The sequence below is a fragment of the Lethenteron reissneri genome, unplaced genomic scaffold (genome assembly GCF_015708825.2).
Source record: "Lethenteron reissneri isolate LAM-NWPU_2019-01 unplaced genomic scaffold, ASM1570882v1 scaffold_1251, whole genome shotgun sequence".
NCBI classification, from domain to species: domain Eukaryota; kingdom Metazoa; phylum Chordata; class Hyperoartia; order Petromyzontiformes; family Petromyzontidae; genus Lethenteron; species Lethenteron reissneri.
In genome coordinates, this window is record NW_026890950.1 from 26950 (window position 1) to 89179 (window position 62230).

Here is a 62230-nt window from a genome sequence, read left to right on the forward strand (position 1 = left end):
GTTGCAGGCGCGGGTGGGTTGATTCTAGGAACTTGAATTGTGAGAAGAGACAAGACGTTGGCAAATGAGTGACACACGGTGACTCACCAGTGACTCACGGCTTACCCGTACCCGGCCGGGTACGGGTAGCCGGGTATTGGGTAGGGTACGGGTATCGGGTACGGGTAACCGGGTATCGGGTAGGGTACGGGTAGCCGGGTATCGGGTAGGGTACGGGTATCGGGTAGGGTACGGGTAGCCGGGTATCGGGTAGGGTACGGGTATCGGGTAGGGTACGGGTATCGGGTAGGGTACGGGTAGCCGGGTATCGGGTAGGGTACGGGTATCGGGTAGGGTACGGGTACCGGGTACCCGGTTGCGACCTCTGCCGCTCGCTCTCCACTCAGCCGTCCGCCCCTTTCCTGTTTCCCTCGTTGGGGGGGGACCAGCCCTGACTTCACGTTGTGCCTCATTTGACTCGTCACCCCGTGGCCCCGCACACGTCCTCGTCACACCAGGTGTCACCCTGTCATTACACTCTAATGACGACCGACAACTGAATCCGTAAAGACAAAATGATTTCAGGTGTTTTACGCGTCAACGCCATTTTGTTTTGAAAATGTCGGGGAGAAAAAAGTATTTTGTTCACGTCGCATTCTGATGTCAAAACATTTGATTCTTTATCAAATTGAAAAACTCTTCAGCGTAGCGACTTTGCTACACACGGAGAGGTCCGTGCACCGCCTCGTTTGCACAGCCTCTATCCCTGTGCCACGTGTAGTTCGTGCACACACAGCTGTTAAGAGTTTGATGTTTTGTTGATTCACAATGTACGTGTGTTTTCCTGTAATGGTTTTTTGTTAATGTTTTAGTGGAAATAAAGTCGTGAAAAGTCTCTTCCTCTCTCTCTCCCCACTCTCTCGGCCGAGTGTCGCATGCTTGGGACCTTTCTTTCCCTCCTCTGCGGATTTAATTTGATGTGCTGATTTACACCCAGCATATTTCAGACTTCCCTGTTTTGTCAGGGCATGTTCCTGATCATTACCAACGTTCCAATGGCCAGGAACTTCAGAGTAACCTATTACCTTTTCATGCAGCATCATAATATAATTTTCCTGGATCATCGCCTTTATAGCTTTGATCAATTGCCAATGGTTTACCGGTTCGTGTTAGTGTTTACTTGTGCCGCCCTCTTTCCCAGTGGGACCACGTGGCGTGAAGTTGTGTCGCACATGAACAGAGTCGGTGCACATCACGAGTCTCCGTACTCGACTGTCACAGAGACACACAGAGACACACAGAGACATTGATACACACAGAGACACACACACAGAGACACACACACAGACACACACAGAGACACACAGAGACACACACACAGAGACATAGACACACACAGAGACAGACACACACAGAGACACACACACAGAGACACACACAGACACGCAGAGACACACACACAGAGACATAGACACACACAGAGAGACACATACAGACACACACAGACACACAGAGACACACACACAGAGACATAGACACACACAGAGAGACACACACAGACACACACGCAGAGACACACAGACACACAGAGACACATGCAGAGACACAGACACATACAGACACACAGAGACACATGCAGAGACACAGACACACACAGAGACACACATAGACACACACAGAGACACACACAGACACACGCAGAGACGCACAGAGACACACACACAGAGACACACACGCAGAGACGCACAGACACACACAGAGACACACATGCAGAGACACAGACACACACACAGAGACACACACACAGACACACACACACACAGAGACACAGACACACACACAGAGACATAGACACACATGCAGAGACACAGACACACACACAGAGACACACAGACACACACAGAGACATAGACACACACACAGAGACACACACACACAGAGACACACAGACACACACATGCAGAGACACAGACACACACACGCAGTGACACAGACACACACACACACAGTGACACACACACAGAGACACACAGTGACACACACACAGAGACACAGAGACACACACACAGAGACATAGACACACACACAGAGACACACACACAGAGACATGGACACACACAGAGACACAGACACACACATAGACACACACACAGAGACACACGCAGAGACACACACACACACAGAGACACACACAGACACGCAGAGACACACACACAGAGACATAGACACACACAGAGAGACACACACAGACACACACGCAGAGACACACAGACACAGAGACACACATGCAGAGACACACACACACAGATATAGACACACACACAGACACACACACAGAGACACAGACACACACAGAGACGACATGGACACACACGTAGACATGCAGAGACACACACACATAGAGACATGGACACACACGCAGAGACACGTAGAGACACACAGAGACATGCACGCAGAGACACAAAGACACGCAGAGACATAGACACAGACACACCGTTACAGACACAGACACACGCAGACACACGCAGAGACACAGACACGCACAGAGACCGGCAGTTGATGCTGCAGCTGCTGCATAGAGTTTGTGTCTCTCTGTCTTTCTGTTGTCGAGTGGATTTTCTTTCCGGGCCCTCTGGTTTTCCCCTCCACATTTGAGAGCCGTGAGTTGCTAGAGTCTTTGCCAACTGCTATAAAGGTTCACGTGATGATGATGATGAACCTCATTGGTAGAACTGTCATCGGTAATGGCCAGGTCAGGGCCTTCTAAAAGAGAGCTTACACACACAGCATCTCAATGAGGCCCTTGCCCGCTAAAAATAAAACGCGGTTTAGTTTCTAGTTCAAGTCTTGTGCACAACAACAACAGCATCATCACGACGCGCCCACCTGCTCAGAGCAGTTCCAGCCCAGGTAAGTGAACTTGCCACCTTTATTACCATCACCACCAGCACCACAATGTCTCCCCCAGTAAACAACAAAACAGCTGGGCAGGCAGCCTCACTCACGGGGCAAGCAGCCAGGCAAGGAGAGAGGAGGCCAGGCCATGGACAGACCGGGACACAACCAACGCTGGGACACGTGGTGAGTCTGTGGGTCTCTGTGTGGTGAGTCTGTGGGTCTCTGTGTGGTGAGTCTGTGGGTCTCTATGTGGTGAGTCTGTGGGTCTCTGTGTGGTGAGTCTGTGGGTCTCTGTGTGGTGAGTCTGTGGGTCTCTGTGTGGTGACCCCAGCCCTTGTCAGGGCTGGGGCTCAGTGTCACCAGTGGTCAGGGGAGATAGGTCCTGGATAGGACCCTGGCTCCCAGCCTTCCCGCCCTCGTGAGGGCGAAGGTCTCGAGTGAGCAGAGGGTCGGGGACCCGCCGGGTCGGTGTGCCTCCCCTAGGTCCAGCCGGAGGACGCTGGGCTAGTGGGGAGATTGGATAGACGGCAAGTCTGGAGGACGCTGGGATGGCGGGGAGATTGGATAGACGGCAAGTCTGGAGGACGCTGGGCTGGCGGGGAGATTGGATAGACGGCAAGTCTGGAGGACGCTGGGATGGCGGGGAGATTGGATAGACGGCAAGTCTGGAGGACGCTGGGATGGCGGGGAGATTGGATAGACGGCAAGTCTGGAGGACGCTGGGATGGCGGGGAGATTGGATAGACGGCAAGTCTGGAGGACGCTGGGCTGGCGGGGAGATTGGATAGACGGCAAGTCTGGAGGACGCTGGGATGGCGGGGAGATTGGATAGACGGCAAGTCTGGAGGACGCTGGGCTAGCGGGGAGATTGGATAGACGGCAAGTCTGGAGGACGCTGGGCTAGGGGGGAGATTGGATAGACGGCAAGTCTGGAGGACGCTGGGCTAGGGGGGAGATTGGATAGACGGCAAGTCTGGAGGATGCTGGGATGGCGGGGAGATTGGATAGACGGCAAGTCTGGAGGACGCTGGGCTAGGGGGGAGATTGGATAGACGGCAAGTCCGGAGGACGCTGGGATGGCGGGGAGATTGGATAGACGGCAAGTCTGGAGGATGCTGGGATGGCGGGGAGATTGGATAGACGGCAAGTTTGGAGGACGCTGGGCTGGCGGGGAGATTGGATAGACGGCAAGTCTGGAGGACGCTGGGCTGGCGGGTAGATTGGATAGACGGCAAGTCTGGAGGACGCTGGGATGGCGGGGAGATTGGATAGACGGCAAGTCTGGAGGACGCTGGGCTAGGGGGGAGATTGGATAGACGGCAAGTCTGGAGGACGCTGGGCTAGGGGGGAGATTGGATAGACGGCAAGTCTGGAGGATGCTGGGATGGCGGGGAGATTGGATAGACGGCAAGTCTGGAGGACGCTGGGCTAGGGGGGAGATTGGATAGACGGCAAGTCCGGAGGACGCTGGGATGGCGGGGAGATTGGATAGACGGCAAGTCTGGAGGATGCTGGGATGGCGGGGAGATTGGATAGACGGCAAGTTTGGAGGACGCTGGGATGGCGGGGAGATTGGATAGATGGCAAGTCTGGAGGACGCTGGGATGGCAGGGAGATTGGATAGACGGCAAATCTGGAGGACGCTGGGATGGCGGGGAGATTGGATAGACGGCAAGTCTGGAGGACGCTGGGATGGCGGGGAGATTGGATAGACGGCAAGTCTGGAGGACGCTGGGCTAGGGGGTTGATTGGATAGACGGCAAGTCTGGAGGATGCTGGGCTAGGGGGTTGATTGGATAGACGGCAAGTCTGGAGGACGCTGAACTAGCGGGGAGATTGGATAGACGGCAAGTCTGGAGGACGCTGAACTAGCGGGGAGATTGGATAGACGGCAAGTCTGGAGGACGCTGAACTAGCGGGGAGATTGGATAGACGGCAAGTCTGGAGGACGCTGGGCTAGCGGGGAGATTGGATAGACGGCAAGTCGGAGGACGCTGGGCTAGGGGGTTGATTGGATAGACGGCAAGTCTGGAGGACGCTGGGCTAGGGGGGAGATTGGATAGACGGCAAGTCTGGAGGACGCTGGGATGGCGGGGAGATTGGATAGACGGCAAGTCTGGAGGACGCTGGGATGGCGGGGAGATTGGATAGACGGCAAGTCTGGAGGACGCTGGGCTAGGGGGGAGATTGGATAGACGGCAAGTCTGGAGGACGCTGGGATGGCGGGGAGATTGGATAGACGGCAAGTCTGGAGGACGCTGGGATGGCGGGGAGATTGGATAGACGGCAAGTCTGGAGGACGCTGGGATGGCGGGGAGATTGGATAGACGGCAAGTCTGGAGGACGCTGGGCTAGGGGGGAGATTGGATAGACGGCAAGTCTGGAGGACGCTGGGCTGGCGGGTAGATTGGATAGACGGCAAGTCTGGAGGACGCTGGGATGGCGGGGAGATTGGATAGACGGCAAGTCTGGAGGACGCTGGGCTAGGGGGGAGATTGGATAGACGGCAAGTCTGGAGGACGCTGGGCTAGGGGGGAGATTGGATAGACGGCAAGTCTGGAGGATGCTGGGATGGCGGGGAGATTGGATAGACGGCAAGTCTGGAGGACGCTGGGCTAGGGGGGAGATTGGATAGACGGCAAGTCCGGAGGACGCTGGGATGGCGGGGAGATTGGATAGACGGCAAGTCCGGAGGACGCTGGGATGGCGGGGAGATTGGATAGACGGCAAGTCTGGAGGATGCTGGGATGGCAGGGAGATTGGATAGACGGCAAGTTTGGAGGACGCTGGGATGGCGGGGAGATTGGATAGACGGCAAGTCTGGAGGACGCTGGGATGGCGGGGAGATTGGATAGACGGCAAGTCTGGAGGACGCTGGGATGGCGGGGAGATTGGATAGACGGCAAGTCTGGAGGACGCTGGGCTAGGGGGTTGATTGGATAGACGGCAAGTCTGGAGGATGCTGGGCTAGGGGGTTGATTGGATAGACGGCAAGTCTGGAGGACGCTGAACTAGCGGGGTGATTGGATAGACGGCAAGTCTGGAGGACGCTGAACTAGCGGGGAGATTGGATAGACGGCAAGTCTGGAGGACGCTGAACTAGCGGGGAGATTGGATAGACGGCAAGTCTGGAGGACGCTGGGCTAGCGGGGAGATTGGATAGACGGCAAGTCGGAGGACGTTGGGCTAGGGGGTTGATTGGATAGACGGCAAGTCTGGAGGACGCTGGGCTAGGGGGGAGATTGGATAGACGGCAAGTCTGGAGGACGCTGGGATGGCGGGGAGATTGGATAGACGGCAAGTCTGGAGGATGCTGGGATGGCGGGGAGATTGGATAGACGGCAAGTTTGGAGGACGCTGGGCTAGGGGGGAGATTGGATAGACGGCAAGTCTGGAGGACGCTGGGATGGCGGGGAGATTGGATAGACGGCAAGTCTGGAGGACGCTGGGATGGCGGGGAGATTGGATAGACGGCAAGTCTGGAGGACGCTGGGATGGCGGGGAGATTGGATAGACGGCAAGTCTGGAGGACGCTGGGCTAGGGGGTTGATTGGATAGACGGCAAGTCTGGAGGATGCTGGGCTAGGGGGTTGATTGGATAGACGGCAAGTCTGGAGGACGCTGAACTAGCGGGGTGATTGGATAGACGGCAAGTCTGGAGGACGCTGAACTAGCGGGGAGATTGGATAGACGGCAAGTCTGGAGGACGCTGAACTAGCGGGGAGATTGGATAGACGGCAAGTCTGGAGGACGCTGGGCTAGCGGGGAGATTGGATAGACGGCAAGTCGGAGGACGCTGGGCTAGGGGGTTGATTGGATAGACGGCAAGTCTGGAGGACGCTGGGCTAGGGGGTAGATTGGATAGACGGCAAGTCTGGAGGACGCTGGGATGGCGGGGAGATTGGATAGACGGCAAGTCTGGAGGACGCTGGGATGGCGGGGAGATTGGATAGACGGCAAGTCTGGAGGACGCTGGGCTAGGGGGGAGATTGGATAGACGGCAAGTCTGGAGGACGCTGGGATGGCGGGGAGATTGGATAGACGGCAAGTCTGGAGGACGCTGGGATGGCGGGGAGATTGGATAGACGGCAAGTCTGGAGGACGCTGGGATGGCGGGGAGATTGGATAGACGGCAAGTCTGGAGGACGCTGGGCTAGGGGGGAGATTGGATAGACGGCAGGTCTGGAGGATGCTGGGCTAGGGGGGAGATTGGATAGACGGCAGGTCTGGAGGACGCTGGGATGGCGGGGAGATTGGATAGACGGCAAGTCTGGAGGACGCTGGGATGGCGGGGAGATTGGATAGACGGCAAGTCTGGAGGACGCTGGACTAGCGGGGAGATTGGATAGACGGCAAGTCCGGAGGACGCTGGGCTAGCGGGGAGATTAGATAGACGGCAAGTCTGGAGGACGCTGGGCTAGGGGGGAGATTGGATAGACGGCAGGTCTGGAGGACGCTGGGATGGCGGGGAGATTGGATAGACGGCAAGTCTGGAGGACGCTGGGCTAGCGGGGAGATTGGATAGACGGCAAGTCTGGAGGACGCTGGGATGGCGGGGAGATTGGATAGACGGCAAGTCTGGAGGCTGTAGCTCCGTAGATTAGGAGTGAAGTGTGAGCTGTGCAGGTCAGGAGGCTGTACCTCCTCAGGGTAACGGGTGAGGGGACCGTACAACCCTTGTGTGTGTTAGGGACTGTGTCATTAAGACAATAAACTGTGTGTGCCATAAAGAGGTTTATTAGTCCGTCCTTTACAACACTACACATGTATAACTTGCCGTGTAAAACATCATTCATTCTCCTCTGGAACGGACGTCGCCACGCGGAGAGACGGACGCCGCCAACTCCGAGCCAACAGCGGCGGGCGTCGTCGTCACGGCTCGAGCTGGAACCCGGCACGTCGCGCGTGCCACGCGAGGTGGTCACTGTCTCGCGGCCAGCGCACGGTCACCCTGCAGGAGGTGAACGGGTTGGTGCGGAGACGACTCGGTGAGCGGCTTTCATCTGGCAATGTCAACCAGGGCCGGGGGCGGGATTCTAGAGTTGCCAGCTCTGCTCCTCCACCGCCGCCACCGTGGTGATGGTGGTGGTGGTGGTCGTGGTCGCAGCGGCGGTGATGGTGGTGGTCGCAGTGGTGGTGGTGGCTGCCGGGACTGTCAGGGAGCAGGCTCGGGGCGGTCGCTGGCTGCTCCATCGCTGGGGAACGAGAAGATCGCACGCAGCGTGGGGAGAGAAACTCTTATAGTGTAGTAGATGATGATGAGAGAGAGACACGCAAACTCCAAGTATACAGCAGCAGGCGTCAGGGTCTGGATCGAACCCACGACTTCCTACGCACCAGGCGAGGTAGTCAACATCTGTGTAGCCGCCGCCGCTCACCGGGACGATTGCCGGGGCTCCGTCTGTTCCGCACGGTGCACACCAGCGCCAGCACCAGCACCAGCAGCGTCACCAGCAGCGTCGCCATGGCCACCAGCGAGCTGATGGAGGCGACACGGCCGCTGGCAAAGAGCGTCACCACGTCCCCCGTGGACACCCCACGCGAGGTGGATGGGGCGGTGGTGGTGGCGGTGCGGGTGGTGGTGCGGGTGGTGGTGGTGGGGGTGGTGGTGGGGGTGGTGGTGGCGGTGGTGGGGGTGGTGGTGGTGGTGGTGGGGGTGGTGGTGGTGGCGGTGGTGGCGGTGGTGGTGGGGTGGTGGTGGGGGTGGTGGTGGTGGTGGTGGTGGCGGCGGTGGTGGCGGCGGTGGTGGTGGTGGTGGGGGTGGTGGTGGTGGGGGTGGTGGTGGTGGGGGTGGTGGTGGCGGTGGTGGTGGGGGTGGTGGTGGTGGGGGTGGTGGGGGTGGTGGTGGTGGGGGTTGTGGTGGTGGTGGTGGCGGCGGTGGTGGTGGCGGTGGTGGTGGTGGGGATGGGGGTGGTGGTGGGGGTGGTGGTGGTGGTGGCGGTGGTGGTGGGGGTGGTGGTGGCGGTGGTGGCGGGGGTGGTGGTGGTGGCAGCGGTGGTGGGGGTGGTGGTGGTGGTGGCAGCGGTGGTGGGGGTGGTGGTGGGGGTGGTGGTGGTGGTGGTGGCGGGGGTGGTGGCTACGAGATTGGGGACACACGAGGAGATACGGGGAGACATGGGGAGACAGAGTCACGGGGGAAACAGACAGAGACACAGTGAGACAGATACAGGCAGAGAGACACAGACAGAGACACAGTGAGACAGATACAGGCAGAGAGACAGATACACAGACAGAGACACAGACAGAGACACAGAGAGACACAGACAGAGACACAGACAGAGTGGGATGCTGAGCAGTGTTGTTGGATGAGGAGCGGTGGTGCAGCGGTTAGCGCTACACTGCGCTATGAACCCAGCGTCCCAGGTTCGATTCCCGCTCACGGCCAACACCGGTGACGATTATCTAAACCGTTCCCGGGCCTCCCCTAGGTCGCCTCAGCCTCAAAATGAGTACCTGGTGCGGCGTATAAACATCGCCACTGGGGAGACAAAGGCGGCCGGGCGTGGTGCTGGCCACCCACCCCCTCGTGTAAAGTTCTGACCTTCATAGGTGCTCGCTAACAGCACTTGCCCCAACAGTCTGTTAAGGCTACACGGGGGATATTTGTCTGTGTGTGTCTGTGTGTGTGTCTGTGTGTACCTGTCTGTGTGTTGTTGTTCAACACCGCCTTGCCAGGCACGCTGAGGAGAGGCTTGCGGAGCCCCAATGCGGTTTCAGGAAAGGGCGGTCCTGCACAGATGCCATATTTTCTGTCCGTCTGCTACAGCAGAGGTGTAGGGAATTCCAACAAGACCTACATCTCTGCTTTATTGACCTGGTCAAGGCCTATGATACCATCAGTAGGACTGGGCTCTGGACAGTTTTTCGTGCTTTCGGAGTCCCTGACCCTCTGCTCACGATCATTAAGGACCTTCATGATGGTGAGCGGGCCCGGATAAAACTACGTGGCCGGGAGTCAGAGCCTTTCCCTGTACACCTTGGGGTGCGACAGGGATGTCCTCTGGCTCCCACATTATTTAACATTTATTTTAACCACATAGTTCGTGAAGCCTTCAATAGCTGTACCAGAGGAATTTCCATCTGTTACAGATACAATGGGAGGCTGATCGATGCCCGGGTGCGGTCAAGGGATGGCTCCCTATCGCTCAACCATGTTGCGTATGCTGATGATTTGGTAATAGCTGCTCATTCAGAAGAGGAGTTGGAGACGCTGCTGCTGAGACTGGAGCGTGCCACTAAGAGGTGGGGCCTTACCATCAGCCCCACCAAAACTAAGCACCTGCCTGGGTATTTTGTACCATTGGACACTCCACCCCCACAACTCCCAATTGGTGATTGAGGAGTTGTGGAGAGAGTGGAGAGTTTCCCATACCTGGGCAGTGTGCTCATGACTGGCTGAGGTCTCACTCCGAATCAGTCGAGCGGCATTACCTTTTCATCGGTTACATAATACTGTGTGGAAGCTACCTGGTTTGTCACTCCGCACGAATCTTCAGGTCTTCTCGGCCACGGTCATTCCCTCCCTTCTCTACGCATGCGAAAAGTGGACCCCCCTAATGGAACATATTCGCCGGTTAGAAACATTTAGGCTGGCCTGTCTACGATCCATCCTGGGTTTAACCTGCAGGCTGGATTGTGTGAGGAGCTCACAAATCCCAGAAAGATCTGGGCAAAGTCCCATTGGTGAGCTCCTCCGGCAGGCAAGGCTGCGTTGGCTGGGCCATGTAGCCTGCATGCCCAGCCACCGCATGTCTGAACAGCTTTTGTTCAGCCGGATAGAGAGGGCTAAATGGGTGCGCCACTCACCCACCCACTCACCCACTCAATCACTCAACTACTTACCAAATCACTCGCTCACCCACCCACTCACCCACCCACCCACTCACCCACCCACTCACTCACCCACCCACCCACTCACCCACTCAATCACTCACGCACCAACTCACTCAACCACCCACTCAGTCAACTACTCACCCACCCACTAAACCACCCACTCACTCAACTACTTACCAAATCACTCGCTCACCCACCCACTCACCCACCCACTCACCCACCCACTCACTCACCCACCCACCTACTCACCCACCCACTCACTCACGCACCCACTCACTCAACCACCCACTCAGTCAACTACTCACCCACCCACTAACCCACCCACTCACTCAACTACTTACCAAATCACTCGCTCACCCACCCACTCACTCACCCACTCACTCACCCACCCACCCACCCACTCACCCACTCACCCACCCACTCACTCACTCACTCACCCACCCACCCACCCACCTACTCACCCACCCACTCACCCACCCACTCACTCACTCATTCACCCACCCACCCACCAACTCACTCACCCACCAACCCACTCACTCACTCACCCACTCATTCACCCACTCTCTCACCCACCAACTAACTCACCACCCACTCACTCACCCACCCACCCACTCACTCACCATCCCACTCACTCACCCACTCACCCACCCACCCACTCACCCACCCACCCACTCACCCACGGCGCTGTGTGGTGGAGGGACGGAGACACACGACAGTGGAGACCACTCCCCTGTCTTCCACCGCGGGTAGCGAGCCGCGACTCTCACGCGGACGCAGTACTCAGCAGCGCCTGCAGGCTGAGGCAGCGCGTGGCGGTAGCGACATCCCACAAAGCGCTCCTGGCAGGAGCAAGCAGATGGTCTCAGTGTGCCGGGTTACGTGGATGACACGTTGGTGGTCTGGCCACACGGCAAAGATAGACTGAGCGCGTTTCTAAATCATCTCAACTCGCAAAACCCATCCATCCAGTTCAGCATGGAAGTGGAAGCTGACAGAACTCAACCATTTCTGGACATTCAGTAGCAGCAGCAGCAATAGCATCGTCATCAGTAGTAGTAGCATCACCACCCACCCACTCACCCACTCACTCTCCCACCCACCCGCCCACCCACTCACCCACCCACCTACCCACTCACTCACCCACCCACCCACCCACTCACCAACCCACCCACCCACCCACCCACTCACCAACCCACCCACTCACCCACTCACCCACCCACCCACCCACCCACTCACTCACTCATCCACCCACTCACCCACTCACTCACCCACCCACTCACCAACCCACCCACTCATCCACCCACCCACTCACCCACCCACCCACCCACCCACACACCCACCCACTCATCCACCCACCCACACACCCACTCACCCCCTCACCCACTCACCCACCCACTCACCCACCCAACCCACCACCCACCCACCCACTCACCCACCCACCCACCCACTCACCCACCCACCCACTCACCCACTCACCCACCCACTCACACACACACACACCCACCCACCCACTCACCTACCCACACACCCACTCACCCACTCACCCACCCACACACCCACTCACCCACCCACTCACCCACCCACCCACTCACCCACCCACCCACTCACCCACCCACCCACTCACACACACACCCACCCACACACCCACTCACCCACCCACACACCCACTCACCCACCCACTCACCCACCCACTCACCCACCCACCCACTCACCCACCCACCCACCCACTCACCCACCCACCCACCCACTCACCCACCCACACACCCACTCACCCACCCACCCACCCACACACCCACCCACCCACTCTCACCGTGCTAGTCACACCCCTCCTTGTGGAGACCTCGGCTTGTAGATGGTACAGCACGTCACTCTGCGCCATCCTCCTCTTCCACTCGCTCCTCATGGAGACCCGCACGGACAGCTCCCACCGCTCTCCCTCGTCGCCACCGCCATCACCGTCATCGCCGCCATCACCGTCATCGTCGTCGTCATTCTCGTAGCCATCTTTGTCGTCATGTTTGTAGTCCTCACGCTCACTACCACACTCCTCCTCCTCGTCACCACCCTCGTCACCACCCTCCTCACCACCCTCCTCACCACCCTCCTCACCACCCTCCTCACCACCCTCCTCACCACCCTCCTCCAGCGTCGCATCCTTGTGGAGCATCAAGGTGACAGTCGGAGCACTCAGCACGGCTGAGACACACACAGACACACAGACACACACACAGACACACACACAGACACACACACAGACACACACAGACACACACACACACAGAGACACTCACACACAGACACACACACAGAGACACTCACACACAGACACACACACACAGAGACACACACACAGACACACACACAGACACTCACACACAGAGACACACAGAGACACACACAGAGACACTCACACAAACACACACATACACACACACAGAGACACACACACAGACACACACAGGGACACACACACAGAGACACTCACACAAAGAGACACTCACACACAGAGAGACACACTCACACAGACACACACACACAGACACACAAAGACACTCACACAAAGAGACACACACAGAGACACACACACAGACACACACACAAAGAGACACTCACACACAGACACACACACAGAGAGACACTCACACACAGACACACACACAGAGAGACACACTCACACAGACACACACACAGACACACACAGAGACACTCACACAAAGAGACACTCACACACAGAGACACACACACAGAGACACACAGAGACACACACAGACAGAGACACACAGAGACACTCACACACAGACACACACACACAGAGACACACACACAGAGACACACACACAGAGACACACACGCACACAGAGACACTCACACACAGAGACACTCACACAGAGAAACTCACACAGAGACACAGAGAGTGAGACACTCACACACAGACACAGAGACACACACAGAGACACTCACACACAGAGACACTCACACACAGAGACACTCACACAGATAAACTCACACAGAGACACAGAGAGTGAGACACTCACACACAGACACAGAGACACACACAGAGACACTCACACACAGAGACACTCACACACAGAGACACTCACACAGAGAAACTCACACAGAGACACAGAGAGTGAGACACTCACACACAGACACAGAGACACACACAGAGACACTCACACACAGAGACACTCACACACAGAGACACTCACACAGAGAAACTCACACAGAGACACAGAGAGTGAGACACTCACACACAGACACAGAGACACACACAGAGACACTCACACACAGAGACACTCACACACAGAGACACTCACACAGAGAAACTCACACAGAGACACAGAGAGTGAGATACTCACACACAGACACAGAGACACACACAGAGACACTCACACACAGAGACACTCACACACAGAGACACTCACACAGATAAACTCACACAGAGAAACTCACACAGAGACACAGAGAGTGAGACACTCACACACAGACACAGAGACACACACAGAGACACTCACACACAGAGACACTCACACACAGAGACACTCACACAGAGAAACTCACACAGAGACACAGAGAGTGAGACACTCACACACAGACACAGAGACACACACAGAGACATAGACAATGCCACTCACTTGTCTTCAAGGGTAACACCTCAACCACGACCCAGGGTGACGATGATGGTGGTGATGGTGGTGGTGATGATGGTGGTGATGGTGGTGATGGTGGTGATGGTGGTGTTGGTGGTGGTGATAAGACGGTGGATCTGACGCGAAGTTGATAGCGGTCGCCAGGATGTCGCAGCGCTGAGGAGACATCGCACCGTGTCTCTGTGGTGGCAGCGCAGACGGTCCGCCAGTGGGCTCGTGCATAGCTGCACAGACAGAGACACGGGGAGGAGGAGGTGGTGGTGAGGAGTGGGTGGGTGAGTGGGTGAGTGGGTGGGTGGGTGGGTGAGTGAGTGAGTGGGTGGGTGGGTGAGTGAGTGGGTGGGTGGGTGGGTGAGTGGGTGGGTGGGTGAGTGGGTGGGTGGGTGAGTGAGTGGGTGGGTGGGTGGGTGAGTGGGTGGGTGGGTGGGTGAGTGAGTGAGTGAGTGGGTGGGTGGGTGGGTGGGTGAGTGGGTGGGTGGGTGAGTGAGTGGGTGGGTGAGTGAGTGAGTGGGTGGGTGAGTGAGTGAGTGGGTGGGTGAGTGGGTGGGTGGGTGAGTGGATGGGTGGTTGAGTGAGTGGTTGAGCGAGTGGATGAGTGAGTGGATGGGTGAGCGAGTGGGTGAGTGGGTGAGCGAGTGGGTGAGTGAGTGAGTGAGCGAGTGGATGAGTGAGCGAGCATCTCACAGTTTGCTGTCCACCCTGTAGGTAACGTCCAGGAGCTTTGAGCTGCTGCTGGTGGCGACGTCCACTTCAGCGTCGTGGTCCCAGCGGAGTTGCGTCAGCAGGTCGCGAGACTCCACGCGGACATTCAGAGGGGGAGTCGCAGCTGGGGAGATGGGAAAACGGCACTCGGTGTGCGCTAACCACTGCACCACCGCTCCCCACACTGCGCTAACCACTGCCCCACCACTCCCCACACACAGTGCGCTAACCACTGCACCACCACTCCCCACACACACACATACAGTGTGCTAACCACTGCACCACCGCTCCCCACACACACACATACAGTGCGCTAACCACTGCACCACCGCTCCCAACACACACACACACACAGTGCGCTAACCACTGCACCACCACTCACACACACAGTGCGCTAACCACTGCACCACCACTCCCCACACACACACATACAGTGCGCTAACCACTGCACCACCGCTCCCCACACACACACATACAGAGCACTAACCACTGCACCACTGCTCCCAACACACACACAGTGCGCTAACCACTGCACCACCACTCACACACACAGTGCACTAACCACTGCACCACCGCTCCCCACACACACACAGTGCGCTAACCACTGCACCACCGCTCCCCACACACACACACAGTGCGCTAACCACTGCACCACCACTCCACACACACACACAGTGCGCTAACCACTGCACCACCGCTCCCCACTCACACACACACAGTGCGCTAACCACTGCACCACCACTCCCACCCCCACACAGTGCGCTAACCACTGCACCACCGCTCCCCCCCCACACACACACACAGTGCGCTAACCACTGCACCACCACTCCACACACACACACAGTGCGCTAACCACTGCACCACCGCTCCCCACTCACACACACACAGTGCGCTAACCACTGCACCACCGCTCCCCACACACACACACAGTGCGCTAACCACTGCACCACCGCTCCCCACACACACACACACACAGTGTGCTAACCACTGCACCACCGCTCCCCACACACTGTGCTAACCACTGCACCACCGCTCCCCACACTGCGCTAACCACTGCACCACCACTCCCCACTCACAAACACAGTGCGCTAACCACTGCACCACCACTCCCCACACACACACAAAGTGCACTAACCACTGCACCACCGCTCCCCACTCACACACACACAGTGCGCTAACCACTGCACCACCGCTCCCCACACACACACACAGTGCGCTAACCACTGCACCACCGCTCCCCACACACACACACACACAGTGTGCTAACCACTGCACCACCGCTCCCCACACACTGTGCTAACCACTGCACCACCGCTCCCCACACTGCGCTAACCACTGCACCACCACTCCCCACTCACAAACACAGTGCGCTAACCACTGCACCACCACTCCCCACACACACACAAAGTGCACTAACCACTGCACCACCGCTCCCCACACACACACACAAAGTGCGCTAACCACTGCACCACCGCTCCCCACACACACACACAGTGCGCTAACCACTGCACCACCGCTCCCCCCCCACACACACAGTGTGCTAACCACTGCCCCACCGCTCCCCACACACACACAGTGCGCTAACCACTGCACCACCACTCCCCACACAAAGTGCGCTAACCACTGCACCACCACTCCCCACTCACACACACAGTGCGCTAACCACTGCACCACCACTCCCCACACAAAGTGCGCTAACCACTGCACCACCACTCCCCACTCACACACACACTGCGCTAACCACTGCACCACCGCTCCCCACACACACACACTGCGCTAACCACTGTACCACTACTCCCCACACACACACACAGTGCGCTAACCACTGCACCACCGCTCCCCCCACACACACAGTGCGCTAACCACTGCACCACCGCTCCCCACACACACACACAGTGCGCTAACCACTGCACCACCACTCCCACCCCCACACACACAGTGCGCTAACCACTGTACCACCACTCCCCCCACACACACAGTGCGCTAACCACTGTACCACCACTCCCCACACACACACACACAGTGCGCTAACCACTGCACCACCGCTCCCCCCACACACACAGTGCGCTAACCACTGTGCCACCACTCCCCACACACACACACAGTGCGCTAACCACTGCACCACCGCTCCCCACGTCCACCACAACCTGGTACCCGATGTATCGACCACCTCTGGCTGTGCTCACCGCGTGTGCACGTGACGAGGAGGGAGAGGAAGAGTAGGCCAAGTCTCGAGAAGAGTTCTCGCACCGCCATGACACCCACCTGGGACCCACGTGTTTCAGTTTCTCAAGTCACGTGGTGCAGAGAAATTCGATTCCCGGTTCGATTAACTCCACTTGCGTCGATTCTTAATGGGATAACATTAGGAATCGATTCTTGTAGTGGATTTATAGAGTCGATTTCTATTGGGATAACATGGGAATCGATTTATAGTTGATTAAGCTATTGGAATCGATTTACGTTGAGATAACATGGAAATAGACTATCGTGGGTGTGTGTCCATGTGTGTGTGTGTAAGGTCCGGCAAAACAACCTCCTACCTCCTCGCGGTGCCGGACGGGCAACACTGTCGTGGGCAGTGCTGTGGGGGGAAGTCCAATGCCCATTGGCCTCTCCCCTCATGGCGTCTGTGACCACCACAGTGGCTAAACGGGGGCTCTGGACGGGTGTGAGGGGCTGGTAACCCCTCCACCTTCAATTAACCACCACTAAACCACGAATTAAACATAAACCTGTAACAAATAAGCTTGTGCCGGAGGCCCCGGGGGGGTCAGGCTTTTATGACGTCTCCTGGCCAAACCCCATTTGGCGGAGCCAGGAGATTGAATTTTCACCCTCGGGGCTCCTCCAGAAACAACAAAAAACCATTGCGGATGGCCACGTGGAATGTTCGAACGCTCACTGCGGAGGAGAGGCTGCCACTCCTCTGTCGGGAGCTGGACCGGTACCGCCTGGATCTCTGTGGCATTCAGGAGGTCCGGTGGACCGGTTATGGCTCCTGCCACCATGAGGGGTGGACAGTCCTCTACTCGGGGCAGGAGACTGCCAAACAACAGGGTGTGGCTCTTCTGAACAAAAGAATGAAGGGGGCGTGGGAGCGTGGCGGTGAGGTGTGGGAAGCTGTAAGCCCCAGGATACTTTGGGCTCGCCTCCCCATCAACCAGAGGCGAGGAGTGGTGGTCGTGGTTACTTATGCCCCCACCGAAGACGAACATCCGTGGAGGGATGCAGGCAAAGCCGATGAGTCAGACTCTTTCTATGACCTCCTGTCACAGGTGCTGGCTAAAGTGGCCACTCGGGACAGAGTCATCTTGTTGGGTGACTTCAATGCCCGAGTTGGTCATGATGCTGGTACCTGGTCTGGAGTGATTGGAAGGCATGGGCCAGATCAGCTCAATAATAACGGTAGGAGGCTGCTAGATTTTTGTGCAGCCCATGGGCTTGTAATTACCAACACGCTCTTCCGGCATCGGCGCATCCACACAACATCATGGATACATGCCGGGTCCAAGCAAGAACATCTGCTGGACTACATAGTGACGGACCAGCGGATGCGAACCCATGTCCTTGACACCAGGACCTACCGTGGAGCTGATCTGTCCTCTGACCATCGACTAGTCATCTGTAAGATGCGCCTGCCTTTCTTCCACTCCGGTGGTGGGTGTACACCCAGGATCCCATTCCAACCAAAAGTGGCCTGGTCTCAGTTAGCTGATGAAAGTTGCAAGCGAGAATTTCATCATCGCTTGCAGCTGGGGTTGGCATCGTCCCCCACTCCACCTGATGTCGAGGGGAAATGGGCGAGGTTTAAGACTGTGACTCATGCAGCTGCAATGGCTGCTTTGGGTACGCGGTCCAGACCTCCCCAGAAACCCTGGCTGACAGAGGAGGTGTTCAGGTTAATTGGGAAAAAGCGTCAGGCCCACTCTCATCGCCTATAGCATCCCACGTCAGAGAATGAGGAGGTTTACCGCAGCCTTCGCTCGGAAGTTCGGAGAGCCGTAAGGCGCTGTAAGGATGGGTGGTGGTCGCGGGTTGCTGAGGAGATGGAGTCTGCCTCAGTGGCCCGTGATCACAAATCACTATTTAACTCCATCAAAAAAGTAACCTGCAGCGCCACACCTATTACCATCATTAGAGGAAAAAACGGTGATCCAATCTCCGACCCCCAGGAACAGGTTTGCAGATTTGCTGAGCATTTCTGTGAGGTCCTGGGGGAGGGAAATTCTCTCAGCCAGGAAAACATCATGGCACAAAGTGGTGATAACCCTGCTGAGGCTGCGGTGCCTCAAATATTGGAAGAGGTCACCCCCTGTGAGTGGCTGGCTGAGGTGCCAGCTGTTGAGGAAGTACTGAGGGCGATCCGGAGTCTGAGACCAGGGAAGGCATCGGGCAGAGATGATCTCCCAAGCGAAATGCTGAGGGAGGGTGGCGTTTGTGCACAGACTGCCCTATATGACATCATAACAACAGTCTGGACCACTGGACGGGTTCCGCAGGACTGGAAGGATGCCCTGGTGGTCCCCCTCTTTAAGAAGGGGGACCGTACCGACTGTAACAACTACAGGGGCATCTCACTCCTCAGTGTGCCGGGTAAGGTCCTGGCAAGGATTACTTGCTAGGCACGCTGAGGAGAGGCTTGCGGAGCCCCAATGCGGTTTCAGGAAAGGGCGGTCCTGCACAGATGCCATATTTTCTGTCCGTCTGCTACAGCAGAGGTGTAGGGAATTCCAACAAGACCTACATCTCTGCTTTATTGACCTGGTCAAGGCCTATGATACCATCAGTAGGACTGGGCTCTGGGTTGTTCTTCGTGCTTTCGGAGTCCCTGACCCTCTGCTCACGATCATTAAGGACCTTCATGATGGTGAGCGGGCCCGGGTAAAACTACGTGGCCGGGAGTCGGAGCCTTTCCCTGTACACCTTGGGGTGCGACAGGGATGTCCTCTGGCTCCCACATTATTTAACATCTATTTTGACCGCGTAGTTCGTGAAGCCTTCCATAGCTGTACCGGGGGAATTTCCATTTGGTACAGATATAATGGGAGGCTGATCGACGCCCGGGTGCGATCAAGGGATGGCTCCCTATTGGTCAACCATGTTATGTATGCCGATGATTTGGTAATAGCTGCTCATTCAGAAGAGGAGTTGGAGACGCTGCTGCTGAGACTGGAGCGTGCCACTAAGAGGTGGGGCCTTACCATCAGCCCCACCAAAACGAAACATCTGCCTGGGTATTTTGTACCATCGGACACTCCACCCCCACAACTCCCAATTGGTGATGGGGCAGTTGTGGAGAGAGTGGAGAGTTTCCCATACCTGGGCAGCGTGCTTATGACCGGCTCCAGTTTATCAGCAGAGGTCTCACTCCGAATCAGTCGAGCGGCAATATCTTTTCATCGGTTGCGTAACGCTGTGTGGAAGCTACCTGGTCTGTCGCTCCGCACGAAGCTTCAGGTCTTCTCAGCCACGGTCATTCCCTCCCTTCTCTACGCTTGCGAAACGTGGACCCCCCTAGTGGAGCATCTTCGCCGGTTGGAAACATTTAGGCTGGCCTGCCTACGATCCATCCTGGGTTTAACCAGGCTGGATTGTGTGAGGAGCTCACAAGTCCTTGAAAGATCTGGGCAAAGTCCCATCAGTGAGCTCCTCCGGCAGGCAAGGCTGCGTTGGCTGGGTCATGTAGCCCGCATGCCCAGCCACCGCATGCCTAAACAGCTTTTGTTCGGCCGGATCGAGGGGGCTAGACGGGCGCGGCATGGGCTAGAGAAGAGATGGAGTGATGTGGTACAGGAGGACGTGGAGCTGAGTGGACTTGCCGATGACTGGTACCAGCGGTGTCAAGATCGGCCTCAGTGGAGGAGGCTCGTGAAGGACGCTACTGGGCAGTTGGAGGCAGTCGCCCTCCAACAACAACGGAGGGCGGAGGAGCGACGCTCACAACGAGCGGAGCGCCGGGTGGCTAAAGCACAGCAAGTTGGCACAGTAGGGGGCACAGATGGTGCATCAGCCACTCGTCTCAGTCAGTCGACCCGTGGCACCTGCTGGGTCTGCCCCGTGACCTCCTGCCAGCGGGCGTTCGACACTTCACGTGGCCTCAAGGTGCACTTGGCCTGGCACAAGCGTCGTGGTGACGTCTCCGCCACTTAGTGGCGAATGACTGTTGTTGTTGTTGTGTGTTGATGTTTGTAATTGCAAGTGTACATTAGGGACAGGCCTGATCCTGAGTTTCTTGCTTGAGGGTCACGTGACAGCCCGTCCAGCCGTCAGGTCACGTGACTTATCGACCCTCGGAAAGCTTCCCCACCTGCCCGTCTGTCTGTCCCGTGGCCCCATCTCCCTCCCTCTCCCTCCTCATCTCTCTCGCTTTCACGCGGACAGCTGGGGAACCACCACCCACCACCACCACCACGCACAGCACACACACAACCACTGCTTTCTTATTAAGATAATCTGTTCATCTGCTCTCATGAGAATAAGCTCTTTTTTAAATCCTTTATATTAAGTTCGCTTGCTTGCTTGCTTACGACCGTGCAACTCTTTCGGTCGTTTTTTAACACACTTCCCGTGATCCAATAGAGCTGACATTTTGCACACAGACTCGTTGTGCGTGACAATTTTCGTGAAATTTTTTGTTTTACATTTTTACACTGTTTAGGCAATTTCTTTTAAATATTTAATTACCAATTGCTTAATGGTGGCAGACAATCATCTCTGACCCATAGGTGGCAGCCATCTCAAGCCAGAGGACGAGAGGACTCGAGCCGCCACGCATATAAAGGATTTAGAGTGAAAAACTTTGTTTTTACGGGTTATACTTATTAAGATAATCTGTTCATCTGCTCTCATGAGAATGAGCTCTTTTGTTCTGTCTTCTTCCGTCTCTTGTTCTACGTCGTTTTCCCTTCCTCCCCTGCACGATCTCTCTAACTCTGTCACTCTTCTCTTCTTAACCCCGATGCTTTCGCTCTTTCTCGCTGCGTAAGCCTTCACATGTGTGGCCCTCTCTCGACACCTCGATATTAAAAAAATTAACCCTAAAAAACGTTTTCACTATAAATCCTTTATATGCGTGGCGGCTAGAGTCCTCTCGTCCTCTGGCTTGAGATGGCTGCCACCTATGGGTCAGCTGATTGTCTGCCAGTATTAAGCAATTGGTAATTAAATATTTAATTTGTTTTCCCTAAACAGTGTAAAATTTTGGAAAAAAAATTTCACGAACATTAATTGTCACGCACAACGAGTCTGTGTGCAAAATGTTAGCTCGATTGGATCACGGGAAGTGGGTTAAAAAACGACCGAAAGGTTTGCACGGTCGTAAGCAAGCAAGCAAGCACGCAAGCACGCGAACTTAATATAAAGGATTTAAAAACACCGCTGTTGCTCCACGTGTACGTGTGCGGCATGTTTGAACACACACACACAGGCGCATCCATCAGTAAATGTCTATTTACATGTATTCACAGACATGTTGCGTAGACGTTGTTTATTTGAACGTACAATATTTTTTGTGTGCCTCTTGAAAGCAACTCTGCCCATTGATGCTATATGACAAAAACGTGACACACACGTATGATTGCAACTGTATGTACGTAGCTAACGGAAGTAAAGTCCCACCACTGCAACATTACCCCGGTTCTTCGGCTCTTTCGACTACTTTGCAAAAGAGACCGGCGCCGGCCAGAACCCAGCCAGCGACATCCTGTCAACGTCCGTACGCTGCGCTTGATCGTGCCAAGGGACAGCCAAAGTTGGACAAGTGAAAGCATCAAGGAGGCCAACAAATAAAATGAAGTCGCATCAACAGTTGGCGAGCGAGCGCTCCCCCTGCCGTGTTGCTGCGACGTCGACGTCTAAGCAAGAGAGACCCGGGTGGGGGGTGGGGGGTGGGGGGTGGAGACAGGGAGGGGGGTGAGCGAGCGAGGGGGGACCCCCCAGGCCGTGGAGAAGCAGCCCAGCTAGGCGAGATGGCGGCACGCGCTCGTTCCGCTCGAGCGAGTGCTTAAACACCTCCACCCCATCATCTCTGCTCCCTCTCTCTGGCTGTCTGTCGCACCAAGCCGTGCAAGCGCACGTCACGCGACCGACCGCGATTGCCTCGCTAAGCCGCTCGCGTCGTTTGCTTTCACCGTCCTCCAGCCAAGCCGGTCGCCTGGCCCACGTGGCCACGGCTGTCTAGTTCACTTCGGCCCCCGTTCCCCCACCCCCCCCCGGCAACTCTTCTCCCACCTCCCCTCCATCCACATCCCGCGGGGGGGGGGGGGGGCCAGCTCAGCTCAAGTGACGATGAACCTGTTGCTGGAGCGGGAGTTGCTGCGGCCGAGCGGGCTGCCCGGCGCCGCCACGGCCTTCTGCTGGAGCGCCGTCTGCTTGTCGCCCAGCAGCAGCACAGGCAGGACTGTGCACGGCGGCGACGACGAGGAGGAGGAGAGAGAGTTGGAGCGAGGAGGGTCGGCACTGCGACGAGCGACGTCAAATTCGCTCTCGCCGCACGCAAAGCGCTCGCCACACATGAACCGCGACACCTTCGCCGATCTCGTCAAGTGAGCGTCAACCCATCGCGCCAACTCCGCTCATCATCCTCACAGCAGCAGCAGCAGCAGCGGCGGCAGCAGCAGCAGCAGCGGCAGCGGTGGCTTCTGACTGCTCGCCATCGAACACAGGCGGCGGTGGGGATCACCGCATCGCGCGGCGCTTTCAGACGCGCTTCTGCGGCCGTCTGCAACGCTCTTCCGATAATAGGAAGCCACTGGAGCTACGCACTTTTAAATTATCCACGTTGACAAACTCATTTCTTTAGAACTGCTTTTTGTGCTTAGTTTGTTGTCCTTACCCCGCACCTCTGGTTAACACTAACCGCTACACCACCGCTCCCCTTAACACACACCCACTCACGTACACACATGCAAACATACATACTTGCATACAAACACGTAGTAGATACGCATCAATTCACGAGACCCGTATCAGTTGGAATTCGTCACGCGAACGTGCGACGCGATCGTCAGACCTGTGCACCAGCGGTGATTGTTGTTGTTGTTGATGTTGTTGTTGTTGTCGTGGTTCCCGAGCGCCGGCGATTGAGAAGCACCCCCCCCCATGATCTAAACGTGACGACAGAAACGTGGCCGACGCCACCAAACGCACCTTGAAGCGGTTCCTGAACTTTGCGCTGACGACGTAGAGGGCGACGGGGTTGACGCACGAGTTGAGGGTCGCCAGGTTCATGCCGATGTAATTCAGCACGAGCAGGAAGCTGCAGGGGGCGGTGGTGGTGATGGCGGCAGAGCACACACCCGTTGTGAATCAGGAGCCAGGAGACCTTCACATTGCATCGGGGCCACGCACAGAACCCAGCCGTAGCCCAACCGCGACGAACACGGCCACGCTCCGAGCGGCGTGACAACGACACGCCGGTGAAGCGTTGATCGCAATCGGATCAGAATCTCAATATTGATTTGGACTTGGAGGAGGAATCCGATGAGCTACGAAGCTCTCTCCCCGCAGCTGTCCCGCCCCCCGCCTCCCCACGCTGTTGAGCTGCGATGTTTTGTGGGGGGTCCCATCCACCCCCCCTCGTTTACCACGCCGCTCGCATGACACGATCCGTGACACGATCCGTGACGCGATCCAGCTGCGCTCGTTCACCGGCCACGTGCCGTTGTTCGCGTTAAGGGGGCCGTGTGAGAAGCAAGCCACCGGGGGGGGGGGGGGGGTGTAGCGGGTGCGTCGGACGTTCACAACAACGCCCTGGAGGAAACGCGGGGCTGGATGGAGTGGGGGGGGGGGGTGGGGGGCATTGGCATTGGTGAAACATGACAGAGCAGGACGCTCCTAAAACAAACCCCACTCTTGACACTCGCTGAGTGTATTCTATTGCCAAGGGCGTCGTTTGCAAAGTATATTGAGAACGACGCCTCTTCGCAAAGAACACTTCGCGTTCAGTTCGTCGTCCTTCCCCCGCACCTGCGGTGAGCGCGCTCGGCTACGTACGGTGCCAAAGAAGTTCCACGCGCAGGGCGTGGTGGTTGCGATTGGTATTATCACTGCTGCTGCTGCTGCGATATTCACGCCAGAGGTCGCAACCAGGTACCCGATACCCGTACCCTACCCGATACCCGGCTACCCGTACCCGGCCGGGTACGGGTACCCGTTTGCGACCCTGGTGCGGCCGGGTACGGGTACGGGTAGACCGTGAGTCACTGGTGAGTCACCGTGTGTCACTCATTTCCCAATGACTTGTCTCTTCTCATAATTCAAGTTCCTAGAATCAACCCACCCGCGCCTGCAACGTGGCTTCATCCCAGAGGTCGCAATCGGGTACCCGATACCCGTACCCTACCCGTACCCGGCCGGGTACGGGTAGGGTACGGGTAGGGTACGGGTAGGGTACGGGTAGGGTACAGGTAAGGTACGGGTAGGGTACGGGTAGGGTCTGGGTACGGGTAGGGTCTGGGTAGGGTACGGGTACGGGTAGGGTACGGGTACGGGTAGGGTACGGGTACCCGTTTGCGACCCTGGTGCGGCCGGGTATGGGTACGGGTAAGGAATCAAAACCCGTTTGCGACCTCTGATTCACGCGAAGACGATACAATTGACTCTTCATTCTCCCATGGGACGAGGAGGGCACGAGTAGAGAGGGAGAGAGGGGGGGGGGGGGGGACGGTTCGGGGGTGCCCCCCCCACCTGAGCAGCTCGCAGCGGTTGGGGTCCATCTCGTCGTAGACGGTTCTCTTGAGGATGCGGCTGAGATGCAGCGGCAGCCAGCACAGCGCAAACACCACCGCCAGGCAGAACACCGCCTTGCCTGCCTCCCGTTGCTGTGTGTACACACACGCACGCACACACGCGCACGCACACACACACGTACACACACACGCACACACACACACACACGCACGCACACACGCACGTACACACACACACACATGCACACACACACGTACGCACACACACACACGCACACACACACGTACACACACACGCACACACACACGCACGCACACAGACACGTACACACACACACACACGCACACACACACGTACACACACACGCACATACACACGCACACACACACACGCACACACACGCACATACACACACACGCAAACACACGCAAACATCCGTCGAATCAACATCTCGCAGTTTCACGAATCGTTCAGTGACAAAGTCGGAGAGCGAACGTCACGGACCCCTCCCTCCCCTCCTGCCCGCCACCGCAAATCGGTTACGTAACCGCACAACCACGGGGAGCCGTTCGGCCTCCAGCCGATGGGGCCGGCGGTACCGGAGGGAGGTCCCGAGGTTCGACACCTGCTTGAGGTGCTCGTCGATGGCGCTGCCAAGGTTTCGCTTCTTCATCCCAAGCATCTCGACGGTCGTGAGCGTGTAGAAGACCGCCGCGCAGGCCAGCGGCATGCAGAAGTAGAAGCCGAACAGCCACCAGTCCTTGGCTTTGGCGTAAAACTGCGAGGGCCCAGACAAGAGGTTTCGTCAGAGTCAGGCGGGGCGACAAATCTCCTCGTGGGATAGCCGAGCACAGGGTTGGTGGAGTATCTAATTAGCTGCCTGTCTCTGTGAGTGACTGAAAGACAGACTGTGTGTCAGAGGTCGCAATCGGGTACCCGATACCCGACTACCCGTACCCTGGTGCGGCCGGGTACGGGTAGGCCGTGAGTCACTGGTGAGTAACCGTTTGTTACTCATTTCCCAACGTCTTGTCTCTTCTCACAATTCAAGTTCCTAGAATCAACCCACCCGAGCCTGCAACGTGGCTTCATCCCAGAGGTCGCAATCGGGTACCCGATACCCGTACCCTACCCATACCCGGCTGGGTACGGGTACGACTGGATACGGGTACGGGTACCCATTTGCGACCCTGGTGCGGCCGGGTACGAGTACAGCAACCCGGACAAAAAACATTCGGTGACGATTCACATCCCCGTTTGTGCCGACCGGAGTTTGCGAAACCACCCCGCCCCCCCCCCCCCACGGTTACGGCGACGCCGGTGGTTGCCACGTTCTTGACGCGCCGTGTCGCACCTCCACGAAGCTCGTCTGCGGGATGACCATGCACGTGTCGAGCGTCCGGTTGCGGTATTCCCAGGACAGCGTGTCGAAGGCCAGGAGCTCGGGCACCGCCAGCACCAGCGACAGCGTCCAGATGGCCAGGACTTTAAGCGCCGTGAGCAGGGAGAGGCCCACGCACTGGAGGCGGTCCCAGTGCGCGACCGCACGGTACCTGCGTAGAGGGGTCACGGGAGGGCGAACAAACACACCGGGGGTGCTTGTGCCTGCACGCGGAAAGATGCTTACATCCACGTCCGCATCGGTTAGCCCTGGGGGGCTGTAATGGCGCTGTGATCCCCCACGGCACCACCCCTTGGGGGGGAGTTGCTATATAAGGCGGTGAGCCGGTGGGCTCGGGGTTCAGTGTTTAGCTTAAACCAGAGAAGAGAGAAGACCGGCTAGATAGGCCCTGGGACTCCCCTGGCTCGCCGTGCTTCTAAGGAGCAACCAGGGCAAGCCAGTGGCGTGGCCCCCAGAGCCCAGAGCCGATGTTCTTGTAAGAGCCGGTCTGGGGACTCAGGGTGCCGTGATCCCAGCTTGGCCAGAGCTGGATCAGCTAGCCTCCCCTAGCCCTGTAGTGGAGGACCTGGGAGTAGGCTAGCCGGGTTAGAGACAGTGGGAGCTCCCTGTTAGACGGGTGAAGTGGCCGGTCTGGTGACTCAGGGTGCCGTGATCCCAGCTTGGCCAGAGCTGGATCACTAGCCTCCCCTAGCTCTCGAGTGGAGGACCTGGGAGTAGGCTAGCTGTGACATAGATTGTGGGATCTCCCTGTTAGACGGGTGAAGGGGACGATACCCCTGCGAGTGTTGTATACATTGGCCTGTGCTGAGTGAACCGTTTAATAAACCTACTACACCGACTACACCTGCACAGCCACCAAAGATAAAGGCAATGACCCCCCCCCCCACCCGTGTAGCCTGTAACAGGCTGTTGTCTCGCCGGTGGCGATGTTTACACACCGCACCACGTCCTCATTTGAGGCCGAGTCTACCTAGGGAAGGCCCAGGACCGGTTCAAATAATCGTCACCGGTGTTGGCCGTGAGCGGGAAACGGGCGATCGCTTCGGGTCCTGAAGCAGAGGAGGGGGCGGCCAAGTTGGTGCTGGTTGGTTTGTCGAGGCGAGAACTCGCGAGTGAGCGGGACGGGTCTCGCTCGCAGGAGCGAGCTGGATCAACACGTTGACACGTGCCGCATGTTTGGGAAGCGGGGATTAGTTTCGGCCGCGTCCGTCCGGTTTGGCAACCTGAAACAATGTGTACGCACAGCGGCTCACCACATCCATCATACAGATCGCTATGTCTGTGGCTGCTAGACGGCGCTGGTGCCATCTACAACAGTCTACCAGGAAGTCGGACAATATTCAGTGAGAAATGAGGTTCTGGGTGACACCCAAGGAATGACACCGTCACTTAATTATCTAAAATACTGTTGTAGCCTGCTGCTTATAACAGAAGGAGCAGAAGGGAGGAGGGAGGGAGGAGGAGGAATGTAAACTCTGGAGATGTACTACGACTGTTCCTATTCTATTTGTATGTTACCAGGCAAGGCCCACTCAGCTGTATACGACCTGGCCACAAACGACAGCTCAACGAAGTAGCTGATCACGTGGGGACATTTAGAGCAGCAGCCAAATAGCATTTATAATCAAACGCATGTTTTTTGTCTTAATTTGGAGGGAAAAACCAGAGGACTCGGAGAAAAAATACACACGACCACGGGGAGAATATGCAAACTGGAAATATACAGCAGCAGCAGGCGTCAGGGTCGAGATCAAACCCACGACTTCCTGTATACCAGGCGAGGTAGTTAACCCATTTACATTTTTCTTCTGATTCCGTACACGTATGTCATGCACACGTATGTCATGCACACGTACGTCATCGGAACGGAATTGGAAGAACAACTAAAATAAAATTACTTTATCGGTAACCGAGGCTCCCACAAGGCCATGCGGGAGGGAGTGTGGCTATTGCGACCTCTGGGATGAAGCCATGTTGCAGGCGCGGGTGGGTTGAGTCTAGGAACTTGAATTGTGAGAAGAGACAAGACGTTGGGAATCGTGTCGTGACAGTTCTCCGCGGTGAGCACGATGTCTTCAGGAACACGCCTCTCCAGACAAAGTTCACGCCAACAAGCGCTTTGAGCGCTTCCGAGATTTGAGCCGTGAACGGGAACAGCGAGCGGCCGGGTCTCTCCTCACCTGTCTCCGCTGAGCACGCACAGGCTCAGCGCGCTGATGCCCAGAGAGGCCTTCTGCACGAAGGGCACCGTCTTGCACACGGTGGCACCGAATGGCCAGCTCTCGGCGTGCAGCTGAGAAGATAAGAACGCACCGCACGCACCCCGCAGGTTTTCTCTGGAAATGAATTGAGGAAATGAATTGGGGTCCTCCCAAACATCAACAACAACTATACTCTTAGTTCTTTCGGTAAAGTCACCATGTAGGCAAAAAATGAAATAAAAATTAATAAAAATAAAACAATAAAATCACGACGTTTCGGAGGCAACACAAGTCTCCGTCATCAGGTGGGACCGTCACAGCCAGTCACGAAAGCTTCAAATCTAGAATCAACAACAACAACAACAGTTCTAGATTTGAAGTTTTCGTGACTGCAAGGGTCCATGCTCTTTGGTGTTTTTCGGTAAAGTCACGTAGGTGAAAAAGAAAATAAAAATAAATGAAATCACGACGTTTCGGAGGCAACACAAGCTTCCGTCTTCAACAACAAAAGTCTCCAGAACTTTTAGAGGCCTTTTTTTTGGGGGGGGGGGTAAAAGTCAATCGAGTTAATGATCACAACAAAGGTTTTTTGTGTTAGGTCGCGTAAGTAGAAATGTTGTGTCCTAACCCTCCACCACCCGACACAGCCAGTAAGGTTTGTCACGTAAACAACGCGCCAATTCCACATTCCCATGACAGTGGCGAGTCTGCTCATCGCAACACCGCTGTTGACTTCACCATCATGGGGTAAAACCAGGGGCGGTTTCTTCATTAGGGCGATTGGGCGACGCACCACCAATGTCATTCAACCACAGAGTCACGCTAGCCGTCACTGCAGCCTCTGGATATAGTCCAATCAGCGTCATGTCACGTTCTGTGGAGTACCGCCTCTTTTTGGGCGATTTCACTCCGGCTGAGAATCGCCCCGAGTGGCCCCATAGACTTACATTCAAAGATGTTTTTTTTCGAACGGCGGGCGCTGCAATGCATTCTCTATGGCTTCCGGGAGGGCTCGCACTAACGTGCTTACGTCATCATACGTGCTTACGTCATCATACGTGCTAACGTCATCATACGTGCTTACGTCATCATACGCAAGCACGTTTCATCCAACAATATAATTTGTGGCCACCTAGTGGAATCTTTAATAAAATAAACTTGAGTGGTTTGTTTTAATAGTGAGTATAGAAACAAACAAGATGTATTGTAAGAGTCACTTTATTTTTCATTAATATTAAAGAAGTGAAGTTGCCTTTACATGCTTAAGCTGTTAATTTATCCATTGCATGGGTGGACCTTATCCTTATCAATCATCCAGACATTTGCCCCCCCTGAGAGATTTTGCAGGAGCCGCCACTGGGTAAAACATTTCTTTTTTGTAATTGAGGCATCGTCGTTTCATCTATGCATTTCTATTTGTTATATAACAACAGTTTTTACACTTTACTTTGGCCAGAATATTCCTAAGTTAGTGAATAACAACTGGATATTAGCCAATTAACTTTTTGCGAATATTCTCTTTGTATAACAAAGTCTGAATATGTATTGACACTGGAGGAGGAATCCGATGAGCTATGAAGCTCTTTTTCACAGATGTCCAGTAGGGGCACGGGGTCAGAACGTTAGAACAACAAAGTGAAAAAAAACCATGACAGTCTATATATAGTTACGTGTATATAGTATCCAAGTGTACGTACGTATGTTAAACCGCTTTCACGCCACACATAGCCGAGCGTGCTAATCGGCTGCAGACACGCGAGCGTGTTGTACACACACACACAGGTACACACACACACAGGTACACACACACACACACACAGAGGTACACACACACACACAGGTACACACACACAGGTACACACACACACAGGTACACACACACACAGGTACACACACACAGGTACACACACACATGTACACACACACAGGTACACACACAGGTACACACACACAGGTACACACACACACAGGTACACACACACAGGTACACACACACACAGGTACACACACACAGGTACACACACACACAGGTACACACACACACAGGTACACACACACACAGGTACACACACACACAGGTACACACACACACACAGGTACACACACACACACAGGTACACACACACACACACAGGTACACACACACACACAGGTACACACACACACAGGTACACACACACACACAGGTACAACACACACACAGGTACACACACACAGGTACACACACACACAGGTACACACACAGGTACACACACACACACAGGTACACACAGGTACACACACACACAGGCACACACAGGTACACACACAGGTACACACACACGCACAGGTACACATACACAGGTACACACACACACAGGTACACACACAGGTACACAGGTACACACACACACAGGTACACACACACACGTAGACTTTGGCGACCAATATTATCCATAAGGGGATTGTTTTTGGGATTAGATCGCGCAAATATAAAACACGCGACCTCTACGATGGTTGTACATCCGTCGCATGCTGTAGCTGGGGGGGGGGGGGGGGGTGACACGCTGGTGTTCGCCTGTGAGGCAGTGCTCTGGAGGCCGGGATTGGTGGATCACGCAGAGATTCGTCAAACTCCCAACCCACTGGGGCTGCGAGGCGCCCTGGAGATGGGCAGTCCACAAAGTGGTCTCTGGAATCCATCACGTGCAGAAGCTACACAGATTGGCCAAACATCCTCAAGCAGGATGCTCGTTCTACAGAGTCTTGAAACTCCTTGGGGCTTTTCTGGATACATCAGAGGGAATTGTTGCTGATTTTCTGTCCATCTGTTTATCACCCATATGGAAGCAAACGAAATGTTGAAGCAGTCTATATAATTCAACGCTTTAAAGCTTGCTACTTATCAAGTCACACACGAGGTGCGTGGTGGAGTGGTAGTAGTGGCGGCAGTGGTTACCGCACAGTAATATTGAACCGGCGAGTTGAGTTCAATTCCCAGCGATGGTCAACATCAGTGACAAGTGACATCTGAACTGGTCCTGCCCCAACCTGTCCCTGGCCAGCACGGCGAGGCGTGGTCAAGCAGGCCGCGTGGCTGACGCGGCATGGGGAGGGCCCTCATCCAGGCAACACCCTTCTCAAAGTGGGTTGACAGAGGACTGTCAATGAGAGTTGTGTCAATGTTCATTAAAAACAATGATCCACATTCTTGTTTGTTTGGGGTAAGGCAACCCGTGGTGGCTTCAATGCCAAAATTATTGCCGTCACCCCCCCTCTCACACCCGACAATATTGTCACGAATTGCATAATCATCACGTGGTAGCAGCACGTGACTAAGAACTCGAGTTGTTATTGATACCGCACCACGTGCGCGCGTCCTCCCCCCTCCCCCTCCTCACCTTGTACACGTTGACGGGCATGTCTACGACGATGTAGAAGAGGTCTCCGAGAGCAAGGCTGGCGATGAGGACGCTGGCCTCGTCGCGCATCATCGACTTGTCCCCGTAGACGACGAGCAGCAGCGCCGCGTTGCCGACGCTCCCCACGAGGAAGACGACGCTCGCCACGGCCGCGTTGACGCGCTTGAAGACGTGGCCCACGCCGCTCTGCGCCAGGCACGGGGGCGGCCTCCCGCCAGCTCTGGGTCCCGGTGGGGACGCCGAGAAGGAGGAGAAGGAGGAAGACGGAGGAGGAGGAGAGGACGAGGCCATCGCTGGACTGGTCGCGGGGATGGTCTGGGCGTCTGTCCCCTGGGACTGCTCTAAGGGTGCAAGTGACGGTGGGGTTCCTTGGCCGTGTACCGAGGCCAAGCCGACCAGGGTGGCCAGGCAGAGGCACAAGAAGGTGGACGTGAGCCTCCTAGGGGTGGACATCGTGGTCGAGGTGGCGGTGTGCGTGTGTGTGGTCGCGCTGGGTGTGAACTCGTGTCCACGTGCTCCTCCTGCTGATCCTCCCGGGGCAAAGTTCACTTGGCGTGCAGCTTCCGGGTGAACAATTTTTTTTTTAGAAATATTAACCCCCCCCCCCACGCTTTCATCTTCTTGGCTCTTTCGGTGAAGTCGCGTAGAAGAGAAATAAAAAAATTATAAAAAGACAACAATAAAAAAGTATTTTATTATTATTTAATTATTTATTCTATTTTTATTTTATTACTATAATGTAAAGTTTTATTTTTATTCTTTTATTATTTCCCTTCTACGTGATGACTTTACCGAAAGAACCAAGAAGATGAATCCCTGCAGTCACGAAAACTTTAAATCAAACCCCCCCCCCCCACGCTTTAATTAAATGTTACTGTCCCAGATGCCCCCCCCCGTGCCCCCCCCTTCCCCCATCGCCCCTCCCCCTCCTGCCTTCCCCCCTCCCCCCCCGTGCCCCCCCCCCCTCCCCCCCCGTGCCCCCCCCCCTTCCCCCATCGCCCCTCCCCCTCCTGCCCCCCCCGCCCCTCCCCGTGCCCCCCCCCTCCCCCCCCCCGTGCCCCCCCCCTTCCCCCATCGCCCCTCCCCCTCCTGCCTTCCCCCGCCCCTCCCCGTGCCCCCCCCCCTCCCCCCCCGTGCCCCCCCCCTTCCCCCATCGCCCCTCCCCCTCCTGCCCCCCCCCGCCCCTCCCCGTGCCCCCCCCTCCCCCCCCCGTGCCCCCCCCTTCCCCCATCGCCCCTCCCCCTCCTGCCCCCCCCCGCCCCTCGGCGCGGCTGCTCTGAGGATTCAACAACAGACGGAGTTTGTTAAATAATAAAAGCGTGTAATAAACGGACAATAGTTTGAGTGTTTTTAAATCCTTTATATTAAGTTCACTTGCTTGAATCTTAATTATGGAGCTTTCGTGACTGCAGGAATTATTCTTTGGTTCTTTCGGTTAAGTCACGTCTAAAGATAAAATAATAAATTAAAATAAAAGCATATTACGACGTTTCGATTGCAACACAAGCAATCATCATCAGGCAAAAAAAGAAATAGCAACAAAAATCTAACTAGAAAACTGCTTGTGTGTCTGTCTACAGTTTTCTAGTTAGATTTTTGTTGCTATTTCTTTTTTTGCCTGATGATGATTGCTTGTGTTGCAATCGAAACGTCGTAATATGCTTTTATTTTAATTTATTATTTTATCTTTAGACGTGACTTAACCGAAAGAACCAAAGAATGCACTTGCTTGCTTGCTTAGGACCGTGCAAATCTTTCGGTCGTTTTTTAACCCACTTCCCGTGATCCAATCGAGCTGACATTTTGCACACAGACTCGTTGTGCGAGACAATTAATGTTCGTTTTTTACACTGTTTAGGGAAAACAAATTCAATATTTAATTACCAATTGCTTAATACTGCAGACAATCATCTGACCCATAGGTGGCAGCCATCTCAAGCCAGAGGACGAGAGGACTCTAGCCGCCACGCATATAAAGGATTTATAGTGAAGAACTTAGTTTTTACGGGTTATACTTGTTGTCAATATAAATAACATGAATTTACATTTAAGCGCGTTTGTAAGTCGGGGTGTTCGTAAGTGGAGGAGTTCATTGACAGACTGACTTTGTGGACCGAGGGGGAAGCCCCCCGCCCCCAACAGGAGGGGGGGGGTGATGAGCCGGAAGTGAGGGGGGGGGGATGATGAGCCGGAAGTGAGGGGGGGGGGGATGATGATCCGGAAGTGAGGGGGGGGGGGATGATGAGCCGGAAGTGAGGGGGGGGGGGGATGATGATCCGGAAGTGAGGGGGGGGGGTGATGAGCCGGAAGGGAGGGGGGGGGATGATGAGCCGGAAGTGAGGGGGGGGGGATGATGAGCCGGAAGTGAGGGGGGGGGATGATGAGCCGGAAGTGAGGGGGGGGGATGATGAGCCGGAAGTGAGGGGGGGGATGATGAGCCGGAAGTGAGGGGGGGGGGGATGATGAGCCGGAAGTGAGGGGGGGGGATGATGAGCCGGAAGTGAGGGGGGGGGATGATGAGCCGGAAGTGAGGGGGGGGATGATGAGCCGGAAGTGAGGGGGGGGGGATGATGAGCCGGAAGTGAGGGGGGGGATGATGAGCCGGAAGTGAGGGGGGGGGATGATGAGCCGGAAGTGAGGGGGGGGGGATGATGAGCCGGAAGTGAGGGGGGGGATGATGAGCCGGAAGTGAGGGGGGGGGATGATGAGCCGGAAGTGAGGGGGGGGGATGATGAGCCGGAAGTGAGGGGGGGGATGATGAGCCGGAAGTGAGGGGGGGGGGGATGATGAGCCGGAAGTGAGGGGGGGGGATGATGAGCCGGAAGTGAGGGGGGGGGATGATGAGCCGGAAGTGAGGGGGGGGATGATGAGCCGGAAGTGAGGGGGGGGATGATGAGCCGGAAGTGAGGGGGGGGATGATGAGCCGGAAGTGAGGGGGGGGATGATGAGCCGGAAGTGAGGGGGGGGGATGATGAGCCGGAAGTGAGGGGGGGGGATGATGAGCCGGAAGTGAGGGGGTGAGCCGAGTGGGGGGGATGATGAGCCGGAAGTGAGGGGGGGGATGATGAGCCGGAAGTGAGGGGGGGGGATGATGAGCCGGAAGTGAGGGGGGGGGATGATGAGCCGGAAGTGAGGGGGGGGGGATGATGAGCCGGAAGTGAGGGGGGGGGGATGATGAGCCGGAAGTGAGGGGGGGGGATGATGAGCCGGAAGTGAGGGGGGGGGGATGATGAGCCGGAAGTGAGGGGGGGGGGATGATGAGCCGGAAGTGAGGGGGGGGGGGGATGATGAGCCGGAAGTGAGGGGGGGGGGATGATGAGCCGGAAGTGAGGGGGGGGGATGATGAGCCGGAAGTGAGGGGGGGGGGATGATGAGCCGGAAGTGAGGGGGGAGGGCGGGGGGGTGCAGGGGGGGGGCTGAAGGTGAATGGAGACGAGGCGAGGGGTGAGGGGGGAGGGGCGCACAGGCGGCGTCTTTGCCAGGTGCTGCTGCTGCTGCTGCTCAAGTATCTGCACTCGCTGCGGCCTCTCACAACGGATCGTCAGGGACGTCTCGTGCGCTCCTACAGAGGTCTGACCCCACCACCCTCCTCCCCCTCCTCCTCCCCCTCCTCTCTCTCTCTGCGCTCTGTCTCCCACGCTGCCGCTGCCGTCTTTGTCCTGATGTCGAGGGTAAATGGGCGAGATTTAGGACTGTGACTCATGCAGCAGCAATGGCTGCTTTGGGTACGCGGTCCAGACCTCCCCAGAAACCCTGGCTGACAGAGGAGGTGTTCAGGTTAATTGAGAAAAAGCGACAGGCCCACTCTCATCGCCTACAGCATCCCACGTCAGAGAATGAGGAGGTTTACCGCAGCCTTCGCTCGGAGGTTCGGAGAGCCGTGAGGCGCTGCAAGGATGGGTGGTGGTCGCGGGTTGCTCAGGAGATGGAGTCTGCCTCAGTGGCCCGCGATCACAAATCTTGTTAATTCCATCTATCACCGTCATTAGGGGGAAAAACGGTTTGCAGATTTGCTGAGCATTTCTGTGAGGTAGACTGTGTACACAGATACAGTATATAATGTAGACTGTACACACAGATACAGCCTATAATGTAGACTGTACGCACAGAACAGTCTATAATGTAGACTGTGTTCACATATCTACAGTTTATAATGTAGATTGTGTACACATATACAGTCTATAATGTAGACTGTACACATAGATACAGCCTATAATGTTAACTGTTTACATAGAGATACAGTCTTTAATGTAGACTGTACACACAGATACAGTCTACAATGTAGGGTGAATGAGTGGGTGGGTGAGTGGCCGAGTGAGTGGGTGGGTGGGTGAGTGGGATGTGGGTGGGTGAGTTCGTGGGTGAGTGACTGGTGGGGTAGTGACTGGGTGGGTGAGTGACTGAGTGGATGGGAGAGTGACTGAGTGATTGGGTGGGTGAGTGAGTGGATGAGTGGGTGAGTTGGTGGGTGAGTGGGTAAGTGGGTGGGTGAGTTGGTGGGTGGGTGGGTGTGTGAGTGGGTGGGTGGGTGAGTGGATGAGTGGGTGAGTTGGTGGGTGAGTGGGTGGGTGAGAGGGTGGGTGAGTGGGTGGGTGGGTGGGTGTGTGAGTGGGTGGGTGAGTGAGTGAGTGAATGAGTGGGTGAGTTGGTGAATGAGTGGGTGAGTTGGTGGGTGAGTGGGTGGGTGAGTGAGTGGATGAGTGGGTGAGTTGGTGGGTGAGTGGGTGAGTGGGTGGGTGGGTGAGTGGATGAGTGGGTGAGTTGGTGGGTGAGTGGGTGGGTGAGAGGGTGGGTGAGTGGGTGGGTGGGTGGGTGTGTGAGTGGGTGGGTGAGTGAGTGAGTGAATGAGTGGGTGAGTTGGTGAATGAGTGGGTGAGTTGGTGGGTGAGTGGGTGGGTGAGTGAGTGGATGAGTGGGTGAGTTGGTGGGTGAGTGGGTGAGTGGGTGGGTGGGTGTGTGAGTGGGTGGGTGAGTGAGTGAGTGAGTGAATGAGTGGGTGAGTTGGTGGATGAGTGGGTGAGTTGGTGGGTGAGTGGGTGGGTGAGTGACTGAGTGGATGAGTGGGTGAGTTGGTGGGTGAGTGGGTGAGTTGGTGGGTGAGTGGGTGGGTGGGTGAGTGAGTGAGTGAGGGGATGAGTGGCTGAGTTGGTTGGTGAGTGACAGTGAGTGGGTGGGTGAGTGACTGTTTTTTACATGGTTAACATCTTTCCAATGATTACTCGAAAGCGATACAAAGACTCCCTGAAGAAGTCCCTCACTGCTTGCTGCATCGATCACCGTCAGTGGGCAACACAAGCAGCTGATCGCAACTCCTGGCGGCACACAGTCCACCAGGCCACCTCCTTCTTCGAAGATACCCGCAGGGCCCGTATGGAGGACAAAAGGAGGAGGAGGAAGAACCATGATCCCTCAGCACCCATCCCAGATGAGACCTATACTTGCAGCTGTTGTGGCAGGACCTGCTTGTCCCGCATAGGCCTCTTCAGCCACCAGCGTGCCTGCAGAAGACGTGGATGTCCTTCCTAGATCTTCGTTCGCGAAGCCAAGGCATGATGATGGGGGTGAGTGGGTGGGTGAGTTGGTGGGTGAGTGGGTGAGAGGGTGGGTGAGTGGGTGGGTGGGTGGGTGAGTGGGTGGGTGAGTGAGTGAGTGAATGAGTGGGTGAGTTGGTGGATGAGTGGGTGAGTTGGTGGGTGAGTGGGTGGGTGAGTGAGTGGATGAGTGGGTGAGTTGGTGGGTGAGTGGGTGGGTGAGTGGGTGGGTGGGTGTGTGAGTGGGTGGGTGAGTGAGTGAGTGAATGAGTGGGTGAGTTGGTGGATGAGTGGGTGAGTTGGTGGGTGAGTGGGTGGGTGAGTGACTGAGTGGATGAGTGGGTGAGTTGGTGGGTGAGTGGGTGAGTTGGTGGGTGAGTGGGTGGGTGGGTGAGTGAGTGAGTGAGGGGATGAGTGGCTGAGTTGGTTGGTGAGTGACAGTGAGTGGGTGGGTGAGTGACTGTTTTTTACATGGTTAACATCTTTCCAATGATTACTCAGTTTGTACTCATCATCACGGTAAAATATTTAACTACACATATTTGTACCATCTTATTTGACAGGTACTATTCTACTTTCCGAGTGTAGACATCCCCCGCGTTTAACAGTACTGCCTTTTTAAATCCTTAATATAAAGTTCACTTGCTTGCTTGCTTGCGTGCTTGCGTGCTTGCTTGCTTGCTTATGACCATGCAAATCTTTCGGTCGTTTTTTAACCCACTTCCCGTGATCCAATCGAGCTGACATTTTGCACACAGACTCGTTGTGCGTGACAATGAATTTTCGTGAAATTTTTTTTCCAAAATTTTACACTGTTTAGGGGAAAAATTTAATATTTAATTACCAATTGCTTAATGGTGGCAGACAATCATCTGACCCATAGGTGGCAGCCATCTCAAGCCAGAGGACGAGAGGACTCTAGCCGCCCGTTTCATGATGACGCAAATGTTGACTAACCACATGGCATGAAATCCCTGCCCCCACGCTGTACACTGGAGACTATTTATAGAGCAGTTACATTGAAGCCGCCAGGTTCTTGAAAGTGGTAAAACGGGTCAACGCTAGTGCCCTCGGGAATATACGGGGCATGTCAAGAGGTGATCTTACATATAAAGGATTTATATTGAAAAACTTTGTTTTTAAGGGTTAATTTTTAAATCCTTTATATTAAGTTCGCTTGCTTGCTTAGGACCGTGCAAATCTTTCGGTCGTTTTTTAACCCACTTCCCATGATCCAACCGAGCTGACATTTTGCACACAGACTCGTTGTGCGTGACAATGCATTTTCGTGAAAAAAAATATCCAAAATTTTACACTGTTTAGGGAATTTTTAAAAAATATTTAATTACAAATTGTTTAATGCTGCCAGACAATCATCTGACCCATAGGTGGCAGCCATCTCAAGCCAGAGGACGAGAGGACTCTAGCCGCTCCGATGCCACGCATATAAAGGATTTATAGTGAAAAACTTTGTTTTTACGGGTTAATTTTTTTGTATTTGGATTGTCAGCCAACACCGGCCGCAACCCCGAGTCGACGTGCACCAATTGTTCTATTGTAGCCCCCCCCCCCCCCCACCGTTCCATTCCCTGGCTACCACATTCAGATAAGCCCCCCCCCCTCCCTCTTAACTTTTATTTAAGAGCTTGTTTCTTGGATTTTTCCTCACTTGATACAGTAAATTTAGCTGTGACGGTCCCATCTGATGACGGAATATTGTGTTGCCTCCTAAAAGTCGTGATTTATTATTTTATTTCAATTTTTTAAATATTTGATTAATATTTTTACCTACGTGACTTTACCGAAATAACCTAAGAGTATGAATCCTTGCAGTCACGAAAGCTTCAAATCTAGAATCAGTTGGAGGCAGTCGCCCTCCAGCAACAAAGGAGGGCAGAGGAGCGACGCTCACAACAACGAGCGGAGCGCCGGGCGTTTAAAGTGCAGCGAGTATTCACAGTAGGGGGCACAGTTGTTGCATCGGCCAGCCATCTGTCAGCCAACCCATGGTAGGTGCCTTGGGTTGACTGCCGAATGGCTGTTGTTGTTGTGAGCGTGTGGACACAACGCTGAGCGAACTCAACTTACGTTACCAAGGTGTCAACCCCTCACTGGGCTGCTGTGTAGCTCTTTGCAGAAGCGACCTGCTTGCCACCACCCCTGGTAGAGCCACACACCAAGTCGTGGCTTATGCGGAACATTTATAGCGAGGGAGAAAGCGAGCTCACTCTGGTACAGGGACTCTTCGACTTACGAACGAGTTAGGTTCCAGAGGTTCTGTGTGTAAGTCCAACTTGACTCCTGTCGATCCAAACGTGGTCTACGGCATGTACACCACACACAGAGAATAGCCTTAAAAGTCGTATAATCTCATGTAGACGTAGATTCCATTGGTTCTTCACGTTCTGCAGATGTAGATGCCACTGGTTCTTCACGTTCTGTAGATGTAGATGCAACTGGTTCTTCACGTTCTGTAGATGTAGATGCCACTGGTTCTTCACGTTCTGTAGATGTAGATGTCATTGGTTCTTCACGTTCTGTAGATGTAGATGCCACTGGTTCTTCACGTTCTGTAGATGTAGATGCAACTGGTTCTTCACGTTCTGTAGATGTAGATGCCACTGGTTCTTCACGTTCTGTAGATGTAGATGTCATTGGTTCTTCACGTTCTGTAGATGTAGATGCCACTGGTTCTTCACGTTTTGCAGATGTAGATGCCATTGGTTCTTCACGTTCTGCAGATGTATATGCCACTGGTTCTTCACGTTCTGTAGATGTAGATGCCACTGGTTCTTCACGTTCTGCACATGTAGATGCCACTGGTTCTTCACGTTCTATAGATGTAGATGCCACTGGTTCTTCACGTTCTATAGATGTAGATGCCACTGGTTCTTCACGTTCTGTAGATGTAGATGCCACTGGTTCTTCACGTTCTATAGATGTAGATGCCACTGGTTCTTCACGTTCTATAGATGTAGATGCCACTGGTTCTTCACGTTCTATAGATGTAGATGCCACTGGTTCTTCACGTTCTGTAGATGTAGATGCCACTGGTTCTTCACGTTCTGTAGATGTAGATGCCACTGGTTCTTCACGTTCTATAGATGTAGATGCCACCACTGTCATCTATTGTGCGTGGAGGTTGAACTTACGACTCGTTCCAAACGGGCAACTGGACAAATGGGACAGGTCTTTTAATTATCTCTAAAAGTCCTGAAGTTGAATGTGTATAAGTACAGTAGTGCCCGTACAAACTCGGGTGAATGTTTCCCCGCAGCGGCGTCGCTGCTTCTGACCGGCGATCACGATGAGCTGGGGCTACCTGACGCAGCTGCTGGATGAGGTTCACCGACACTCCACATTCTTGAGCAAGCTGTGGATCACCATCTTCCTCATCTTCCGCATCGTTCTCACGACGGTCGCCGGAGAATCGATCTACTACGATGAGCAGGGCCAGTTCACGTGCAACACGGCGCAGCCCGGCTGCGAGAACGTCTGTTATGACAGCTTCGCACCGCTCTCCCATGTCCGCTTTTGGGTGTTCCAGATCATCGTCGTTGCCACGCCCACCATCCTGTACCTCGGATTCGCTGTACATCGCATCACCAGGTCCGCAGGTCCCCGGAGGGAGTTTTCACAGTGGGGGGGGGGGGGGGGGGGGGGGCTACGGTGGAAATTTGAATGGCTTCTCACAGTTTGAAATTGTTTTAAAAATGTTTAGTATTTGGTTGCACCGTCGATTTGGTCCCCTTGACGCCGCTCTCTGTCGTGGTAGGATCGAGTACGAGCGAGACGAACGAACCAAGCGAACCGGCGGCTCCGACCGCATGGTTGAATGCACGGAGAAAGAGGAGGAGGTGGAAGAGGAGGTGGAATGGGAGGTGGAGGAGGGTGAAGAAGACGGCAAGGAGAAGCGACGGCAAGGCAACGAGCGGTGGAGGATTAAGACTGACGGCCTGATGGTAGCCTACACCCTCCAGCTGCTCGCCCGCACGCTGGCCGAGATTGGCTTCCTGCTGGGGCAATACCTGCTCTACGGCTTTGAGGTGGCCCCACGCTTTCAGTGCGTCCGCGACCCCTGCCCGAATCGTGTCGACTGCTTCGTGTCGCGCCCCACGGAGAAGACCATCTTCCTTTTGGTCATGTACACGGTCGCCGGTCTCAGCCTCCTGCTGGAACTGTCCGAGATTTGCTACTTGGGGTTGGGCGCCCTCCACGACTCGCTGAGCGGGAGGTGCTGGCTGCAGAGCAGGTGGGGGGCCTCGCCAGCTAAGCGGTTGGCCACGGTCGGCTACGCGGATGGAGGGGGGGCGCACCACAAATTAAATATGTAACTAATAAGCTTGTGCCGGAGGCCCCGGGGGGACAGGCGTCTATGACGTCTCCTGGCCAAACCCAAACTGGCGGAGCCAGGAGATTGAATCTTCACCCTTGGAGCTCCTCCAGAAACAACGAAAAACCACTTCGTGTGGCCACGTGGAATGTTCGAACGCTCACTGCGGAGGAGAGGCTGCCACTCCTCTGTCGGGAGCTGGACCGGTACCGCCTGGATCTCTGTGGCATTCAGGAGGTCTGGGGGACTGGTTCTGGCTCCTGCCACCATGAGGGGTGGACAGTCCTCTACTCGGGGCAGGAGACTGCCAAACAACAAGGTGTGGCTCTTCTTCTGAACAAAAGAATGAAAGGGGCGTGGGAGCGGGACGGTGAAGAGTGGGAAGCTGTAAGCCCTAGGCTACATTGGGCTCGCTTTCCCATCAACCGTGGTGGTCGTGGTTACTTATGCCCCCACCGAAGACGAACATCCGTGGAGGGATGCAGGCAAAGCCGATGAGCCAGATGCCTTCTATGACCTCCTGTCACAGGTGCTGGCTAAAGTGGCCACTCGGGACAGAGTCATCTTGTTGGGTGACTTGAATGCCCGAGTTGGTCAGGATACTGGCACCTGGTCTGGAGTGATTGGAGGGCATGGGTCAGATCAGCTCAATAACACTGGTAGGAGGCTGCTAGATTTTTGTGCAGCCCATGGGCTTGTAATTACCAACACGCTCTTCCGGCATTGGCGCATCCACACAACATCATGGATGCATGCCGGGTCCAAGCAAGAACATCTGCTGGACTACATAGTGACGGACCAGCGGATGCGAGCCCATGTCCTTGACACCAGGACCTACTGTGGAGCTGATCTGTCCTCTGACTAGTCATCTGTAAGATGCGCCTGCCATTCTTCCACTCCGGTGGTTGGGTGCACACCCAGGACCCCATTCCAACCTAAAGTGGCCTGGTCTCAGTTAGCTGATGAAAGTTGGCATCGTCCCCCACTCTTTCTGATGTCGAGGGTAAATGGGCGAGGTTTAGGACTGTGACTCATGCAGCTGCAATGGCTGCTTTGGGTAGGCGGTCAAGACCTCCCCAGAGACCCTGGCTGACAGAGGAGGTGTTCAGGATAGTTGAGAAAAATCGACAGGCCCACTCTCATCGGCTACAGCATCCCACGTCAGAGAATGAGGAGGTTTACCGCAGCCTTCGCTCGGAGGTTCGGAGAGCTATAAGGCGCTGCAAGGATGGGTGGTGGTCGCGGGTTGCTGAGGAGATGGAGTCTGCCTCAGTGGCCCGCGATTACAAATCACTATTTAACTCCATCAAAAAATTAACCTGCAGCGCCACACCGATTACCATAATTAGGGGAAAAAACGGTGATCCAATCTCCGACCCCCAGGAACAGGTTTGCAGATTTGCTGAGCATTTATGTAAGGTCCTGGGGGAGGGGAAATCCCTCAGCCAGGAAAACATCATGGCACAAAGTGGGGATGACCCTGCTGATGCTGCGGTGCCTCAAATATTGGAAGAAGTCACCCTCTGTGAGTGACTGGCTGAGGTGCCATCTGTTGAGGAAGTACTGAAGGCGATCTGGAGTCTGAGACCAGAAAAGGCACCGGGCAGAGATGATCTCCCAACCGAAATGCTGAGGGAGGGTGGCGTTTGTGCACAGACTGCCTTATATGACATCATAACAACAACAGTCTGGACCACTGGACGGGTTCCGCAGGATCGGAAGGATGCCCTGGTGGTCCCCCTCTTTAAGAAGGGGGACCGCACAGATTGTAACAACTACAGGGGCATCTCACTCCTCAGTGTGCCTGGAAAGGTCCTGGCAAGGATTATTCAACATCGCCTTGCCAGGCACGCTGAGGAGAGGCTTGCGGAGCCCCAATGCGGTTTCAGGAAAGGGCGGTCCTGCACAGATGCCATATTTTCTGTCCGTCTGCTACAGCAGAGGAGTAGGGAATTCTAACAAGACCTACATCTCTGCTTTATTGAACTGGTCAAGGCCTATGATACCATCAGTTGGCCTGTGCTCTGGGTTCTTCTTCGTGCTTTCGGAGTCCCTGACCCTCTGCTCACGATCATTAAGGACCTTCATGATGGTGAGCGGGCCCAGGTAAAACTACATGGCCGGGAGTCAGAGCCATTCCCTGTACACCTTGGGGTGCCACATGGATGTCCTCTGGCTCCCACATTATTTAACATATATTTTGACCACGTGGTTCGTGAAGCCTTCAGCAGCTGTACCGGGGGAATTTCCATCTGGTACAGATATAATGGGAGGCTGATTGATGCCCGGGTGCGATCAAGGGATGGCTCCCTATTGGTCAACCACGTTATGTATGCCGATGATTTTGTAATAGCTGCTCATTCAGAGGAGGAGTTGGAGATGCTGCTGCTGAGACTGGAGTGTGCATCTAAGAGGTGGGTCCTTACCATCAGCCCCACCAAAACTAAGCACCTGCCTGGGTATTTTGTACCATCAGACACTCCACCCACACAACTCCCAATCGGTGATGGGGCAGTTGTGGAGAAAGTGGAGAGTTACCCATACCTGGGCAGTGTGCTTATGACCGGCTCCAGTTTAACAGCAGAGGTCTCACTCCGAATCAGTCGAGTGGCAATATCTTTTCATCAGTTTCGTAACGCTGTGTGGAAGCTACCTGGTCTGTCGCTCCGCACGAAGCTTCAGTTCTTCTCGGCCACGGTCATTCCGTCCCTTCTCTACGCTTGCGAAACGTGGACCCCCCTAATGGAGCATCTTTGCCAGTTAGAAACATTTAGGCTGGCCTGCTTAGGATCCATCCACTGGTCATGTAGCCCGCATGCCCAGCCACCGCATGCCGAAACAGCTTTTGTTCAGCCGGATCGAGGGGACTAAATGGGCGCGACATGGGCTAGAGAAGAGATGGAGTGATGTGGTACAGGAGGACGTGGAGCTGAGTGGACTTGCCGATGACCGGTACCAGCGGTGTCAAGATCGGCCTCTGCGGAGGAGGCTCGTGAAGGACGCTACTGGGCAGTTGGAGGCAGTCGCCCTCCAACAACAACGGAGGGCGGAGGAGCGACGCTCACAACAACGAGCGGAGCGCCGGGTGGCTAAAGCACAGCAAGTTGGCACAGTAGGGGGCACAGGTGGTGCATCAGCCAGTCATCTCAGTCAGTCGACCCGTGGCACCTGCTGGGTCTGCCCCGTGACCTCCTGCCAGCAGGCGTTCGACACTTCACGTGATCTCAAGGTGCACATGGCCTGGCACAAGCATCGTGGTGATGTCACCGCCACTTAGTGGCGAATGGCGGTTGTTGTTGTATAGTGTTGCCAGGTGTGTAGCAGTGTAGTGTATAGTGTTGCCAGGTATGTGGTAGTGTAGTGTATAGTGTAGTGTGTAGTGTATAGTGTAGTGTATTTGTTTACAGCTATGAGAGTGGTTCCGTCAGCTTCCCAACCGCTATGTATATAGATGTTGTGTATAGTTTATAGTGTATCATGTAGTGTATGTGTTACCAACTATGTATATAGATGTTGTGTATAGTTTATAGTGTAGTGTGATGTGTTCACAGCAATGTATATAGATGTGTGTGTATAGTTTATAGTGTAGTGTATAGTGTAGTGTGATGTGTTCACAGCAATATATATAGATGTGTGTGTGATGTGTTCACAGCAATGTATATAGATGTGTGTGTGTGTGTTCACAGCTATCTATATAGATGTGTGTGTATAGTGTAGTGTATAGTGTATGTGTTCACAGCTGTGTATATAGATGTGTGTGTGTGTGTGTTCACAGCTGTGTATATAGATATGTGTGTGTGTGTGTTCACAGCTGTGTATATAGATGTGTGTATAGTGTAGTGTATAGTGTATGTGTTCACAGCTGTGTATATAGATGTGTGTGTGTGTGTGTTCACAGCTATCTATATAGATGTGTGTGTGTGTGATGTAGGTCCGCGGAGGGCAAACAGGCGGCCCACACGACGCTGGAGGCTTCCAGGGTGAAGGTGGCGGTGGCCCGGGGCAGTCGTCGAGCGTCGCTGGCGCCCCCGGGTTACCACTCGGTGCTGGGGGCCTCCTCTGACGGGAACGGCACCGGGTGAGTTTCGCGAGGAACGCTCACACCGCTCCTCACACATTACGGCGTTGACTATTATTATTATTCATAATCAAGGTTTTTGGGTTTAGATCGCATTATCCACTATACACTACACACTATACACTACACACTATACACTACACTATACACTACACACTATACACTACACACTATACACTACACACTATACACTACACACTATACACTACACACTATACACTACACACTCTACACTACACACTATACACTACACACTATACACTACACTATACACTACACTATACTACACACTATACACTACACACTATACACTACACACTATACACTACACACTATACACTACACTATCCACTATACACTATACACTACACTATACACTACACTATACACTACACTATACACTACACTATACACTACACTACTATACACTACACTATACACTACACTATACACTACACACTATACACTACACACTATACACTAGACACTATACACTAGACACTATACACTACACACTATACACTACACACTATACACTACACTATACACTACACACTATACACTACACACTATACACTACACACTATACACTACACGACACTATACACTACACGACACTATACACTACACACTATACACTACACACTACACTATACACTACACACTATACACTACACACTATACACTACACACTATACACTACACACTATACACTACACTATACACTACACACTATACACTACACACTATACACTACACACTATACACTACACACTATACACTACACGACACTATACACTACACGACACTATACACTACACGACACTATACACTACACGACACTATACACTACACACTATACACTACACACTATACACTACACACTATACACTACACACTATACACGACACTATACACGACACTATACACTACACACTATACACTACACACTATACACTACACTACACACTATACACTACACTACACACTATACACTACACACTATACACTACACACTATACACTACACACTATACACTACACACTATACACTACACTATACACTATACACTACACTACACACTATACACTACACTATACACTACACACTATACACTACACTACACACTATACACTACACACTATACACTATACACTACACACTATACACTACACACTATACACTACACTACACACTATACACTACACTATACACTACACTATACACTACACTATACACTACACACTATACACTACACACTATACACTACACACTATACACTACACTACACACTATACACTATACACTACACACTATACACTACACACTATACACTACACACTATACACTACACACTACACTATACATTGCACTATACACTATACACGCAATATAACCCATACACATCCTCTACCATGGAGCGTGTATATTTATTGTTGTTAATGAAAACACTCCTCTTGAAATTCGACTCGTTTCCAGGGCGGCAGATCCCGGCGAGCCGGCCCCCCCCACGGCAGTTCCCGCAGCAGCAGCGACGATGTCGCCGCGGGAATTGCGTCAGCTCCGTGACGAGTTGCGGGGACTTGAGACGGAGCTGCGGGCGACGCCGAGGCCCCGCCAGGAGCCCCCCGGGCAGAGCGCCGGCGGCGGCACCGGCCGCACGGCTTGGGTTTAGCGCGAGCGAGTGTCACCGTCGCGGCGACCGTCTGTGCTCTTTGTGAAGATCCGAGCGGCGGAGCGCGGGCACCCCGCTCACGCGGCGCACGCGACGGTGTGGGGGGCACGTCGGCACCCAGCCTCGTAGCTCGGGGCATTCGGCTCTGCTGGGTTTGTAACCCCCAGAGTACTGAGAGCAGAGGTCGCAAACGGGGTTTGATTCCTTACCCGATACCCGTACCCGGCCGGGTATCAGGTAGGGTACGGGTACCCGATTGCGACCTCTGAGATGAAGCCATGTTGCAGGCGCGGGTGGGTTGATTCTAGGAACTTGAATTGTGAGAAGAGACAGGACGTTGGAAATGAGTGACAAACGGTGACTCACCAGTGACTCACGGCTTAACCGTATCCGTACCCGGCCGCACCAGGGTCGCAAACGGCTACCCGTGCCCGGCCGGGTACGGGTAGCCGGGTATCGGGTAGGGTACGGGTATCGGGTACCCGGTTGCGACCTCTGATTGAGAGTCCAATCTCCTTAAAACGCGTTTTTTGTGGCATCGTGGCTTTCGCATTGAGCCAACGTATAAATGCACGAATCGGGGGAGATTTTGATTTAAAGAAACCCACATTTTTATGTTTCTTTAGCTAACTTCTTAATTTGCGTGAGTTTCTGTTTTCATTTTTTCGTTAAATTTCCTCACTCCATCGGTGGATCGGAGGGCCTGAGTTTAGCGGGCGCACGTCGTTATTATACCATAACAGCCGGCTCCCATTTATATTGACAAAACAAACGGCATTTAAGATTTTGGCTATGCGGTTTGTGAACAGCTGTGGCCAAATCTGAACATCAGGTGACGCGGTGTTGTATATATTGTTTTTCTGAAAAGTATAAAATGAAATTGGGAAATCATGTTTAGATATCTCGCGGATAAGAAGAGTCACGCGGTATTCTCATCCTCTTGTTGGCGAGGTTATCTGTCATTTTGCTCCTTTTAGCTGGAAGGTAAAGATTCGCAGATGGCCCCACAGATAATAAGATCAGCAGCTCTGTTGGTGTTCCCCCGTGTCACAGCGGATCACAGCAGTTCTGCATGAATTTTGCGCAGTGTTTGAAAGTTAACCTGGTAACATTCTAAAGAGTTTGTGTCGTTGTAGATATCTCATGATGTCATGTAATTCCATCTCAGTGTAATTAACCCAACGTGACAAGTTGCTATGAGATGTTGACTACCTCGCCTGGTCTACAGGAGGTCGTGGGTTCGATCTCTCTCTCATCATCATCACGGTGGCTATGAGATGTTGACCACCTCGCCTGGTCTACAGGGGGTCGTGGGTTCGATCTCTCTCTCTCATCATCATCACAGTGGCTATGAGATGTTGACTACCTCGCCTGGTCTACAGGAGGTCGTGGGTTCGATCTCTCTCTCATCATCATCACAGTGGCTATGAGATGTTGACCACCTCGCCTGGTCTACAGGAGATCATGGGTTCGATCTCTCTCTCATCATCATCACGGTGGCTATGAGATGTTGACTACCTCGCCTGGTCTACAGGAGGTCGTGGGTTAGATCTCTCTCATCATCATCACGGTGGCTATGAGATGTTGACCACCTCGCCTGGTCTACAGGAGGTCGTGGGTTCGATCTCTCATCATCATCACGGTGGCTATGAGATGTTGACTACCTCGCCTGGTCTACAGGAGGTCGTGGGTTCGATCTCTCTCATCATCACGGTGGCTATGAGATGTTGACCACCTCGCCTGGTCTACAGGAGGTCATGGGTTCGATCTCTCATCATCATCATCACGGTGGCTATGAGATGTTGACCACCTCGCCTGGTCTACAGGAGGTCGTGGGTTCGATCTCTCTCTCATCATCATCACGGTGGCTATGAGATGTTGACTACCTCGCCTGGTCTACAGGAGGTTGTGGGTTCGATCTCTCTCATCATCATCACGGTGGCTATGAGATGTTGACCACCTCGCCTGGTCTACAGGAGGTCGTGGGTTCGATCTCTCATCATCATCATCACGGTGGCTATGAGATGTTGACCACCTCGCCTGGTCTACAGGAGGTCGTGGGTTCGATCTCTCTCTCATCATCACCACGGTGGCTATGAGATGTTGACTACCTCGCCTGGTCTACAGGAGGCCGTGGGTTCGATCTCTCTCTCATCATCACGGTGTCTATGAGATGTTGACCACCTCGCCTGGTCTACAGGAGGCCGTGGGTTCGATCTCTCTCTCTCATCATCACGGTGGCTATGAGATGTTGACCACCTCGCCTGGTCTACAGGAGGTCGTGGGTTCGATCTCTCTCTCATCATCATCACGGTGGCTATGAGACGTTGACCACCTCGCCTGGTCTACAGGAGGTCGTGGGTTCGATCTCTCTCCCATCATCACGGTGGCTATGAGATGTTGACTACCTCGCCTGGTCTACAGGAGGTCGTGGGTTCGATCTCTCTCTCATCATCATCACGGTGGCTATGAGATGTTGACCACCTCGCCTGGTCTACAGGAGGTCGTGGGTTCGATCTCTCTCTCATCATCACAGTGGCTATGAGATGTTGACTACCTCGCCTGATCTACAGGACGTCGTGGGTTCGATCTCTCTCTCATCATCATCACGGTGGCTATGAGACGTTGACCACCTCGCCTGGTCTACAGGACGTCGTGGGTTCGATCTCTCTCATCATCATCACGGTGGCTATGAGATGTTGACTCCCTCGCCTGGTCTACAGGAGGTCGTGGGTTCGATCTCTCTCTCATCATCATCACGGTGGCTATGAGACGTTGACTACCTCGCCTGGTCTACAGGAGGTCGTGGGTTCGATCTCTCTCATCATCATCACGGTGGCTATGAGATGTTGACTACCTCGCCTGGTCTACAGGAGGTCGTGGGTTCGATCTCTCTCATCATCACGGTGGCTATGAGATGTTGACCACCTCGCCTGGTCTACAGGACGTCGTGGGTTCGATCTCTCTCATCATCATCACGGTGGCTATGAGACGTTGACTACCTCGCCTGGTATACAGGAGGTCGTGGGTTCGATCTCTTTCTCATCATCATCACGGTGGCTATGAGATGTTGACCACCTCGCCTGGTCTACAGGAGGTCGTGGGTTCGATCTCTCTCTCATCATCATCACGGTGGCTATGAGATGTTGACCACCTCGCCTGGTCTACAGGAGGTCGTGGGTTCGATCTCTCTCTCATCATCATCACGGTGGCTATGAGATGTTGACTACCTCGCCTGGTTTACAGGAGGTCGTGGGTTCGATCTCTCTCTCATCATCATCACGGTGGCTATGAGATGTTGACTACCTCGCCTGGTCTACAGGAGGCCGTGGGTTCGATCTCTCTCTCATCATCACGGTGGCTATGAGATGTTGACCACCTCGCCTGGTATACAGGAGGTCGTGGGTTCGATCTCTCTCTCATCATCACCACGGTGGCTATGAGATGTTGACCACCTCGCCTGGTCTACAGGAGGTCGTGGGTTCGATCTCTCTCTCATAATCACGGTGGCTATGAGATGTTGACTACCTCGCCTGGTCTACAGGAGGTCGTGGGTTCGATCTCTCTCATCATCATCACGGTGGCTATGAGATGTTGACTACCTCGCCTATTCTACAGGAGGTCGTGGGTTCGATCTCTCTCATCATCATCATCACGGTGGCTATGAGATGTTGACCACCTCGCCTGGTCTACAGGAGGTCGTGGGTTCGATCTCTCTCTCATCATCATCACGGTGGCTATGAGATGTTGACTACCTCGCCTAGTCTACAGGAGGTCGTGGGTTCGATCTCTCTCATCATCATCACGGTGGCTATGAGATGTTGACTACCTCGCCTGGTCTACAGGAGGTCGTGGGTTCGATCTCTCTCTCATCATCATCACGGTGGCTATGAGATGTTGACTACCTCGCCTGGTCTACAGGAGGTCGTGGGTTCGATCTCTCTCTCATCATCATCACGGTGGCTATGAGATGTTGACCACCTCGCCTGGTCTACAGGAGGTCGTGGGTTCGATCCCGACCCTGACCACAACAACCACCACAACAACCACAACCACCACAACAACCGCCATAACCACCACAACCACTACAACTACCACTACAACCACCACAACAACCACCACAACAACCACCACAACAACTACCACAACAACCACCACTACAACCACCACAACCACAACAACCACCACAACAACCACCACTACAACCACCACCACAACCACCACCACAAAAACCACCACAACCACCACCAGAACCACAACCACCACAACAACCACAACAACCCCCTACTCACAGCACTTGCCCCTACAGCCTGTGAGAGGCTACACGGGGGATCTTTGTCTCTGTGTGTTCATAGCTGCTGCTGCTACTAACAGCACTTGCCCCCACAGCCTGCTAGAGGCTACACGGGTGGGTGTGGATCTGCGTCTTTGGTGGCGCGCTATCGTTGCCGATGAAGCGATAGGATGGATATTAAACATGAATATTGTTCATTTCTTGTCGTCCGTTGCCTGTTGGCCTCCGAGACGTGTTTATTTATTTATTTGTTGATGATGTTGATGTTTGTTTGATATTTTTTTTCCTTCAGTCGCGGCAAACCTGGTGGCCTGTGAAATGAGGTTTAAGCGGTGGTGGTGATGATGGGGGTGGTGGGGGTGGTGGTGATGGTGGAGGTGATGGTGGTGGTGGTGATGTTGGAGGTGGTGGTGGTGGCGATGGTGAAAGTTATAGTGGTGGTGGTAATAGTGGAGGTGGTGGTGATGGTAATGATGGAGGTGGCCTCACCACCATCAATCACCACCACCACCACCTTCACCACTCTCACCACCACCACCACCCTCACCACCACCACCATCACTCACCACCACCCTCACCACCACCACCACCCTCACCACCACCACCACCCTCACCACCACCACCACCTTCACCACTCTCACCACCACCACCCTCACCACCCTCACCACCACCACCACCCTCACCGCCACCCTCACCACCCTCACCACCACCACCATCACTCACCACCATCACTCACCACCACCCTCACCACCATCACTCACCACCACCCTCACCACCACCCTCACCACCACCACCACCCTGACCACCACCCTCACCACCCTCACCACCACCACCCTCACCACCACCACCACCACCACCCTCACCACCACCCTCACCACCACCACCACCCTCACCACCACCACCACCCTCACCACCACCACCACCCTCACCACCACCACCCTCAACACCCTCACCACCACCACCCTCACCACCACCCTCACCACCACCCTCACCACCACCCTCACCACCCTCACCACCACCCTCACCACCCTCACCACCACCATCTTCACCACCCTCACCACCACCACCACCTCACACCACCACCTCAGTCTATGAGTCTCTATGTGAGTCTATGGGTGTCTGTGTAAGTCTATGGGTCTCTACGTGAGTCTGTGAGTCTCTATGTGAGTCTATGGGTCTCTATGTGAGTCTATGGTTCTCTATGTGAGTCTGAGTCTCTATGTGAGTCTATGGGTCTCTACGTGAGTATATGGGTCTCTATGTGAGTCTATGGGTCTCTACGTGAGTCTATGGGTCTCTACGTGAGTCTATGGGTCTCTACGTGAGTCTGAGTCTCTATGTGAGTCTATGGGTCTCTATGTGAGTCTGAGTCTCTACGTGAGTCTGAGTCTCTATGTGAGTCTATGGGTCTCTACGTGAGTCTATGGGTCTCTACGTGAGTCTATGGGTCTCTGTGTGAGTCTATGGGTCTCTATGTGAGTCTGAGTCTCTACGTGAGTCTGAGTCTCTATGTGAGTCTATGGGTCTCTACGTGAGTCTATGGGTCTCTATGTGAGTCTATGGGTCTCTATGTGAGTCTGAGTCTCTATGTGAGTCTATGGGTCTCTATGTGAGTCTATGGGTCTATACGTGAGTCTATGGGTCTCTATGTGAGTCTATGGGTCTCTATGTGAGTCTGAGTCTCTATGTGAGTCTATGGGTCTATACGTGAGTCTATGAGTCTATACGTGAGTCTATGGGTCTCTGTGTGAGTCTATGGGTCTATACGTGAGTCTATGAGTCTCTGTGTGAGTCTATGGGTCAAGCCACAACATTCGCCATCTGCAGTCCGCGACATTCCTCCAGTCATCACAGCCACCAGCTTCGCCAGGCGACGGCCACATTTGTGCGTCTATTTGTTGACAACCCGGGTGACATCGGTTCGCCGAAAAAACCAACAGCGTCAAACCAAAACAGTAGCACCCCCAGGCACGCGGGGGACAATTCACATTCTCCCCGATGCCAACGACGATGAGAATCGAGCTCCGCCCAGTCACCTCCCGTCCAGCGGCACACGTCAGTTGAAAACAAATAAAAAAAACTGCGTCCAGTAACAGAGAGCTCTTTCGTAAAAAAAAAAGCCAAACCCGGGGCACCGATTGTAACCGGCATTAGCCAAACATCCCCCGGTGGTGCTGAAGAACATCACTCCTCGGTTGTGATCACACAACAACAATAACAACAACAATAACAACGATAATTGTTTTTTTACCCTTCTATCTGGCAACAAAACTGACACCTTTTAACAAGGAGTCATGTTTGCATAGACCACAATACCTGCAGTCATAATGCAAACAAAAGACACAACTCTGATAATGTGCACTGTCCTTGAAGTTGATTGGTCCACACCCGAGACAGCTTTCCTTAGAGCCTAGAAAGGAAAATATTTCGAAATCACCAAAATAAAGCCGTGAAAGCAATGAAAAAGCAATCATAGGAGCTGTGACGGAATTTTCACAATAAACGACATAAGCAACATGTACTACCAAAACCCTGCAGCCATAGCTGGCTGTGTGATGCCGCCGCCACGAAGCCGTTCGGCAGGCGCCCAAATCCCCGACCTCGCCACCACCAAGCAACAGAGCCAACCCCGCGTCCCCCTCACCTCACCTCACACGAACACACCCGCACGCATTTCCCCCCCCCCCCCCATAGAGCTCCGAGGGGAGGTCACCTGGCTGACCGGTTTTTATCCGAGAAACCCTTATCGGGATTAACTCTCACGGTTTCCGGCGATCAGGGAATTGGATGACCTCCCTTGTGCTACGTTGCGCCGCGGCGCTGCGATCGGCCTTAATATGGTGTGGTCGCGGCGTGGGGCATTCGGCCACCGCGGTTGAGGCGCATTTCCCCCCACACACGCGAGTATCGACGGGGCAGGCAGAGGGAATAAGCATTGTGATGGAGGAGCATCATTAGAAAACACGCAGCGCATCTGAACTGCATAATCAGGCACCCCCGCACAGGCAGCGGAGGGACGGCATAATTACGCTCGGGTACGCAGGCACCATTGTTAGGGGAGTTAAAGGATAAGGCTGTTAGTATAAATAACCTGGAGAGCGGGGTCACACGGGCAGCCGTGCACAAATTCCCACGGCGCACCTTTGTAATGGACGCCGCCGCATAATCTGCAATAACAAAGGCATGCGTGAGAAAGGAATTAACTCGCGGAACATCCGATTAGCATATCGAAGGCGCACGGTACGTGGGAAGGGGGTAGGGGCCTGAGTCCGGGAATTAGGATAAAAGGGAGCGTAGCGAGGTAGAGCTCTCTCTTACTCCGAGAAGCCAGCGTCCAAGACGGCCCCCAGCTCTGCCCTCCGGACGTCCGTGCGACGTGTCGAGGCAAGCAGCGAGGAAAAATCCACGGAACGTCGAGTGCCTCAAACCGTGAGTAAGGAGGTAAAAGTATTTCGTGAACGATAAATAGGGAATAGGTCCTGGGATGGTAGAGTAGGCAGCCTCGTCGATTCATACTGACTCAACAACCAGTCCCAGGTAGCAGACAATAAATCATTAATAGCTGATCGTGGCCTCGTGTGATCTCGTGTTATAAGTGTGAACGCGTGTGGTACTGTGTATGCGTAGCTCGTGGCGTGCGTAATCGGCGTACCCCAGGTGCGCGATCATAACGTGAGCGGCCAGCGGGCGGCGAGCGCTGTGCAGAGCGGCGCAAGAGTGGGTATCGCGTGTGGAGCTGTATGCGTGTGTGCGCGCACGTTCACTACGTGTATAATACAGGTGCGCGATCATAACGTGAGTGGTCAGTGTTGAGTGAGTGCCACGCAGAACTGTGTGTGGGTGTGCGCGTACGTAATTAACCATGCCTATTACGCGGATCCGCGGGGAGGGGAATCCTCGAGCGACGGCTCTCACCCCATGGGTGGAGAACCCAGCAGCGGTTCGCCTAGCAGCGAGGGGGCGAGTAATGAGGTTAACCCGGCCGTTAGCGGTACAGAGGGAGGGATCTCGGGGGCCAGCGACCCCAACAAGTACGAGGTACGCACAAATCTGTCAAAACTTGACCCCTCCCCTGTCCCTGTACGCACGTGGACTTTTTACACCCCCCCCCCCAACATGCATACGTTCGCCTGACGCACCCCCCCCCCCCGAATCCTATGCGTGTCCACGCGTGTGCGTGCGTGTGCGTGCGTGTCCACGCGTGTGCGTGCGTGTCCGTGCGTGCGTGTGCGTGCGTGTCCGTGCGTGTCCGTGCGTGTTCTTCTCAGTCGACGAATGGCAGTTGTTGTTGTGTGCGTGTGTGTGTGTAGGTGTGTATCTGTGTGTGCGTGCATGTGTGTGCGTGTGTGTACGTGTGTGTGTGTCTGTGTGTGTGTGCGTGCATGTGTGTGTGTGTGCATGTGTGTACGTGTGTGTGTCTGTGTGTGTGTGTGTGTGTCTGTGTGTGTGTGTGTCTGTGTGTGCGCGTGTGTCTGTGTGTGTGTCTGTGTGTGTGTCTGTGTGTGTGTGTGCGCGTGTGTGTACGTGTGTGTCTGTGTGTGTCTCTGTGTGTCTGTGTGTGTGTGCGCGTGTGTCTGTGTGTGTGTGTCTGTGTGTGCGCGTGTGTCTGTGTACGTGTGTGCGCGTGTGTGTGTACGTGTGTGTGTCTGTGTGTGTCTCTGTGTGTGTGTGTGTCTGTGTGTCTCTGTGTGTGTGTGTCTGTGTGTGCGCGTGTGTGCGTGTGTGTGTGTCTGTGCTGCGCGTGTCTGTGTGTCTGTGTGTGTCTGTGTGTCTCTGTGTGTGTGTGTCTGTGTGTGCGCGTGTGTGTGTGCGTGTGTGTGTGTCTGTGTGTGTGCGCGCGTGTCTGTGTGTGTGTGTCTTTATTGTGGGGAGCGGTGGTGTAGTGGTTAGCGCTACGCTGCACTACGACCCTAGCGACCCGGGTTCGATTCCCGCTCACGGCCAACACCGGTGACGATTATCTGAACTGGCTCTGGGCCTCCCCTAGGTCGACTCAGCCTCAAATCGATCCCACGACCTCCTGTAGACCAGGGGAGGTGGTCAACATCTCATAGCCACACGGAGCCAACGTAACGGATAATTTAATCGATGATAATCGATCATCAGAGAGAGGGAGACACACAAAACGATTATTATAATCGATGGGAATCGATTAGCAGAGAGAGACGCGCAAACCAACGATTAATCGATGAATCGAACCAACGATTAGAACGATGAGAATCGAACAAACGATTCCCGGTGACGTCATAACCCGGAGACCATCGCCAAGTTCAAGATGGCGGCACCCAGGTTGGAGGTTGTTGTGGTGGTTGTTGTGGTGGTTGTGGTGGTGGTGGTTGTGGTTGTAGTGGTGGTTGTGGTGGTTGTTGTGGTGGTTGTGGTGGTGGTTGTGGTGGTGGTTGTTGTGGTTGTGGTGGTTGTTGTGGTGGTGGTTATTGTGGTTGTTGTGGTGGTTGTGGTGGTGGTTGTGGTGGTGGTTGTTGTGGTGGTTGTTTGTGTGGTGGTTGTTGTGGTGGTGTTGTTTGTGTGGTGGTGGTTGTGGTGGTTGTGGTTGTGTTGTTGTGGTGGTGGTTGTTGTTTGTGTGGTGGTTGTTGTTGTGGTGATGGTTGTTTGTGTGGTGGTGGTTGTTGTTGTTGTGGTGGTTGTTGTTTGTGTGGTGGTGGTTGTTGTAGTGATGGTTGTTTGTGTGGTGGTGGTTGTGGTTGTTGTTTGTGTGGTGGTTGTTGTGGTGGTTGTTGGGTTTAACCGGCAGGCTGGATTGTGTGAGGAGCTCACAAATCCTTGAAAGATCTGGGCAAAGTCCCATCAGTGAGCTCCTCCGGCAGGCAAGGCTGCGTTGGCTGGGTCATGTAGCCCGCATGCCCAGCCACCGCATGCCTAAACAGCTTTTGTTCGGCCGGATCGAGGGGGCTAGACGGGCGCGGCACGGGCTGGAGAAGAGATGGAGTGATGTGGTACAGGAGGACGTGGAGCTGAGTGGACTTGCCGATGACTGGTACCAGCGGTGTCAAGATCGGCCTCAGTGGAGGAGGCTCGTGAAGGACGCTACTGGGCAGTTGGAGGCAGTCGCCCTCCAACAACAACGGAGGGCGGAGGAGCGACGCTCACAACAACGAGCGGAGCGCCGGGTGGCTAAAGCACAACAAGTTGGCACAGTTGGGGGCACAGGTGGTGCATCAGCCAGTCATCTCTGTCAGTCGACCCGTGGCACCTGGGTCTGCTCCGTGACCTCCTGCCAGCGGGCGTTCGACACTTCACGTGGCCTCAAGGTGCACGTGGCCTGGCACAAGTGTCGTGTTGACATCACCGCCACTTAGTGGCGAATGGCGGTTGCTGTTGTTGTAATGTGTGTGTGTCTGTGTGTAATGTCTACACACACACGCTCACCTCTCCCCACTCTCCCCCTCCCAGGCCGAAGGACTTTGTCACCACCATGGCCACCACGGCCCTCCTGTCTGACGCTCCACGCCCTGCCCCTGCCTCCTGCTGCTGCTGCCCCTGCTGCTGCTGCCCCTGCTGCTGCTGCCCCTGCTGCTGCTGCCACCTGCTGCTGTCTCTGCTGCCCTGCTGCCCCTGCTGCCGCCGCACCACCGCTTGGCTCCCTGCCGCGCCGCTGGTGGTCCGGGCTTCATTGGCGCTCTCAGAGGCTGCTTCTTTACCAGCACCGCCGCCACTGCCAACACCGCCGGAGGGGGCGGCAGCGAGAGAGAGGAGGCTTCTCGGTGGGGGAGGGTGGGGGAGGTGGCGGTGTTGGTGGTGGTGATGGTGGCGGTGGCGGCGGTGGTGTTGGCGGTGGTGGTTGTGGTGTTGGCGGTGGCGGTGGTGGCGGTGGTGGTGGTGGTGTTTGTTGGCGGTGTGGTGTTGTTGGCGGTGGTGGCGGTGGTGGCGGCAGTGGCGGTGCTGGTGTTGGCGGTGGTGGTTGTGGTGTTGGCGGTGGTGTTGGTGGTTGTGGTGTTGCCGTTGGTGGCGGTGATTGCCAGCAACCTGACAAGTTGGCGGTGGCGGTGGTGTGGGCGGCTGGGAAGCTGCGCTCAATATTCACGCTGCTCGTTGAGTGTGAGGAGGACGACCATGTGAGACCACGAGTGGGGCGCACGGGGGGACAAGGATATGTGTCTGTGTGTGTGTAGGTCGACTCAGCCTCAAATGTGTAAACATCGCTGCTAGGGCGACAAAGGGCGTGATGTTGGCCACCGACCCCCTCGTGTGCCGTGCCGGCCTTTACAGGTGCTACTCGCTCACAGCACTTGCTCCTACAGTCTGTTAAGGCTACACGGGGGATTTTTGTCTGTGAGGCAGTCGCCCTCCAACAACAACGGAGGGCGGAGGAGCGACGCTCACAACAACGAGCGGAGCGCCGGGTGGCTAAAGCACAGCAAGTTGGCACAGTAGGGGGCACAGGTGGTGCATCAGCCAGTCATCTCGGTCATCTCAGTTGACCCGTGGCACCTGGGTTTGCCCCTTGACCTCCTGCCAGTGGGCGTTTGACACTTCACGTGGCCTCAAGGTGCACATGGTCTGGCGAATGGCGGTTGTTTGTGCATCTCCTCACCTCCCCGTGCCCCTACAGGTGCTTGCGTCTGCATGCGAGATGTTGCAAGTCCTCAGCTCCAGCCATGCTGGTGCATTGGCATTTAGCAACAATGGAAGCCTCGCGGCCTTAGCCAGCCTGCTGGGACGCACTCACAACCCTCAAGCCCTGGAGAAGATCACCAGTAGCAACCCACCCACACTCACCACCCACACTCACCACCACCCACACTCACCACCCACACTCACCACCATCTCACACTCACCACCACCCACTCACCATCCACACTCACCACCACCCACACTCACCACCCACACTCACCACCACCCACACTCACCACCCACACTCACCACCCACACTCACCACCCACACTCACCATCCACACCACCCACACTCACCACCCACACTCACCACCCACGCTCACCACCCACGCTCACCACCCACGCTCACCACCCACGCTCACCACCCACGCTCACCACCCACGCTCACCACCCACGCTCACCACCCACGCTCACCACCCACGCTCACCACCCACGCTCACCACCCACGCTCACCACCCACGCTCACCACCCACGCTCACCACCCACGCTCACCACCCACGCTCACCACCCACGCTCACCACCCACGCTCACCACCCACGCTCACCATCCACACTCACCACCACACTCACCATCCACGCTCACCACCCACGCTCACCACCCACACTCACCACCCACTCACCATCCACGCTCACCACCCACGCTCACCACCCACCCTCGCCACCCACACTCACCACCCACGCTCACCACCCACGCTCACCACCCACGCTCACCACCCACACTCGCCACCCACCCTCGCCACCCACACTCACCACCCACGCTCACCACCCACCCTCGCCACCCACACTCACCACCCACACTCACCACCCACACTCACCACCACCCCACTCACCACCCACGCTCACCACCCACGCTCACCACCCACGCTCACCACCCACGCTCACCATCCACGTTCACCACCCACCCTCGCCACCCACACTCACCACCCACACTCACCACCCACGCTCACCACCCACGCTCACCATCCACACTCACCACCACACTCACCACCCACACTCACCACCCACACTCACCACCCACACTCACCACCCACGCTCACCACCCACCCTCGCCACCCCTACCCCAGGCACGCTGTGGAACCTGTCGCCACGAGTCTCTGAGGGCTGCGCTGGTGGAGCTTTGCCTCCCGGCGCTGGTGGAGCACGTGCTGGTGCCAGAGAGCGGCTGGAGGAGCAACTTTGGAGACTCGCCCGCCTCAACCTCCCCACCCCTCGTCCGCCTCGCCTTCCGCGGCGTTCTGCAACGCCTTGACGTGCCTACGGTAAGGGGCGGTGATTTCGTGGTGGACGCGACGGGGAACGCCGCGGTTGACGCGACGTCACGCGGTGGACGCGACGGGGAACGTCGGGGGTTCACGTCACGGCGGTGACATTGCAGGGAGTTGAGCTCGGCAGATCCGGACGGACGGCTGAGCACGTGGAAGGGCGAGGGGCTGGTGGACTGCGTGCTGCGCTTCGTCCGCTCGGCACTGAGAGGACGCAACATCGAGACCAAGGTGACCCCCACAGCGCGATGGGTAGCGGTGGTGTAGCGGTTAGCGCTACGCTGCTCTATGAACCCGGCGGCGGGTCCAAGTGTGTCGAGTCCAACTCGGTCGCAGACGTTGTCTTGGGAGCAACACTCTTCAGCGACACAACACAAGCTACACTTGGGTGTTGACCGCGTGACTAGAGGCTTCTTCAACCCGATGCGGATCTTCATCGCCAGCAACACGAAGAACCCCGAGCCCCTCACTCTTTGGTCTGCATCAGCAGCAGGCCACGCTTTCCCGCCCGTTGACAGACACTTGCGTGGCGTCCGAAACGTCGTGATTTAATTTAGTTTTAATTTTATTTTATTTTTCACCTACGTGACTTTACCGAAAACACCAAAGAGTATGAATCATCGCAGTCGCGAAAACTTCAGATCTACAACCCCTCGCCCCGCCCACC

General features: G+C 55.0%; 2 protein-coding genes and 1 pseudogene across 2 annotated transcripts; 1 reads left to right on the forward strand and 2 right to left on the reverse strand.

The window, feature by feature from the left end:
* Positions 1 to 7456: 7456 nt before the first annotated feature.
* On the reverse strand, positions 7457 to 8422 carry LOC133361837 (uncharacterized). The gene is made up of 2 exons (XM_061580827.1): positions 8256 to 8422; positions 7457 to 8072 (listed from the first exon to the last, which is right to left on the reverse strand). The coding sequence occupies exons 1-2, from the start codon at positions 8341 to 8343 to the stop codon at positions 7750 to 7752; spliced, it is 411 nt and encodes a 136-aa protein (XP_061436811.1). The 5' UTR covers positions 8344 to 8422; the 3' UTR covers positions 7457 to 7749.
* Positions 8423 to 23341: 14919 nt separating this feature from the next.
* Positions 23342 to 33211, reverse strand: LOC133361835 (endothelin receptor type B-like; annotated as a pseudogene).
* A 3068-nt stretch (positions 33212 to 36279) lies between these two features.
* LOC133361836 (gap junction gamma-1 protein-like) lies at positions 36280 to 46717 on the forward strand. The gene is made up of 4 exons (XM_061580826.1): positions 36280 to 36328; positions 41567 to 41898; positions 42065 to 42541; positions 46554 to 46717. Exons 2-4 carry the CDS (start codon positions 41597 to 41599, stop codon positions 46702 to 46704), a joined length of 930 nt encoding a protein of 309 aa, XP_061436810.1. The 5' UTR covers positions 36280 to 36328; positions 41567 to 41596; the 3' UTR covers positions 46705 to 46717.
* Positions 46718 to 62230: the final 15513 nt, after the last annotated feature.

Excerpts from the sequence above, each read along its gene's own strand:
- LOC133361837 (XM_061580827.1), bottom strand. The coding sequence starts at position 8,343 with ATGGCGACGCTGCTGGTGACGCTGCTGGTGCTGGTGCTGGCGCTGGTG. Across the intron at positions 8,073-8,255 it reads GAGCCCCGGCAATCGTCCCG|CGATGGAGCAGCCAGCGACC; the intron begins GTGAGCGGCGGC and ends CTCGTTCCCCAG.
- LOC133361836 (XM_061580826.1), top strand. The coding sequence starts at position 41,597 with ATGAGCTGGGGCTACCTGACGCAGCTGCTGGATGAGGTTCACCGACAC. Across the intron at positions 41,899-42,064 it reads GCTGTACATCGCATCACCAG|GATCGAGTACGAGCGAGACG; the intron begins GTCCGCAGGTCC and ends CTGTCGTGGTAG. Across the intron at positions 42,542-46,553 it reads AGGTGCTGGCTGCAGAGCAG|GTCCGCGGAGGGCAAACAGG; the intron begins GTGGGGGGCCTC and ends TGTGTGATGTAG.